The sequence below is a fragment of the Castanea sativa genome, chromosome 3 (assembly GCF_040712315.1).
Source record: "Castanea sativa cultivar Marrone di Chiusa Pesio chromosome 3, ASM4071231v1".
Taxonomy (NCBI): Eukaryota; Viridiplantae; Streptophyta; class Magnoliopsida; order Fagales; family Fagaceae; genus Castanea; species Castanea sativa.
This window is the reverse complement of record NC_134015.1, coordinates 48,281,404-48,353,492: the sequence shown is the minus strand read 5'-3', so window position 1 is coordinate 48,353,492 and position 72,089 is coordinate 48,281,404. Positions and strand designations below refer to the sequence as shown.

At 36.6% G+C, this 72,089-nt stretch overlaps 5 protein-coding genes across 6 annotated transcripts in view; 1 reads left to right on the top strand and 4 right to left on the bottom strand.

Moving 5' to 3' along the window:
• The first annotated feature begins 1,150 nt into the window (after window positions 1–1,150).
• On the top strand, window positions 1,151–3,418 carry LOC142629081 (uncharacterized). The gene is made up of 4 exons (XM_075803072.1): window positions 1,151–1,533; window positions 1,584–1,941; window positions 2,061–2,526; window positions 3,228–3,418. Exons 1-4 carry the CDS (start codon window positions 1,151–1,153, stop codon window positions 3,416–3,418), a joined length of 1,398 nt encoding a protein of 465 aa, XP_075659187.1.
• Window positions 3,419–16,313: 12,895 nt separating this feature from the next.
• On the bottom strand, window positions 16,314–20,964 carry LOC142627731 (uncharacterized). Its single transcript, XM_075801597.1, has 9 exons — window positions 20,599–20,964; window positions 20,413–20,495; window positions 19,956–20,058; window positions 19,380–19,477; window positions 19,117–19,247; window positions 18,933–19,041; window positions 18,025–18,216; window positions 17,802–17,938; window positions 16,314–16,983 (listed from the first exon to the last, which is right to left on the bottom strand). The coding sequence occupies exons 1-9, from the start codon at window positions 20,822–20,824 to the stop codon at window positions 16,695–16,697; spliced, it is 1,368 nt and encodes a 455-aa protein (XP_075657712.1). The 5' UTR covers window positions 20,825–20,964; the 3' UTR covers window positions 16,314–16,694.
• Window positions 20,965–24,953: 3,989 nt separating this feature from the next.
• LOC142628133 (uncharacterized) lies at window positions 24,954–31,714 on the bottom strand. 2 transcript variants are annotated; one of them, XM_075802139.1, is made up of 3 exons: window positions 31,593–31,714; window positions 28,707–30,669; window positions 24,954–25,344 (listed from the first exon to the last, which is right to left on the bottom strand). In XM_075802139.1, the coding sequence occupies exons 2-3, from the start codon at window positions 30,476–30,478 to the stop codon at window positions 25,338–25,340; spliced, it is 1,779 nt and encodes a 592-aa protein (XP_075658254.1). In that variant the 5' UTR covers window positions 30,479–30,669; window positions 31,593–31,714; the 3' UTR covers window positions 24,954–25,337. The 2 variants fall into 2 exon arrangements, with proteins under 2 accessions (XP_075658254.1, XP_075658255.1); XM_075802140.1 differs by lacking the exon at window positions 24,954–25,344 and having other exon boundaries at window positions 28,703–30,669.
• A 2,918-nt stretch (window positions 31,715–34,632) lies between these two features.
• LOC142627177 (uncharacterized) lies at window positions 34,633–45,961 on the bottom strand. Its single transcript, XM_075800977.1, has 4 exons — window positions 45,956–45,961; window positions 38,452–38,660; window positions 37,987–38,108; window positions 34,633–35,073 (listed from the first exon to the last, which is right to left on the bottom strand). Exons 2-4 carry the CDS (start codon window positions 38,640–38,642, stop codon window positions 35,054–35,056), a joined length of 333 nt encoding a protein of 110 aa, XP_075657092.1. The 5' UTR covers window positions 38,643–38,660; window positions 45,956–45,961; the 3' UTR covers window positions 34,633–35,053.
• Window positions 45,962–69,776: 23,815 nt separating this feature from the next.
• Window positions 69,777–72,089, bottom strand: part of LOC142629521 (polygalacturonase 1 beta-like protein 2) — a 2,348-nt gene continuing 35 nt past the window's right edge. Inside the window, exons 1-2 of the mRNA XM_075803530.1 lie at window positions 71,973–72,089; window positions 69,777–71,870 (exon numbers count right to left, since the gene is read on the bottom strand). The exon at window positions 71,973–72,089 is cut by the window's right edge and continues 35 nt beyond it. Of these exons, the coding sequence (XP_075659645.1) occupies window positions 70,056–71,870; window positions 71,973–72,035 (1,878 nt within the window). The 5' untranslated portion in view covers window positions 72,036–72,089 and the 3' untranslated portion in view covers window positions 69,777–70,055. The remainder of the gene's footprint in view (window positions 71,871–71,972) is intronic.

The following is a 72,089-nucleotide window of genomic DNA, read 5'->3' as shown; positions in this document are numbered from 1 at the left end:
CTCCTCCTCTGTCGGTGGAGGAAAGGTTTGACATCTAAAAATATCGGTTTCTCCCATTCTCCTTTCTGGGTACAGATTTGGGGTTTACCATTTGAGAATATGGCTAAAGAAATTGGAAAGAATATTGGTAGCAAGATTGGGAGGGTATTAGAAGTGGATAAACGAGCTATGCAAGCGAGTCAAGCCAAATTTTTAAGGATAAGAGTGGAGGTTCCGATTGATAAACCTCTCCGTAAAGGGGGATATGTTAAGAATGAAGAGGGTGGAAGATATTGGGTTGATTTTAGATATAAGAGACTCCCTATTTTTTGTTACATATGTGGAGTTCTTGGGCATGGTGAGAAGCATTGCCTTTAAAACCAATGGAGCAATACGCAGGGAGGCAATATGGTGAATGGTTAAAGGCAGGAGGGGTTTTTAAAATTGGAGGTGAAAAGGAAAAGGTGAAAGAGAAACCAGTGGCTGAAAAAGGGAGTTCGTCATCGTTGATGGAGGGTGGCGGAGTTGGTGAAGAGGTTGGTGTTGTAAGGGAGAGCTTACCATCTATGGTGGTCATTGACGGAGCAGGTGAAGAAGCCAGTACTGAGATGATGATGGATGCAGCTCCTATGGGAACAATGAGGGGTCCTGTCATGTCGAATCAGAGGGGGCAGGAAGAGCAAATCAGTAGGGGTAACAGTGGAGCAGAAATTTCGAAAGTAGGGCTGGATCAGATGGCACGTGAGGAGCAAATATGTTTCAGAACCGGCTTGGTCAGGAATGAAGTGGAAGGAAATCAGGTAGTTCAAATTGAAGTGGATAATAGTGTTGGGCCGGTTATTAGTGAGTTTAAAGGGTCAAGCCCAATAAAGCAAAAACAGACCGAGAACTTAAGTGAAGAAGGGCATATGTATCAGCAAGGCCCAATCTGAATGGTTAAAAATGCAGCAAATGGCAGAATTAAAAAGATAGCAAGGGAGAAAGGTGTGGCCCAAGGTGCTGAGAAGGATGGACAAGCCCAGGAGGTAAGTAAAAAAAGAAAAGGTTCTGAGGAACTGTTTTTTATTTCTGATGGTAGTACCTAGAAACGTTTTTGTGGAGGGAAAGATGAAGGTGGTGAAAATTTAATTTCTGAAACGGTGGTGACTGCAGAGCAGCACCGCCTGGATCAATGAATGCACTAGGTTGGAACTACCGGGGGCTTGGGCAACCCCAGTCAGTTCGAGTGTTGCGCGAGCTTGTGCAACGTTGGAAGCCCAAAATTGTCTTCCTGTCGGAGACAAAGTTGAAGAAGAATAGGATGGAAAAAGTGAAGTTTAAAACAGGTCTGTTAAATGGCTTAATTGTTCCTATTGTTGGGAGAAGTGGGGGTTTAGCTATGTTATGGAGTAGAGAAATAAAAGTGGAAGTTCAAGGCTATTCAAGGAATTTTATTGATGCAGTTGTGACTGTCTCGGAATCGGAATTTAAATGGCGTATCACTGGTTTCTATGGGAACTCTGAAACCCATCGTAGGAAAGAAACATGGAATCTTTTGAAAAGCCTTAGTCAAAAGTATTAACTCCCCTAGTTATGTTTTGGTGATTTTAATGAAATTGTGTCAGTCAAGGAGAAATCGGGGGGGGGGGGGCTCCAAGGGCGCAAAGGCAAATTGATGGTTTTAGAGAAGCAATACACCATTGTAAGCTCAAGAATCTTGGTTATTGTGGTCCTGATTTTACATGGTGTAATATGCAAGAGGGTGATCGCAGAGCATATCTTAGATTGGATCGAGCCTTGGCCACCCCTGATTGGATTGAGTATTATAAGGATGTTAAAGTTCATCACTTGGTAGAGTCCACGTCTGACCACTATGCTCTGCTGATAACCAATGCTATTGGTCAGAAGTATTCAAATGGTCGAAGATTTCAATTTGAAGCTATGTGGACCAAAAGGGAGGAATGCAAAGATATTATCAAAGAAGTCTGGGATGGCAGCCAAGAGTTAAATTCTCCAATCGGAATAAGCTGTTAGGTTGAATTGTTGTGCTGAAAAACTCTCTAGATGGAACAAAATGGTTTTTGGTCAAATTCCAAAAACAGATTAAGAAGAAAAGGGAGTCCCTTAGTTCGCTGGTTCTCAGAGATAAGGATGGCAGCCTAAGCAGTGAAATCAATATGCTAAGGAAAGAGATTAATGATTTATCGGATAGTGAAGAAATTATGTGGCATCAGAGATCAAGGGTGCAATGGTTAGGCCTTGGGGATCAAAATACGAAATACTTCCACTCTAGGGCCTTAGATAGGAAAAAGAGAAATGCCATCAATAGTATTATGGATGATAATGGAAATTGGCATGAGTCTATGGAAGGTATTGCAGAGGTGGCTGTGTCATATTTGAAAAACCTATATACCACATCCTATCCATCTCGTATTTCGAATGTTCTTGATTCAATCCCCACTAAAGTCACAGCTGCTATGAATCAGTTCCTTATCCAAGAGTTTACAAAGGAGGAAATTGAGGCTGCGCTAAAACAGATTCACCCAACAAAAGCCCCGGGCCCTGATGGTATGTCTGCTGTTTTCTTTTAAAAATATTAGGGTATTGTTGGTAATGATGTTATATGCATGGTCTTAAATATTCTAAACTCAAATATGTCTATGGCTGAAATTAATAAAACAAACATTCACTCTAGTGCCTAAAATAAAAAACCCCACAAAAATGTCTGATTTTAGACCTATAAGTCTATGTAATGTTGTTTATAAACTCATATCAAAGGTGTTAGCCAATCGTCTCAAAACTATCCTTCCCCAAATTATTTCGGAAAATCAGAGTGTGTTTCTTTCCAGGAGATTAATTACAGATAATGTTCTTGTTGCTTTTGAACTTATGCATTATTTAGAACATAAGAAGGATGGTAAGGATGGTTTTGTGGCAATAAAATTAGATATGAGCAAAGCTTATGATAGGGTAGAATGAGGTTTTATTAAACAAGTGATGGAAAAGATAGGATTCCATAAAAAATGGATTAACTTGATCATGCATTGCATCTCTACAGTTTCTTATTCTATCCTCATTAATGGTGCTGCTTATGGTAGTATAACTCCTTCTAGGGGTCTCCGTCAAGGAGACCCAATTTCACCATATATCTTTCTATTATGTGTAGATGGCTTTTCCTCCCTTATTAAGAATGCTACCAGGAACCAAAGAATTAGTGGAATTTCAATATGTAAAGGAAGTCCCAAGATTACACACCTGTTTTTTTGCAGACGACAGTCTGCTGTTTTGTAAAGCAAACAGACAAGAGTGCCAGAACCTTATTGAGATTCTCCAGCTGTATGAAGTTGCCTCGGGCCAGAAAATTAATGCGGATAAATCTTCAGTGTTCTTCAATGCTAATACCCCTGATGATAGAAGAAGTGAAGTGTTGAATATGATGGGCACAATGCAAGATACCTGACATAAAAAAATACCTTGGCCTACCTTCAATCATCGGCAAGTCTAAAGTGGAAATATTTGTAGGAATTAAAGAAAGGGTAGGGAAAAAACTATCAAAGTGGAAGGAGAAGATGCTATCGGTGGGTGGCCGAGAGACTCTTATTAAAGCTATCGCTCAAGCAATTCCAACATATACTATGAACTATTTCCAGATTCCCAAAAGTCTTTGTGATGAGATTGAAGGTAAGATGAGACAATTTTGGTGGGGTCAAAGGGGTCAAGAATCAAAAATGGCTTGGGTTGGTTGGAAAAGTATATGCAAGTCAAAGCTGAATGGAGGAATGAGTTTTAGAAATTTGCAGGCTTTCAACCTTGCTATGCTAGCTAAGCAAGGTTGGAGGCTAATTTCGAATCCTAACTCTTTGGTGGCTCAAATATATAAAGCGAGATATTATCCGCATGGTGACATTTTTAGAGCAAAACTTGGATCACGGCCTTCCTATGCTTGGAGAAGTATTTTTAATGGGTTGGAAGTTGTGAAGAGAGGAACCCGGTGGCGAGTTGGCAATGGGAAGAGGATACATATTTGGGAGGATAAGTGGCTGCTTACCCCAACTACGTATGAAGTGATATCTCCACCAAAACCCATGGAGGATTTTCCCACAGTCTTGGCGTTGATTGACAAAGATACAAGGAGGTGGAAAGGTGATGTAGTGAGGTCTTTATTTTTGCCTTTTGAGGCAAGAACTATTCTGAATATACCTATTAGTTATAACCTCCCCGAAGATCAAATCATATGGGTTGGTAATAAAAAGGGAGAATTCACCGTGAAAAGCGCCTATTATATAGCGGTTGGGGTTTTAGATACAAAGGAGGTAGGTGAGAGCTCTTTGGGTGATCCTAGGTGTCCTCTTTGGAAGAAGTTATGGCACCTAAACATCCCTTCAAAAATGCAAATCTTTGCTTGGAAAATGTGTATGAATGCTCTTCCTACCTTTGAGAACTTGCGAAGAAGAGGAGTGAATTTGTGTGAAATATGCCCGGCTTGTGGGAAGGAGTCAGAATCAATTTTCCATGCTCTTGTTAGGTGTGATTTGGCTAAAAGAGTGTGGAGATGTTGGGAGGATGGTCCTGTTAACTTATTGAATATAAACATGGATGTGACAGACATTGCAATGTTAATTTATGAGGCTGGAACGTCTCGAGATTTGGAGATTTTCTTTGGTGTTGCTTGGGCAATCTGGTATAACAGGAACAAAATTGTGCATGAGTATTCAAGTCAGCTACCGGAGCTTATTTGGAGTTTTGCTAGGAGTTATATTCTGAATTCAAGACTGCCTCGAAAACTTGCTCTCAACAATTGAATCTGACAGAGGAGAAATGGGCTGTGCCTCCTCCAGGGGTTTTCAAGATTAATGTTGATGGTACGACGTCTGAAAATGACAGAAATTCAAGTGTGGGAGCTGTTATAAGAGATGCTGCTGGTTCTGTTCTCGCTGCTTCTTGTAAATATCTTCAGGGACAATATTCGGTGGAGGAGGTTGAAGTGCTAGCTGTGGAGTGTGGTCTAATTCTAGCCAGGGAGCAGAAACTTTCTCAAATTATTTTGGAATCTGATGCTTTAACTACTGTCAATAGAATCATAGCAGCTGATACTAATGGCTGTCTTGGTCACTTGTATCAAGGTATTCAGTGCTTGCTTTCTTCTTTTAATTGCTGGAAAATTAAACATGTGAAAAGAGACTACAACAAGGCAGCTCATGAATTGGCAAAGTATGCAAGGCAGAGGGAAATGTCTCAGGTCTGGAAGGGAGTTTGTCCTCCCATGATAGTGCGCGTTGTCCAGGCTGATTGTGGTTAGTTTGTACTGGTTTCATTTTTTTCCTTTGCTTTGTTGTACTCCCTTTTCAGTATGCTGATGATATTCCAGTTGGTTGATGTTTCAAAAAAAGAAAAGAAAAAGAAAGCACAATTTAAGTTAGTTACGAAACAAATAGCTTCCACGTTTGTTCTTACTCTCCATTTAAATAAATATAGTGCTGCCTCGGACACCTACAATCTGGACTCTCTGAAATAACATTAAAAAAAGAACAGAACTTTAATAGTTAATACTAACATCCAAAAGTTTAACAGGGAAAACTCAACCCACGTATTAACAAAATATTGTTTTTCTTGTCGTGGCAAAAAGTCTTGAAAAAATATATTCAACCATTGTCGTGTAATTCTAAGATAATCCACACACTTTTTGAATACCCAAAGCACGTGTTCAGAGTATCATAAATATGCACTCTGCAAATATGCTTCAAACATTTCACTCACAAAGTCAAAATACTTCAAAAATCACCTTCCTGCTAATACGTTATCATCCTCATCCACCTTCCTGCTAATACGTTATCATCCTCATCCACAGGAACGGAACCACCCTTGGACTTGCCCCTAATTTTTTTAAAAAAACTATTATTATATATATGTATACTAATTTTAGTAATTTTATTTTATAAAATTACATTTTGTTTATTTTTAACAATATTATTGATTCTTTTAAAAGTAATGCTATACTCAAACTTTTTTTTATAACATTTTTACAAACTATTTTGGTAGCAAATTATTATTGGTTCGCATATAGGCACATTACTTACGTCATTTTTTTTACTTACCAGTAATTACTTATCATATCAGTAATTTATAATATAAAAAAACTTATAACTCTAGCATTTTCCTCATTTTAGTGACCATATAAAATTTTATAGATCTAAAATATAAAACAAAATATACAAGCCAAAAAAAATAACTCAGCAACAAAAATTACCAGTAAAACTAAAAAAAAAAAAATTAAGCTCAATTAACTAATTTTATCCAAAATAAATAACCCTACCCTTTACAAAATTCTAAACAAAAACTTAGCAGTTAAGTAGCAAAATTAGAGGTTGAAACCACCATACACAGCTAACAGTAAAACTGTCCCCCTAACTCAAAGTTCTGGCTTCGTCTCTGCTCATATAGTAATTAATTTTCAAGTAGCGTTAGTAAAAAGAAACTCTAAAAAAAGGAAAAAATAAAAGAAAAAGAATAAAAGAAGTTAAAATAGGGGTGTAATATAGAACTTACTAGAAGGTCACCCATAAAATCTCAAATAAACTTATTGGTTAACAGTAGTGGTTTACGAGATCAAAACCCACGTGCTTGAGACGAAACGAGATGCATGTGATATAGATAAGTCACAAGTCCACACTAGCCCATATCTTAATTAATATAAGGGTCATGCTAATAAATGCCCTTAGGGCATTGGTTAACAATCTATTTTAAGAAAGTTTTAACACCACTTTTATGGAAAACGAAAAAAGTAGTCAAAACATTTGCTTTATTTACTTTTCCCATAAAAACTTTCTTTAAATGAATTATTAACCAATATCCTAAGGGCCTTCGTTAGTATTTCCTTTAATATAAAAGCTTAAAACCAAATTAACAAATGTGGTAATAGTAAAGGTTTACGATCGATGAATAATGAACACAACTCCCACAGTGCAGGTCCAAGTGCAATCCACTGATAAAGGTATATTAAATTGACGTAGCATCCAATCTTTATTGCAATTCATTGACTTCTTTCAATTGAACCTTCTAAACTCTATTTCGGAAGGCAATGGTAGTGACAACCATCTTAAGGCATTAATGTGGTGTATGCATGTGCAAATATAGTTCTTAAATTAGGAAAAATCTTAACTGCCAAAAGGAAAACATAAACTACAAAGAGGTCAACTGTATCTAGCTCACCTCCATGTGAAGCCGCTACTCATACAGATCCAATGTATGAGAAACTAGCATAATTATGTCTGAGTTTTAACATAAATATGTCCAGCATCTCTTTTTTCTTTTGAGAGTAAAAGAGGTATGTACAAAAACAAGACTCTTGATTAGTTTTGGAAAAATTGCAGGCAATTAAGGATGGATGGACAGTGACAAAGTGGCAGCATATGATAACATGATATTTGGGGACAACAGCCAACAGGATTGCAAAGTGAATAACTTTCATATCTAGTCCATCAATTATCAATAGCTCTTTAGCAAAAGTATGCTAACTAGTATTGAAGCATCACTAGATCACTGCTAAATAATACGAACAAGTTCATACAAAGCAATTGCATGACATCTTTGGTTTAATATTCATAACATAGACACATCGACATCTTAATAAAACCTACCATGAACACATCCAATTTCCAGAAATGTCAAATCTGAGTCATACTTATGTAGCAACTGCACATATGCCGAAACAACGGCTTTGGTAGTGTGAAAAATTCTATCTTTATAAACCTGATATCTTAGAGTGATTTCCTAGGAAGCGCGGACAAAAATACAACACAGTGATACGAGCAATTTCTAAAATATTATAACATGAAATGACCGGTATAACGCTAGTATGACATGGGTACAACACCCTATAGTGTCCATACTAGTGCATAATTAATGTTTCTCATGTCAAATCTAGTGCAAATGAGCCACAAATATTTTTATAATGAATATGTAAAACCGTGAAACAACATTAATTGCACGTGAACTTAAAATATAATAAAAAATAAAAAAAAAAGCTAATTACAAGCATTCTCGTAAGGAGTTAAAAAATTTTAGCATTTAGCATCTAAAAAATCAACTTTATAGTATTAACACATCACTTTACAATACACCTAATATCAAAACTTCTATTTTTTTTACTACTTTATTAAAATGTTATTTATTTATCATTTTTTTTATCTTTTTTATTCTCACCACCCAAGCCACCACAAACCCACACAACCAACAGCCTTCACCACCGACACAACCCATAGCACTGACCACGGCCCAACCAACCACCAACCTCCACCCACAGCACCACCCATGGCACAGCCCTTGCTTTTCCCTCTCATCCTCTCTCTACCTTAACCCATGGCACACCAACCACCAAACCCACCACCGTTACCTAGCAACCCAACCATCACAAACTCACAACCAACGGCCTCAACCCACCAGCACAACCAACCTTAACCCACGGCACAAACAACCACTGGCCTCAACCCACGGCACAAACAAGTTAACCCACTCACCCAAGCCACCACAAACCCACAACCAATGGCCTTAACCTAGTGGCACAACCCACGGCACAACCAACCACGGCACCATCGAGACCCATCAAGCAACCCAACAACCCACCGCCACTGAGAAACACCACCGCTGAAAAACACTGCCGAGACCCACCAATACCCATCAAGCAAACCACAGCAGAAAAATGACCCACGACCCCATCGACCATCGAACCCACAACCCACTAGCACTTATCGGACAAACCTGCACTTGTAGTCATCAATGACCCTATCGGACCCACGAGAGGGAGAGTTTAAGAAAGAGAGATGAGAGAGAATGAGAGTGAACATGAGAGTCTAAGGAGAGAGAATTAAAAAAATTAAAAAAATGATATTATCTTGCTACAGTGGGCTCTCGAAAATGAGAGCTCACTGTAGCAAGATGTCAAATTTTTTAGCATATAGCATCTTTGATAGAGTAGAGTTTTGTGGTTTCAGTTGCTAAAAATAGCGTTTTAGCATTTATACCACCCTTGATGAGAATGCTTTAATAATATATCCAAGTCAAATAATGTGGAAAAGTGGATAGGTTTATCCAACCTGTCATTTAACTTTTTTTTTTTTTTTTACAATATAGAAATTCTAATCTAGCCTAATTTAAGTGTATATATGTGTGAAACTTCTTTTTGGAGACTTGAATCCATGCCTCTGCACCCTACACCTTATAAACATTTATACTTGTAGAGTGGTCATCGCACTAAGGGTGTGCGGTGGTGTCATTTAACTCTTGAAAGCATTACATATTCAAATAGAAATTTGTTGTTATGTTTGAAGCAAAGTTCCTCTCAAGAAGCAATCCTAATCTATACTTCCGATTAATTGGCATGATCTAGTTTTTGACCTAATAAGTTTATGGTTTAAGAGAGTAAATCTTCTGTGTGCACGCACATGTGCCATACATCAAAATGGAAATTTGAAAGTAAAATACCTCATCAGTTCTCGCATTCAAAATAATAGCTAAGCACAATTGGATCCTTGAAGTTTACATCGGAAGATTTTGAGTTAAAGAATGAAAAACTGTGGATGTTTGAGAGAAATTAATTGGCTATATATATATATATATAGAAGATGTACTTGCTTATGGGAATGAGTATTATCATTTTGGCTCCTGTGTTAAGGGATAATGCATCATTAACTTTGGCACCATTCTTAGGTAGGACACGTTGAGCATAATTAGCGCACAATTGAATTCCAATTAAAAATTTAATTGAATTTTCTCTCAATTTTAATTATATATATATAAAGGTGATTAATAAAAATTTTGATACCAAAAAACCATAACCCACAGTTGCACCCACAGTGCAACCTAGTAGCCCACTAGACTAATGGGCAACTCGATCTAGTATAGTTGAAAAACGTCCCTTGGGATCTCTAGAATTATGTTTCCTCCACACACACACACACACACATATAAGCTGAAGCGTAGCATTTATTGTTGTTATGCTCCAGTTGAGCCACATCAACATCCATATCATTATCTTTTTTCTTTCCAATTTTCCTATAATTGTTTTTAATATTTTTTTTAATATTTACATTTCTCCAACCTTTCTCCCTCCCTTACCTTTTCATTTCTCTACTACTTCTTCAATCTTTCTCCTTCCCTTACCTTTTCATCTCCACACTACCTTCTACATTAATATCATTCTTCCTATTTCCTTTTATCTTCCTTTATTTTTGTCTCTTTTTATTCACACCCTCTTACTATAAAATTGTCACTATCGCTTCAATTTTATGCATAGTTTTCCCTCACAAAAAAAGGCTCTCTCTCTCTCTCTCAATTTTTTGGTGGATTTTTTAAAAAACTGTCTTGCATCTCAGCTTTAAGTTGATAATTTTTTATATTTTTTAAAACTCTACTTTGGGTTAATGTAATTTAGTTTTTTTTTAATTGTTTTTTTTTGGTTCTTTTTTATTGTTAAGTGTTATCCTATTATGTTTTAAAGAATTAATATTATTCCATTACATAGCATGATTTTTTATAGTGCTCAATTTAGATGTTAAAGTTAAATTATGAGACTTTACTAATTTTTGTTTATTTTTTAATCTTTTGTGGTGGACAGAGTACTCTTAATAGTTGTATTAGAAGTACTCTATAATGCCATTTATTTAGAGAAAAGCAAAGGTTAGTCAAATGAAAATAATCGGATGGGTAACAAATTTTAGCTTTTGCAATTTTATTTTTATTATTATTATTATTTTATAACAATGCGTATATAGAAATTTTAATTCTTAGATTTTGCTAATAATTGTTTATTGGATAATATGTTTTGGATGGACGAAATTACAATTTTTGCAAAGAAAATAATCTTAATAGATTATCAACAACAAATTATTTTCCTAATAGATCCAATTAATCATTGTTAAGTTTTTTTTTTTTTAATTACGATTTTTGGTATTTTGGATTATAGGCAGAAAAAAATAATGTTTGAGAAAGTTTACTTAAAACTAAAATAATAATTTTCAAATTTTATATTCTTTTTAATGATTCACAAAATCTTATAAATAACTTTTATTAAAAAATAAATAATTTCCTTTGCTTGATTTTTGAATTTCTAAGAAAAATTATATTATTTTTATTTTGGTACAACATAATTTATATTTATGATTTATAATTGTTCTTATATTACATTTATGATTATTTTTATAATAAAAAATATAAAAATAAAAATATAATTATAAAATACTTTATTTATTATTAATTTAATTTAAATTATAAAAATAATTAATAAAACTACTATAAATATAATTATCATATTCACAGCTAGTATCAATAATTATCCTCCCCCAACAAAACGGAATTTTCGATGATGTACAAGGCAAGTTCGACGTCAAGAGTACAGCCAGCAAAATCAATCAATTCAACTACCTTGAGACATTGGATGTTGTGTTTGCAGAAGCTCTATCAGATTGTCGAACTAATGGAAGACCTGATACCAAATTACTGAACAAAACACCTGATGGAGCACAAAAATTCGTTTTTTACGCAAGAAAGCACAACATTTTGACTAATGGAAAGCCTAGTGTGGGCTCCCACGTATGACGCAAATACTAGAGTCGAATATCACCACACGGCAGAGCTTCTACAATCCCAATACACTTAACTTTTACAGGACACACACCAACTGTTTTGACACTACTGACACTAGGATTTTCTTACTTTGCTTCACTTTTCATTCTACACACTTCGGTGCTTATGACACACACTAGCTGTTGAATTTATTTTCTTCACTTCTCCTGCTTCACTTCACGTCACACACTTCGTCTTACACGTCTCACACAAGTACTTCACCTTACACCACTTCACACTGCACCTGACTTCACACTACTTCACTTCATACACAGGTCTCCAATGGCCATCATTACGTCTATTTATACTAGATGGACGTGTATGTCGGTTAAGAAACCGACTTGGAGCCTCTAGCTTCTTCCTATTTTATTGGCATTAAATTAATGCCTTTTTTCAGGATTTTTTTTAAGTAAGATGAAATTTTTTTTCTAACATATTTTAAGTATAAATGTATGAAATTTTTTTTCAAAAACTTGAACTCCGCCCTTACTTCACTCCAAAATTCCAACCCACTAGACATCATAGATATTTGTGGCTGCAATTAAAATTTCAGGCAATTAAGGAGGGATGGACAGCGACAAAGTGGCAGCATATGATAACATGACATTTGAGGACAACAGCCAACGGGATTACAAAGTGAATAACTTTCATATCTAGTCCATCAATAGCCCTTTAGCAAAAATATTCTAACTAGTATTGAAGCATCACTAGATCACTGCTAAATAAATGAACAAGGTCATACAAAGCAATTGCATGACATCTTTGCTTTAACATTCATAACATAGACACATCGATATCTTATAAAACCTACCATGAACCCATCCAATTTCCAGAAATGTCAAATCTAAGTCATACTTATATACCAACTGCACATATGCCGATACAACGGCTTTGGTAGTGTGAAAGATTCTGTCTTTTTAAACCTGATATCATCGAGTGATTCTTAGTAAGTGTAGACATGAATATGACACGTGAGTAATTTTTGAAATATTATAATAAAAAATAATCAGTACAATACTAATATTACGAGTACAATACTCTAAATAAAGTGTTCACGTCAAAAATAGTGCAAATGAGCCACAATTAATTTTATAATGAATGATGTAAAACTGTGCAATAGCATTGCACGGTAACTAAAAAAAAGCTAGTAAATAATATATCCAGGTCAAGTAGTGTGGAAAAGTGAGTAGGTTTATCCAACCTGTCATTTAACTCTGGAAAGCATTACATATTCAAATAGAACTTTGTTGTTAGGTTTGAATCAAGTTTCTCTCAAAAAGCAATCTTAATCTATACTTCCGGTTAATTGGCATGATCTTGTTTCTGACCTAATAAGTTTATGGTTTAAGCGAGTAAATCGTCTGTGTGCACGCACATGTGCCATATATCAAAATGGAGATTTGAAAGTAAAATATCTCATCAGTTCTCGCATTCAAACTAACAGCTAAAGCACAATTGAACCCTTGAAGTTTACATCGGAAGATTTTGAGTTAAAGAATGAAAAACTGGAAGTTTACAAATGATATATATAGACACACACACATAAAAGACGTTCTTGCTTAGGGGAATGAGTATTATCATTTTGGCTTTTGTGTCAAGGGATAATGCATCATTAACTTTGGCACAATTGTTAGATAGGACAAAATTGAATCCCAATATAAAATTTAATTGAATTTTCTCTCAATTTTAGCTTTAAATATATACATATGATTAAAAAAAAAAAAAGTGCTATGCTACTTTTATAGCTGAGAATCATTGAGTTGCTACTTGCCACAAGTAACAGAAGAAGGTTATCACCTAGCCAACTGAGATCATTATAGATTATTGCAAATGTACTTAAAAAAAAAAATTTCTTGATAAGTATGAAGTATAAAACTTCATAACATCACGAGGAAAATATAAGCATACTCCAATAAACAATAAAATCTCTAGGTATGAGTTTCACATACATATACACTTAAATTAGGTTAGAATAGAATTTCTATCTTGTATAAAAAAAAATTGACAACAATTGACAAAAAAAGCCATAAAAAATTAAATATTTGTGAATTCACTAAAATTAATCTTAATGGTTTAAATTTCATAAATCCTTTTAGTGACATTTTTTTCTAAGAATCGTTTTAGTGACATATAATATATGTGTGTGTGGGGAATAAACATTGTAGTATTTATTCAATGTAATTAGAAATATTTTTAATAGAATAAATATGTTTTTTTTCTTATATTAATTACTTTAAGCATAATGAAATTTTAATGTCATTTTTCTTAGATTTATGTGAGAAACAAATTTTTTTTAATGTGAAAAGCAATTGATTTGAAATATGGTATTCTTACTCAAATTTAGTTGTTTTTGCAACAACTGAAACAAAGTCCAACTAAAAAAAAATTAGTAACATAATCAAAAATTAAAAAAAATAATAATTGAAAGATATATGCATTTTTTAAGTAGGCATGAAACATGTATATCTATATTAGCCGCTAAATCATGCAATTTTCAATTTGTAAACACTTATATATATATTATGATCAAATCATTGTACTACTCTTAGTACTTTTTTATTTTGTTTATAAAAGAACTAAATATTACAATTATTTTACGAGGATAATTATTGAAAATTTTTTTTTATACATCGATAGTTTTTTTTTATTTTTTTATACTTCGATAGTTGGGAGTGGGAGTGAGATTTGAACCCTAATGTCTTCGTTATTAGTTAAGCTACAAAATTATTGAAATATTAGAGGAAACTAATAATAAGTTGTACTGCACATCAAGCAGGAAATCGACTAGGATTTAATAATGAAAAACGTCACAAACTGTTGAACTTCAAGAAGAAGTGAAGTAAGAAGTAGCCAAGGCGTGTTGTAAAGAAACAAAGAGGAATAACTCAGCAGATAGAAATGACATCGTTTCAATTAAAAAGAAGAAAGAGGAAGAGACTGAAATGCAGAGTTTGATTTTTAATGAAGAAACATGTAATCAAAACACGCGTGTGATTTTGTAATTAGTTTAAGTTAGAACACGTGTCTTTATTCTATAGGTTATTATTAATTTTCAGTTAGTTTGTTATATTTTTCCCGCTTAATGATCGTGTATATAAACAGATTAGATGAATGTTATTAATCAAGCTTTTCATTTTTCATTCTGATCAATAAGAAGTTAATTCAGTCAGTTAGAAAGCTCTCTCTTATTATGGTATCAGAGCTCTAAAGCTCATCAATGGCTCCCAACGCAAACACAGAGACAACTTCAGAAATTCCCATTCCTTCTTCTTACAATACCTATAATCCCAGAGTTCCCTAACAGAATACCAATTCATTTTCTCCAATGGATGATGAAAATTCCAATCCATCTAGCCCTTATTTTCTTCCTCTTCTGATAATCGAGGAACTATTCTTGTTTCTCAACCTTTGATTGGTCCTAAAAACTATCCAAGTTGGGCAAAAGCGTTCTTTCCATAAGTGAAAGAAACAAGTTTGCATTTCTAAATGGCTCAATTCCTATGCTCTTTCATCTCTTTTATTCAACGCTTGGCATGGAGCCAACACAACCATTCTTTCATGGTTAACCAATTCCTTGAAAAAAGAACTTTCTCTAAGTTCCTATTTCACTAAGTTCAAGATTCTTTGGGATGAACTATGCCTTTTCCTGTTTGCAGGATAATGTTTTCCATTTTCTTTTGGGTTTGAATGAAAGTTATGGGAATGTTAAAAATCAAATCTTGTTAACTGAACTTCAACACAAACAAAACATAAAGAAAGATAGAAAAAAATTTTCTATCGATTCGTGATTCGCTGTTTTTTGAAAATTTTCAACTAATCATCGCTAATTATTAATCTCGGAACGAGTGAAGAAACTGACAGACTTTGGAAATAGGTTGAAAAAGATATCAACTATTGTTGAATGCTGTTCATTCAAGATAACCAATGGATATCTGTAGAATTTATCATTGGTAGCCCAAGATCGATTCCAGATGTTGCATTCATTCTTTAGAGATACAAAATGTTCTACAAATTGTACTAGTAACTCTTCCAATGGCTGGGTGTCCTTTCCTTTTGTAGCCTTAGCAATGCCCTTTTTCGGCTCTGTTTGTCTTTTCTCTGCTCCCTATTTTTTCCAATCTAAGGTAAGAATAGACGTGCATTTGTGGCGAGTATCTCATAACGTACCAAAGGTATTTCTATTTCTTCGATTCAACGAGTTACGCCGTTGCCATTGCTTAATGTTCCACTTCTTTCTTAAAGAATATGAACTATCTCGTCCACTATTTGCAACATTATTTTTTTTCAAACCCATACGAGAACAATGAACGAACCATATTGTCGATGTGGCACATGGACAACTATAATCGAACAAATTCTATGCAATCTATTAAATGAAAAAAAAAAAAAAAAAACCAATATGCCATATACATTTACATATTATAAATATATAATCTAAACATAAACTGAGGTTTATGAATTGAACAAATATAGAAATAAGCAAACTTTGATGTAATCAATCACATTAAAAGCCCAATTAATTCACCACAAATAACCCATCCAAATGAAGGTAAAGTCTTGTCGAAGTGGGGAACATGGGTTTAATAATTGAGAAAATTTATGGACACAATTTTTGTGCCATGGCTCCACAGTGCAGGTCCAAGTGCAACCCTTGACAAGGTTTTTTTTTTTTTTTGAGAAACAAACACGCACAAAGAAGAGGGAAAGAAGTTCTAATACAAAGACACGCCACAAACTCCACTCAAAATTGACAAAGTTACATTAAATGACATAGCATCCAATCTTAATTGCAATCCACTGACTTCTTTCAATTGAATCTTCTAAACTATTTGGGGAACCCTCTTAAGGCATTAATGTGGTGTATGCACGTGCAAATCTAGTTCATAAATTAGGGCTGCAAGGCCATGCGAATATCAACCTAGGAAAGGGAAAAATTTGTAATTACCAAAAAGGAAAACATAAACTACAATGAGGTCAACTACAATGAGGTCAACTATATCAAGCTCGCCTTCATGTGAAGCTGTTACACATACATATCCAGTGTATGAGAAACTAGCATTCATGTATCCAAATTCAAGCGGTAGAACCTGCTTTGCCCCAACCCGTGTAGAAAATAATCACACAGAGATATTCAATGCCGTTTGGAATTGCTTTGGCACACGGAGCAATGGAGCCTGGATTGCACCAGGATTTCCAAGCTGACCACAGGCAGCCATCTGATCATCACCTCGACTAGGTCGTAAGAAAACAGTGCACCCTGCTTCAGCCAAAACATTTCGAAACTCAATCATCTTTGCATCACTGGTTGGTTGGAACTGGGATCCAGTATGAGGATTGAATGAGATAAGATTAATCTTGCATGGAATGCCCTCAATAAGATCAATAAGTCTGTTTGCATCCTCAATGCTGCAAATAAAAACACAGAGACTAAATCAATGACTAGAGTTTTAACATGAATATGGCTAGCATCTCTTTTTTGAGAGTAAAAGAGGTATGTACAAAAACAGGACTCTTGATTAGTTTTGGAAAAATTTCAGGCCATTGAGAAGGGATGGACGGTGACAAAGTGGCAGCATATGATAGCATGATAGTTGAGGACAACTACCAACAGGATTACAAAGTGAATATCCTGCATATCTATTACATCAATAGCTCTTTGGCAAAAGTATGCTAACTAGTATTGAAGCATCACTAGATCACTGCTAAATAATATGAACAAGGTCATACAAAGCAATTGCATGACATCTTTGGTTTAAACCTACCATGAACCCATCCAATTTCAAGAAATGTCAAATCACCCCCCCCCCCCCACCACACACACACACACACACACACACACACGAAAGAAAAAAAGAAAAAAAAGAGCAAAAAGGCTGCACGGATAAGAGACTCAGAGCAGCCAAAGTTGGGGGCATCATACTAGCCAAAATCTAAGTCATAATTATATACCAACTGCTCATGTGCCAAAACATCGGTGTTTTGGTAGAGTGAAAAATTCTGTCTTTCTAAACCTGATCTCTTAGGGTGATCTTTTTGTTCAACAGATGCTCATTCTTGTAATAATACATAATGTAGCTTATGTCAAATCTAGTGCAAATGAGCCACAAATATTTTTATAATGAATGAAGTACAACGGTGCAACAGCATTGCGTGATAACTGGAAACAGCTAATAAATAATATATCCGAGTCAAACAATGTGGAAAAGCGGATAGGTTTATCCAACCTGTCATTAACTCCTGAAAGCATTACATATTCAAATAGAACTTTGTAGTTATTTTTGAAGCGAAGCTCCTCACGAAGGGTCTCAAGAAGGAATCCTAATTTGTACTTCCGGTTAATTGGCATGATCCAGTTTCTGACCTGATAAGTATATGGTGCAAGAGCGTAAATATTCTGTATGCATGCGCATGTCCCATATATCAAAATGGAAATTGAAAGTAAAATACCTCATCAGTTGTCGCATTCAAACTAACAGCTAAAGCACAATTGGATTCATGAAGGAAACGTCTCAGCTGGGGAACAAGACCACTGGTTGAGACAGTGACCTTGCGAGGACTGAAATGAAGGCCTTGGTCATGCACCATAATTTCTGCAGCTTTTATAACATTGTCGATGTTGTGTAGTGGTTCTCCCATTCCCTACAAAATTAAATGTATACATATTATTAGATAACCAGAGAGTATATATGTTTGCACTACTCTGTTTCGTTTTTTCAACCTAAAATCCATGAAAACTTCCAGATGTAGCATATAAAGATGAAGAAGATACAGTTAGCAGAACAGAACTAGATATTCAAGCAATGTCTTGCATAAGGATCTCGTAATCATGATACAATCAAGCTAAAGCAGTCTTGAAAGGGCTAGTCAAGATTGATTGCATGCTACCCTTGCCTGTATCATAGATACAATTGAAGTAAGCCCTTTAACTAAATAAAATTATTATCTGAAAAGATGTATGAAATTCTTTCTCAAAACAAAGAGACATATTTTCTCTTTTTATTATTGGGAAACATATACCCATACGCATAAACAAAACATATAACATGCTTCTATAGACAATTCAAACCAAATGTGCTTCAAAATTAGAACATTTATTCTATTCCCTGAATTAAAGTTATTAGTTAATGCAAAATGCAACACATGTTAGCGCACCATTGCGATTCAAGCAAATTACAGGGTCTAGTAGATGAAAGCTTGTGCATCCTGGTATATGATTTGAGTGTGGCTATTTTTTCTTTTTTCTTTTCCTTAATAAACTTTTTTGTTATCTATAAAAAAAAAAGTGATATTTGTATTATGTTTTGCTGGTAAATAACCCTAGTGTTCTGAAATTCTGTCTGGATATTTGTGCCTACCATGAATACGACATTGGTAATGGAACCAACTTCACTTGTGAGCAGGCGCCGAGCAAATACAGCTTGCTCTACTATCTCAGCTGCAGTTAAATGTCTCTTTAAACCCATCCTGCAATAATGGTATAGTTTTAGAAATAGAACTAATGTAAAAAGCATGGCACCAAGAGGAAGAATAAAGGCTTGCCTGCCAGTGTAGCAAAACTGACAATTCATGGCGCAACCCACTTGACTGGAGACACAAACAGTAGTCCTGCCCCTATCGCAAGGGATGACAACAGTCTCTATCACCTGTCCATCTTCCAATGTGAATAAAATCTGCAACCTCCTGCCATTTTTCACAATCAATGAGATGATTCTCAAGAAATGAAAGTAACATTTTCAAATAGAACTAGAAGAATATTATATAAGTGAACAATACATCAAACAAAAGGAAAAGATCATGTCTACCTTTTTAGTTCCATCAGATGCTGTGAGAATTTCTTTTAAAGATAATGCCTTGAATTCAGCATTTTCACTCAACATTTTCTTGAAATCTTTGTTTAAACCTACACAAGTATAATATTGTTAGAATGACGGTTAAATGATTAAACTCACAATTCCCTAACTTAAGCTTTTGGGGGAATTGGTGTTTATCATGGTATCAGAGTGGATGGCCCTGGGTTCAAACCTTGTTTCCACTCTTCCTCCCAAAAAAAATTCCCAAATATTGGGCACTCTAAATTAAGGGTGGGTCTAGGGCCACACATGAAGAGTGTTAAAATAATGTTTAAATGATTAAATTCAGTATTTCCCAATAAATTAAGTTTTGGGGACAAGTCAACTGATAATTTATCAAATACAAAAAATAGAATTCATGAGACTCCAACTGTCCAAAAACATGAAGAGAAAATCTAACCAAGAAACATATATTTACCCATAACACGAATGACGAATGTAAAAGCGGCAAACATACATACTGAATCAATCAACTGATATCAACAAAGTAAAATTCTAAATGTATGAGTGATAAAGTGGTAGAAAAACCTTCCAACTCATCAATATGATGTGCCCAAATGTCATTCCCATATAGGCGCTTCCATAACATTAGGGCCTGACCAGGCCTGTAACCTTGTAACTGAACCCAATTCTGTCAAAGCAGCCTCTCTCAGTATTAGAATGTAAAGTCTTGAATTTCAATCCAATATGCTGAAATTAAAGATATTTCCCATGAAAAAACTCATTATCTAATATTACTTAGCCCATTTTGCTGTACTTGTTATAAGCTACTCAGAGAAAGAAAATGAAACCAAAATCTCAATCCAAAAAATAAAAATAAAAAACCCTTCAAGCTCAAATATAAAGGGTGCAATTGAATAAGCTTGTTACAAGGAGTTGTGGTTGCAAAATGGAGTTTTGGGTTTTAAAAATGCTCTTTTAATCTCTCAAGAGCCTAATCAAACGGACCCAAGATAATAAGAATAAGAGAAAGGTGAAGCATTACTTCAAACTCAGAGTATGTCAACCCTTTAAGAAGGGTCTTGGAGTTGGAGCCATTTTTCGAAACTTCAATTTCTTCAACATCTCCTAACAAACAAACAAACAAACAAAAAGCAGTTGGAAATCAAAAAACCAATACAAGGGGTTCAGACATAATAAAAAATTAAAGGAATAGAAAAGAATGACAGACCGAAATGAGAGGAAGAAGAAGAAGAAGAAGAAGCGGCGGTTGTTGAAAGCGAGTGGCGATGAGAGGAGGAGACGAGGGAAATGAGATACTGTGATTTGGGATAGAAGGAGGAGAAGGAGAAGGAGATGGGGAATTGACAGGTGATGATGGAATTTGACAGAAGCAGAGAATTGGTTGAGGCTACTACTCTAATGCTAACCTGCCTCATCATCCATATACTTCCCATCGTTTTTGTTTCACTCTCACTTTCCAGTTTTCACTATACGAGGAGAGGAGTGAGTTCGCTTGTTTATTTGTACTCGCTCTCTGGGGCCAATTTTGCCAAATTGCACAATTTTAGCAAATTATTTAGGAGAAACCCACCATGACAAAATAAGTGTTATATTCGTAATATATTTATTTAGATGTAGCATATTTTTTTGAACTCAAGTTGTATATACTCAAGTTTCAAGCTTTCTTCTCAAAAAAAAAAAAAAAATTCAAACTTAGTAGTTTTTTATTGGTAAAATTACTGAATAAAACTCGAGTTTATTAGGCTTAAATTTCCCAATAAATTTTTTATAAAATAAGTTCAGATCAATTTGGCACTCTGAATTTCACAAAACTACATAAATAAATAAGTTTACCAAGAGCTGTTTCTCCTAAATTTTTGCTAAAATTGTGTTGTTTGGCAAAAGTGGCTGCTTTTTAGTTTTTAGTACTCTCCAAAGATATTGCAAAGCCTCTTAGAATTTAGAGTATTGGCAGGCACCAATCATGAAAAATAGGATTGAAGTACAAAATATGGCTAATAAAGTCTAAAAATTACCCAGACTAGATCATGAACAAGTTATGCAAAATGATTTTTTTTTCTTTACATTTTTCGAGAGTGAAGGAAAGTAGTAAATGATGAATGCTTTATTAAAATAGATAATAATTTTTTCATAAGCTAGTGTGAATGCTTTATACTATAGTTTTCGATACAACATTGCACCACCAAATTCAGGATGTTCAATTGATAGGCTCAATTAAAATGAGTAATCGGGCAAGGGGAAAAAGTATGGACAACTTAGTTGTAGCCTAAAATTACAACTTTCACTAAAACAATTAACATTAAATTGCATGGTCTTTATGTTCTTAACATATATGTCAAATTTCATGTTAATCAAATATTATTAATTTCTACCTATAAATTTATTTTTTATGCATAATTATATAAGAAGAAAATGTAATCTAAATGCACATAAAATAAAAAGATATTTGTGAAAATTACATTTTACCCCCTAAACTATCTAAATGCATACTTAACCCCCTAAAATATTACATGTGTAACACATGCCCCCTATACTATGAGAATGTACACTTACCCCCTAAACTATTACCCTTGTAACACTTGCATCTCATCCCATGGATAATTATTTAATGAAATAAGTGTGTATTCTCATAGTTTAAAGAATAAATTGTAAAATGGGTATAATTTAGGAGGATAAGTGTAAAAGAGGATATAATTTAGGGGGGTAAGTGTAAAAAAATGATATAATTTAGAAGGGTAAGTGTGCATTAAGATTAGACATGGCAAAACGGGCAGGTTGGGTTGGGTTGGGTTCAGGTTGGGTCAATCGGGTTTGCGGGTCAAACGGGTCACGGGTCAAAACGGGTCATTTTTAAATGGGTCAAACGAGTTATGGGTCAATTGGGTTGCGGGTCGGGTCGGGTTGGGTCAAGTCGAGTTGACCCATATTTTTCAAACAAATTTTTTTTTTTTTCAATTACAAAAATAAATCAATGACAACTTGTTTAGAGAGAATGAATAACATCAATTAAGCAAATGAATTGCACTTAATGCCACTTGTTAATATCCTTCCAATTCTGATAGTTTTGAGCATGACAAAAATTATATATAGTCATAAATTCATGATGGAAAAAATCTTCAATTTTAATAGTTCACTGTCAAAATGCATATAATTACAAGTTTACATCTTCAAAAAAAGATAGATCTTAAAACAAACAAAACAAGTAAGCTAGCAAAGTAGCAAATTATTGGTCTTCTTAAGTGTACATGTTCCTATTGCATTTAAAATAATATTAAAGTTAGATTACTTAAAAAGATAAACTAAACAAAAAATATTTTAAAATAAATATAACATATTAAGTAAAGAAGAATAAGTAAATATTTTATAAGAATTACACCTCAACCTCAATCTACTCACCATTGGTAGCAGATTCAGCACTACAAATATTCATACTTGCAAATTGTAGCTCAAGTTTGTCACGTTTCAACTTTCAGGTTTGTGCATTGTGTGTGCCTTTGGCTTTGGACAATGGACTATAGCTAATATTGAATGAGATTTTTTTTAAATGGTTGTCTTGTCTCATAACTCATTCTCCCATGTCATGTCCATGATTTGTGAAGCTTAGCTCTTATTGGTTGTGATGAAGCTCAAATAGTCTTAGAAAAAAAAAAACTCAAATAGTCATTCTCTCATGTCTTGACAATAGTTTTACTTGTTTATAACTTCATATCTATAATATATGGACTATTAGTTTTGATACTTTGTGCTTTATGCACCTAGTATCACGTAATTTAAATATTTTTTTAGCAAATTTTTTAACGAGTCGGGTCGGGTTGACCCGTAAAAAATCGAGTCGGATCACGGGTCAACTCATTTTTGCTTCGGATTAAAAAAATAATAAGGTTCGGGTTAGGTATTTTTCGGGTCAGGTCGGGTCGGGTCGGGTCGGATCGGGTTAGAAAATTATGACCCGTATTACCATGTCTAATTAAGATAGTTTAGGAGGGTAAAGTTGTAATCTTAGGTTATCACCTAGTTTGTTACCAAACTTTGTCCAAAAAGTATTTAAGCAAAAAATTTAGCTAACTAGCTTTTAAAAGTATTTGAGCAATAAGCTTTAGCTAACTAGCTTATAAGTTGTTTAGCAAAAAAAAAAAAAACTAGCTTATAAGCTAGATCTTTTATGACTCCGTAAGAAAGTTGGAATCAAATTTATCTACATCTTGTCTTTTATAAACAACACAAGCGATCATAATTGTATAAGTGACTTTTGAAATACTTTGTGAGTAATAGGTTTGAAATAGTAGACGTTAATGGAGCCTTTTTTTTAAGGTGCATTCGGTTCACCAATGCTATGCACCGTCACATGTGATTGTGGATTTTCCAAGGGTTTTAAAATGATTCTTTTTTTTTTTTTTTTTAAAAAGGGGGGATTTATGGTTATATTACACCCTTGGGCAGGGCGCCAGGCAACCAGCGAAAATTACACCTGTACGAAAACCTGCAAGCAGCAGGTTTCGAACCTAGGTGTGGTGCACGAAGCGTCCGAGCCTTACCTACTCAGCCAAGCCCCGGTTGGCGTTTTAAAATGACTCTACTTTTACAAATGTACTCCAAATATCATTCACAAACCTGTCTCTATTAAACTTGAATTGTTAAATCTGCAGTTAGACTATCAAAATTGAGAGTGGAAACCATGCTTGATCAGCCTTTGTGAAAGATAAATTGTGTAAATACCTTTACGTGTTGGTTGATATGGGGTAATGTTTTAAGATTCCTAATAATATTTAAAAATTCTTATATTTGGTTGCAAATTACACCAGGAAATTAGATACCAGGAGAATTTGAATTCTCCCTTTAAACCCCTCTCAATAAGAACGTGAATTCCTTTTAGAACAGATAGGTATCCAGATTCTTAAGTTTAAAGGAAAATGTATTTTTTATAAATTAACAATCTTAACCCTTTTTTACTTATCATTTAAGCAATTAAGATAAAATATAAAACAAATCATCAATATCTTTTCTCTTGTCTTTATCTTTTCCTGCCAAACTAACATAAACGGAATAGACAACTCTGTTGATATATTTTTTAACAAAGTTTTATTTAAATTTCACGTATGGAAAAAAAAAAAGTTTCAAGGAAACCCTCCATTATTGCCGGGTATTCACTTTTGTTGTTATGTGTGCTGCTCAACAAATTATTAATAGTTTACTCATCAAAAAAAAAAAATTAATAGTTTATATTTTGATTTTCATTATTTATTTAGAATAAGATTTTTTTTTTAAAATGACATAGTAGTTTACATTCAAACCTAAGGATAGAATGAAAAAAATAAATAATTCATTTAAAATTCTTGGGAATAAACCAAACATTATTAGCTCACATTTTTAGGAATCTTAAGAGATTCTCAATGAAACCAAACATAGGAATAACTACATTCCTAGGCATCCAGATTGCAAGGAATCACATCCCTAAGAATCTGAATGCCAAGAGTAATATAGATTCCCCTGTATCAAACGCCACATTAAGGAATAAAACAAGCACATAAAAGAAGATGATTATAATGCAAACCATAGCCCAACTGAAAAACTGCTCTAGTTCATCATAAATCAGCTAGAAAAAAGCAACAGATCTACAAAGGTAAAAAAAATAACTGTCATACCAGTTGAAGTACATTTCCAGCATATTACTTCATGACATGCCTGATGATGAAACTAAACTAAATCAAAAATTTTGAACAAATTTGTCCACCATTGTTGTGATGTTGACGTCCTATCTCTGAACTTTATCCAAACAAGTCCTATCTCTGGACTTCATCCAAACATACCTGCATACCAGTTAAGGAACCTGCATCACAATATTTAACCTCAAAACCACAATTTGGCTCCTCTATTCTTCTAGCAGGTATGTCCAAGAGAGGTTCATCAGATTATATCCACACCTTGCAACATAGAGCAGAGAAGCAACTAGTCCCTGAAAGCCAGATTTATAAAATAAAATAAAATAAAAATTAGTTTGCTAAACAGATTCATCATTCCATCATGCAAGTCAATTTAGGAAGAGAAATGTGAAAGACAAAAGTATTTAACATGCGGGTGGTTGTGTGTGTAAGCAGTTGCAGCTTCAGGTTTAATGTGATAATTTGAAACATCTTAGAAACCACATAAATTAAGGAGAGTAGAGGGTAGCCAAAGAATGATTTCATCATATCTGAAAATTAAGAGAGATAAGTCACATGAATCACCAGTAACCTAGCATGGTTCTCCAGAAGGAAGATGCAAAAGAAGCAAGAAGCCAATAGCAGACAAGTGACAGCCAAAGGCAGGATCATATTCAGACAGCCAGCAAATTAAATGATGATGATTCAAGTGAAAATGACTAAAACCTGCACTTTTTTTTTGATAAGTAATAAAAAAAATATTTGATATAAAAAATAGAGTCACCCTATACAGGAAGTATACAACTGGGGATTATACAATCGATCACACAAATTACATAAATCTATCAAATCAATAATAGACTATAAAGACAGACTACGCAAAACAGATATCCAACCAGCAAAGTTCTAAAGAAAATTAATTTGAGATAAGCATAGTTCTCTTTGTATCTTTGAAAGTACGATTGTTCCTCTCCCTTCATAAACACCACATCAAGCAATGCAGGGCAGCCATCCACAAATAACCATTCTGATGACACCAAAAAATGACAAGGCCAGCAAGCTAATAACTCCACCACAGTCTTTGACATCACCCAACAAACTCCAAATAAACCCAAAACAATATACCACATTTCTATAGCAATAGGACAGTGAAGTAATAGATGGTCTACTTATTCACCATTGCATTTACACATATAACACCAATCCAAAAGCCACGCATTTTTTCTCCACAAATTGTCAATTGTCAAAATTCTCCCCAATGCTACAGTCCAATCAAAGAATGCAACTATAGAAGGAATCTTTGGTTTATCTTGCTATTTTTTGACGAGTTACTCATTTATCTTATTATTTCTATAAACATATATCTCACCCCTTAAATTTACTTTATCTTGGCCAACCACTATAACTTTGGTAAAAATGACTGAAAGGCATAGAACCCTTACAAATCATGCTAAGGGAGCACGATAGAGTTGCACTATTGCATGGTTACAACAACCTTGATGAGTAACAACCACATACTTATGATACTCACGAACAATATTTGCAACAACATTAGACAACTCATCAAGCTTCAGGCATTTTACATGGGCCAACATGATTTTTCCTTTTTTTTTTAAACCCTCTGATTTTTTTTTGATAAGTAATAAAAATTCATTGATATCAAAATGAGAGAGACACCCAAGTATGCAGGGGTGAACAAATCAAAAACGAACATTACAAAAGTCAAGTAAATCCAAAATAGAAGAAAAAAGTTGGTTTCTCCACACAGAGAACCAGTCAAGTAAGGTTCAGAAAAATCGAAGCTTGAGATCAGGCATGGAACGCTCATTGTCTTCAAAACACCTACTATTTCTCTCCTTCCAAATACACCACATCAAACAATGAGGGAAGCAGAAACTCTATAATCTCCTAGGGCTTACGGGTATGAGAAGAGATGCATAGTATGTGGAAGTCATCTCTTCCTGTAACGCCATTAGTCCTATGACCTTATGTTTTGCTAATCTAGATCACTGATAGACAATGCACATTTTTTTAGTTGCATCATCTTGCACTCTGAAGGATATATCCTCCACAGACACAGAACAAGCACACATACAGAGTTGGAAGAAACTTTATAGAGTAAGAAATTAATTAATCTGAACAACAGAACAAGGAATGATGTCCCCAAGAGACTGCCACATTGGGGATTTTTAATGATGACGAGAACAGGCACAGGAATGATTTAAGAACATTTTTTTGATAGGAAAAAAAATATTCTTAATAGACTCCAATCCATGACTTGGGCAGTAGTTGTGATGAAACTCTTAGCTTAATAGACTAGGAGGGCTAGGAGCACATAGGAAACAAGCAATTCAATGTGCAAGCACTCATTGTGCAGGTATTTTATATATATATTAGAGAGAGGGAGAGCATTTCATATGCATAGCTAATAAGTGTCTAATTCAGCAGCTTTGAAGCAGGTCCTCAGAAGAATTTGCAAAATAAAATGTTAAAAAAGGCATGTTATCACCTAGGACAACAAGTTTTAAATCTTAATGCAGGCAAGGAAAGATTGTTTTTCAATTATTACTTGCTGGGTTGGAGTGTAGACGAGCGAGTAGAGCTCAGGAAAGAGGGAAGCCCATCATGGAGCAGTCAACTAGAAGTAGAAGACTGCTGGCCTGAGAGAAGGAGACCTCTCTAGGGAAACATGGCCCAATTTTTCTTCTTTCTTTTTGATTTTGGGTTTCTTTGTGTTTGGTAGAATGTGAATTGATTGTATCATCTGCTCTTGGTGTTGGTGAATAAAAAAAGAGGATTCTTGCCCTGCTTTATGGAAAGAGGTGAGTTGATGGAATGGAAGTTTTGCCATGAGTGGAAGATAACTGAGGAAGGAACCAACATGTTTGCAAGGCAGATAATGGCAACTAATAATTTACACTCCTATAGGTCTTCAGTTACAAAGTTTTTAATGAAGTATAGAACCCTACGCTCAGGATAACCATAACAATATTGAGCTATTGCAGGCATCTGAGTAAACAGAATGTTGAAGCATTTGTTGCTTGGGTTCTGCGGTCAGTCAGCCCCCTCATCTCATTAAGGCTTCAAGTTGGACATCCTTAAATGATTAAAGGCTTAAAATAAATATCTTTTTATCAGAAAGATATATTACTTCCTGAAGAGGAAGAAGATAGCCTCAAATGAAAGAAAGAAAGAAACCAGCCTTTTAAAAAGCACACAAATGGACTAAGGGTCTGCAGAAAGCAACTTTTGGTTCCTTAAATCAGTCTATGAACACAAATCGGTGAGAAAGAAACCAGCCAGTTAAAAAGAACACAACGGGCTAAGGGTCTGCAGACAGCAACTTTTGGTTCCCTAAATCAATATATGAACACAAATTGATGAGAATGATGTCACAAAGTCAAACCCTGCATCTACATGGACATCTACTCCAAGGATGTTCTGTTATTTGAGTCATCATACAAAATACCCAAAACTTGTCATTATAATAATACTACAATTGTTTGTACCATATAATAGCAATAAAAGATTGAAATATACATTGTGCAAGTTTTAGAAAGATGACTATCAAAGGCAGATAAGTCAGCATGTACCAAATAGATGCATATATGAATGAGTCCACAATAATGAATGAGAGGTTAACTTTTTTTGATATATAAATGAGAGGCTAACTTACCAGTACTTAATCAATCCGTCCCAGCCACAAGTTGCTACCTTGCTTTGTTCCAATGGGTGCCACTCACACCCAATACACACTCCCTCGTGACACTTGAGAGTTCTGAAAACTCGGCATGTCTTCCAATCCCAAAACCAGCATTTACCCTCACCATCTCCTGACATAACAAACCGGCCATCTGGCGAGAAATTGACTTGGCAAGCATACCCTGCCACAATGTGCCCAGCAAACCTCTTCTTCTTATTGAGCTGAAACCTCTCCCTTGTGCTATATATAAGAATCTGATTGTCCAAACTCTGTGCAGCAAGATAATTTGTACTGGGATGAAGTGAAATGGATGGCATAGAATGCATATGAGGCTCACTAATATATTTTATAACCACAGGTATCCCAAACTCCCATACTCGAAGCGACTTGTCATCACTCGAAGTCACAAACCTCCTGTTATTATCAACAAATGTAATAGTATTCACTGCCCCCAAATGTTGATCATACTCCTGTGTAATCTGTCCAGTATTCATATCCCACTGAACAATCTTCTTATCACTCATCCCTGCCAACAAAATGTTCTGCTTATCATCGTCTGGATTAAGCCTAACCACATATGGAATCTTGCCGGTACTAAAAGTAGATATCACTTGCCCTGTCTCTGTGTCCCAGTACTTGATATTCTTATCATACCCAGCCGTCAAAAACTTTGTCCCGTCATTGCAAAACCAAATATCCCTCACTGCCTTGGAGTGACCCATGTAGGTCCTCATACACTTGCCCGAATTGAACACATCCCAAATTTTCACCTTCGTATCCATCCCAGCCGACAATAACAGATGCCCATGTTTTGGGAAGAACCTTATTGCAGACACACCCTTCGTGTGGCCACTCCAAGTGTGCACCAATCTCTTCGGTATATAACAATGATCGTTGTTGGCCTTGGCATCCTTGGGAGGTGCAATCCAAGACCTTCCTTGATAATCTCTCTCTTCTTTACCATGGAATGTACTCTTATCTGGAAGAATCTCACCCTTTTCACCGCCTCTCTCTCTCTCCTCACCCTTCTTCTTTGCATACTCCTCCGCATACTTCTTCTGCTCTTCTGTCAATTCAGTTTGTAATCCTTCCTTCTTGCCTGCCCACGGACTCTTCCTATTCTTCATCAACCAAGTGTCAGTTGCTGGATTTTGAAGCTCAATCTTATCAACATTTTCTTCTTGGTCATTGCCTTCCTCCTTCTCTGTTTCCTTCTTCTCAATCTTCCTCTTCTTCTGCTCGTGTTGTGGGATGTTGTAGACAGAGATGGCGTCGTTCTTTTGCAAGGCATCAAGATCACCGACATAATTGTTGCCGGCAGAGGCAGAGGGGTCAGCAGCATAGCCATACTTGTGGAAAGTATTGTACTGCTCATCGAAAACAAAAGATTCAATGGAAGCATCCTCGACAAAGCCGAGCTTGTGGTTGCGCATGCCCTGGGCGATGCCATCCTTGGCGTAAGGGTGGGCTGGGCCAACAATGGGGGCCCAGAGCTGGTCATAGGTGGGGTTAAAGGCAACAACATGCTGGACTGGGTCAATTGGCCTTGAATGGGCTTGGTGGGCTTGAGCCACCGTGAGGGCCAACATGGTGTCATCCACCTTTGGTGCTGCAGACTTGGCGGCAAGGAGGCGAGGTGGGGAGGCCTCGGGGGATGATGTGGTGGAAATAGGGTTTTCGGTTCGGTCCTCTAGTTCACCAATGTCCTCATCATTTTGGTCTTTGTAGGTTTGGATGAGATCCATTGAGGCTTTCAGAGAGAGAATTAATGTGGATTGAGAACTTTGAGATTGAACTTGAGAATCAACCAAAAAAAAAAAAACTTCTACTATCGGTGTTAGAGGGTTTCCTGTTTGTATGAAAAAAAGATTAACCAAGAATTGAATATATAGGAAAGGATATTTCTGATGTGGTAGTGAGAATCTATATCAACTTCCTGCAAAAACATAGCAACATTGCTGTAAGTACATTAAGGAATCATAGCATATACTCCTGACAAACATAATTTGTCTTCTCTTTAAATTTTTAAAAAATTACATGGTGTAAATTGCTTTCTTGGTCATTGCAGTTCAAGGACCAAGAAGAAATCATATGCTAAAGAAAAAGAGAGAGAGAAAAAAAAAAAAATTCTAACATAAATCTCAAGGCAATATTTACGAATTACGACATATTTTGAGACCGAAACATGAAAAAACATCAAATTTTATTGTTGAAGTGAGCGACCAAGTTCACTTAAGCATGAGCTTCCCATGTTCAGTTTAAGCAACATAAGCACTATTTCCCCCTTTCCATAGCTTAGTCCAGGAAAATATAAAATTAAACACTTCCACATAATATAGGGCTATCTTATCAAAAAAAAAAAAAAAAAGACCATGAAAGTCACTTGCAATGAGCCTTGTAGGTCAATTGGTTCCCCCAACTAAAAAAAAAAAAACCCATGAAATCACTTGCGAGTTATAAAACAATTTACACATGTTAAATTATCGATTGGAAATAGCAAATTTCATCACTTAACCATAAACCTGTCATTGTGGGCTCCAAAAAAAAAAAAACATATGTAAGAGAGAAACTTCAAAAGTTCAATTAACACCGAATAAAACATAAAACACTTAACTTTTTCCCAACTCATCCATTAACACAACAACAAAATTGGATCTTTGAGAAAAATAAAAACCAACAACCAAAGCAATAGCTAACTGTTAGAGAGATAACAAGAACTAACCAAGGGGGAAAAGAAACCTTAAAAAACCCAAAATCAAGATCATATAATTGGAACTGTTCCAATTCCCACAATCCAATTAGACCCGAATATAATTCGATGAAAAAACAGCAACGAGAGAGAGAGAGAGAGGAACTTACTTTTCAGCGGACCCGAATCATTGAAAACGGGTTTTGGGCACCGTGAGCTTGAGTTGTTAACACGAGAGGGAACGAAATGAGCAAATGAGAAGCAAAATCAAATTTGGGTGAATTATAATTAGGGATTACTTTGGTTTCAAAAATAAGGAAAAGGTAATTGGGCTGTTTTTAGTGGTCCGATATTATGTAAATGGATTTGGCCCATATGGGTTTGGGTTTAAGTAGGAGGGGTTTCTTGTTTTTCCCCCTTTTTTTTTTTCGATAATTTGATAATTACAACATGTAAAATGATTTAAATCTTGAATATTTCAGGTTGAAAATTGGAAATATCAGGACATGTCAATTATTTGAATTACAAAGTACTTGGTAAAAAGAATATAGGATTTAAGTAGAAAGAATTCAACAATTTTTTCTATCTTTTAACTATTAATGTGGGTGAGCAAGATCTGAACACAGCATAGAGCGCATAGGCCTAGCTTAGGGTGGAAAAATGCCCATTAGCACACTAGTTCGAACTGGACACATGGGTGAGAATCCAAGGAGGGAGGATGTGGAGGCCCATCATTTGGGAGCCCGAAGAGAAAGCACTCCTCGAGAACTCTTCAGCTATCTATTTGCACCAAAGGACGAGATACCAAGGAAGACAATAGAGACATGCAAGCAAAGATGAGAGGAAATATCTAGCTAAAGTAGCCATCACCTCCGCAGTCAATACATTATACCAACTCAGTTGGCCGCATTAATGAAGGAATGACCACTAAATGGTAATCTCACAGCTCATTGCACATTCTACCACCTCCAGCAGAGCTTTGATGGGACAAGCATCCAAACTAATGCCTTAAGCCGTACATGTGGAGGACTCAGATGCAATGGGAAGGACTATATAAAGAAAAAGAAATCCCTCCAAGGAAGGGGACGAATCATTGAGAAAAGATTATGAGTTACATAATATCATCTTGTATCAAGCACTTAAACGCTTTTTTTATGAACATTGCCGCCTTGGCCAGACCTAAATAAATGTTATATCTATTTTTCATACTTCTTTTTGTTGTTTTCTAAGCCCTAATTCCACTAATCTCATATTTGGATCATAAAAGAGCATCAAAGTTGACTTTGCAAGTCCATACTCTAACAAATTAATTGCACTAGGCCTGAACGATCTAATTCCACTATTCTAAGTGGGCCTAGCAATTTTGGGCTCTTACAATTAATTATTTAAACTTATATTAAAAAATAACTATATTATTTTGTTTTATAAAAAGAATAAATCATAGTTATGTCAATTGACATCTTTGTAAGTGAAGTAATTATTAAATCAATTAATTGGGGTAAGTCTTGGATTCAGTACTTCTGTGCACTGAACTCGTTAAAATAAAGTCATGTGACAAGTATTTGACACGTGTCCAAATACCAACGCGTCTAATGCACAGGATCACTAAATCTAAGCCAGTTCCTATAAATTTTTTTTTTTTTTTGAGAAATAGTTACTATAAATTGTTAGGATAGATTAATTTACTTACAACTCTATAAAATTTCTACTCCAACTAGAATCCTATATATAATTTAATTTTTAGAAGAATTTAGGGTAAATTTCTATTATTTAAATTCTAAGAAATTTATAATTTTAGTCCATCTAAAATTATATTACCAAGAATTTGAAATAATTTAATATAATAGAACTTGCACATTGCATACAGTCCATGTATTTGTGGCTCAATATATATAGTTATAGATAGTTTTAAGTAGCTCACTAATTATAGCTACTAATTTTTATGATAGTTTTGATAATATTTACTTGTTTTTAAATAAAAAAATTACATCAATTTTTTAATTAATCTGTCTATTGCACGAGTAACCAAGTGATTTAAAGAATTGAAAAGCCTTTTTGCCAGGCAGCCCTTGTAGTTGTAGGTTTGTAGTAGGCTCGAGATGTCCTTGAAATGACAAAGTTTTGGGGGGGGGGGTTGTGTTTAGCACAAGTAAAATATCAAGGAGAGAATCACTTACCGAAATTTATATCGAGTGTGTAAATGTACAATGTGGCTTGTACAATCTTAGGCAGACCAACTTTTTTTTAACAAATAAATAAATGTAGCATGAAGATGATCGATGATTGGGTTCGAAAAGGGCAAGAAATTTTCCCTTTTTTATCCCTCAAATATAGTAGTATCAAAAAATTTATTATGTTTTAATAGTATAGCTTAAACACATTAAACTAAACCCACAATTTTATATAAGAGGAGAAAAAACCATTTGAACTAGAGTTCATTAATTTCATATGAAAATCATACCTCCACTTCTTCTTATTTTGATAAGTAAAAAAGAAATGATATGTCTACAACATTTTTACAACATTTTTACAACAAATCCTAAGTGGCAGGATGTTACTGGTTGTTATTATTGGGACAAAAAAGTAATCTTAGTGTTAGGTTCAAATTTGAACCAATAACAACTAACCACCTATGATTTGTTGTAAAAATGTTGTAAAAATATTGTGGACGTAGCACCTCTCTAAGTAAAATCATACCTCCACTTTCTTATCTAAGTTGCAAAAAAATATAGCTTCTTAATGGTATTGTGAAAGTGTAGGTTAAGGAAACAAAATTTAAAAGATGCGTATGCTGGGGCAGACCTTTTGGTCTGTAGGACCGAATTGCCTTCTGCGCCAACCCAAAAAGAAAGAACAAAAAAGGTTGGACACACATTTTTTAGGCAATCACATGCCCTTTTGTTGATTCAAGCCCAAAACAAACTTGTATGAATTCAATATAGATACTCAAATATGGATTCATCCAGCAATTCTAGCTTGATAAAAAAAGACATTGCTTGTCTAGGCAAAAAATTATCTTACGCAGCCGCTTCATCACAGCTTGTGAGGCCCACAAACTTACTATCTCCTCATCTAGAGGATGCATCATGGTGATTTTTTATTAGAAAGCAATGCATATAAGATACAAATACTGAACACAAAAAGGGGGGGAAAGAAACCAACATTGATCCAAATCTTAAAGCCTGAAGGGTTCATTTAGCTCATGAAACTAGGATAAGAACTTATTAGCCAATGGATATTTCATCTTGAATTGTTGATGAAGATAATAATGATTATGTATTCCATAATCCATGGTACAATATCGTGTTTCATATTTTCCCTTGAAGGTGAATCCGAAATATAAGCATACAAAATTATTCACCAATTATGCTGGAAAATAAATTTTGGCAAATTGCAGTGTTACTCATTGGGAAAGACCCATTCCTTTTCAGAACACTAAAGCAGTAAAGATCGTGAAGGTGAATGTCACCATCATCATCACACTGTGAAAAACTCAAAAAACAAAGAGAGAGGGGTAGCCATCTCTTGCAAAAGCTAATTATCTAGTTCAACAAAATTAGAAACATACAATTAAACAAAATATGATGCAGAACTTTTGGCTGGTACCTAGAACAAGAACGCATTGACCATATTATAGTGTTGTTGCAAATCCTGCCAGCAAAAAAAAAAAAAAAAATACAAAGTCAATGACTTGGAATAAAGGCAACTTTGTGTCACAATAAAGAGAAACTAAAGAACAAAAATATTTGCAACAGCAACTACCTTTAGAAGTCTACAACAGCAATCAGAAATCCAAAAATAGATGATAGGAGACATAAACTTGATTTAACCACACATTTCATGTAGCCGAAAGGAAATACTATGATCTAGGGAGACATAACTGTTTGACATGGACCAAATAATTGATAAATTGCCTCTTCTTCCATCTTGGATAGCAAGAACACTAGAAGTTTGAAAATAAACAGAAAATTAAACAAATAATTGTTTTTTCTTTTCCTTTATTTTGGGGAGTGTAATCTTATTCGGGGATTTCAGGTGGGAGCTGTGAACTCTGCTGGGGTGAGTATTTCCCATCTGTTATTTGCGGATGACACCATCATATTTTGTGAGGCCTCTAGGGAGCAGCTATTGGCAATTAGGTTGGTGTTGTCTTGTTTTCAGGCGTTTACGGGTTTGAAGGTCAATGTTGGGAAAAGCGAGATTGTCCCCGTTGGGGAGGTGAATAATCTGGATGCTTTGGCTAATGTGCTTCAATGTAGAGTAGGCAGTTTGCCTATGAAATATTTGGGGATGCCGTTGGGATCTTCTTTTAAGTCTCCCTTGATCTGGAATCCTATTTTGGAAAAGATGGAGAAGAGGCTCTCTGGGTGGAAGCGTCTCTATTTATCTAAGGGTGGTAGGCTCATGTTACTAAAGAGTACTCTCTCAAGTCTCCTGACATACTTTCTATCTCTCTTTACTATTCCTAAAGCAGTGGCGACTAGATTGGAAAGTATTCAGAGGAATTTCCTTTGGGGGTCTTCTGAAGGGGGTTTCAAATATCCTTTGGTGGCATGGGATAAGGTGTGTTTACCCGTTGAGATGGGTGGATTGGGGTTAAGAAAGGTGGTGCCGTTTAATCAGGCTTTATTAGGGAAGTGGCTGTGGAGATATGGCCATGAAGATACCCACCTGTGGCGTTGTGTTATCTCTACAAAATATGGCGAGGATCAAGGGGGGTGGAGGACTAGGGATTGCAGGAGGTCCCATGGGTGCGGCCTTTGGAGAAGCATTAACGAAGGTTGGGAGAACTTTACTAAGCATCTTTCTTTTGTAGTGGGGGAAGGCACTCGTATCCGTTTTTGGCATGACAGGTGGATTGGTGACGTTACTCTAAAAGCTCTCTATCCTGAGCTTTATGTGTGTTCAGCGATCAAGGATGCCTGTATCTCTGAGGTTCTGTGGATTCCAGAAGGGGGTACTGTTAGAGTGTGGAATTTAACGTTTTATAGAGCTTTTGAAGATTGGGAGTTGGCTGCTTCGTATTCTCTTCTCCGGCTTATCCAATCTCGTATTCCACAGGGTAGTAGGAGAGATACCCTTTACTGGCGGCTTAAAGGGGATGGTATGTTTGACACTCGGTCATACTACCTCGCGATCCGAGGTGCTTCGAATTCTTGGCTTCCTTGGAAGGGGGTTTGGAAACCTAAGATCCCTAAGCGCGTGACGTTCTTTTTGTGGTCTGCTGCTCATGGTCGGATCCTCACCTTGGACAACCTTATACTTAAGGGTCGACCTTTGGTTAATAGGTGTTGTTTGTGTTGCAAGGATGGGGAGTCGGTTAACCATCTTCTTCTTCATTGTCCTGTTACCCATTCCCTATGGTCTTGTATGCTTCAGGCCTTTGGGATTCTTTGGGTTATGCTAGGGTCGGTGGCGGATTTGATAGCTTGCTGGCATCAGTGGCATGGAAAGGATAAGTCGGACATATGGAACTTGGTTCCAGGGTGCTTAATGTGGATTGTGTGGTTGGAACAAAATCGTCGGTCCTTTGAGGACAAAAAGAAGACCTTGGTTGAGTTAAATCTTCTATGCCAGCGTAGTCTCTTAGAGTGGTCTCGTTATTGGGGGTTTACTAATTGCTCTTTTCTCTCTGAGTTTTTGTCCTCTCTTAAATTAGTTTCCTAGTAGTTTTTTTTTTTTTTCTTATTGTTCATCATCATGAACTACTTGTATGACTTTCTTTCTATCATTTATAAAAGCATTCGGATTACCAATAAAAAAAAAATAATAAAGCTAATAAATTTAAAACTGTGCAATTGCATTTCATCCTGCACATAACACGACAACCTCTGTATTTATCTATCTCTTGTCCTCTCTTACAACACCTCATCTCACATTAGATACTCGTCCACTTGCTTTGGCAAAAGCATTTGTTTCAACATTAAAGGTGTTACCAGATATTAAAGGTCTAGACAAAGTGTGCATTGTTTCCTCTCCCAAAAATAAAGTGAAGAACATTGTAGGCCACCAAGACCACAAGCCATTTTCTTTGTTTTGAACATTATGTCACGTTTACAGAAAGAGCAAGCACAAGAGGCCAAAATGAATTCATGACTTAATTTTTTACAGCCTTCCTCAAAAAAATTCATCTGCATACGAAAGAAATTTCAGCTGTGTTAGAGAAGGGTCCGTTTTTAGGTGATGTCAAGGTTCCAGTTACGTTTGTGTTGAACCACCAAAGCTAAGCAGAAAGCATCCAACTCAACTTCTCAAACAATACAGCCACAAAAGGGCCATAATCACTTCATCCCTAGAGGTGAAAAACTCCAAAGTTTCACTATGAAAATTCATATGAATACTCCCTCACATTCTCAAAAGATTAAGCTACCCATCCGACATATTCCTCTCCTTTTTTTATGATCAAATCCATTATCATCCACATGAGCAAGGTAAGATACACAAGGAATCAGCAGTCAGTTCATTGACCATTTTCTACAAAGCATATGACCCTCAAGAGATTACAAGTAGATTTATAAATAATTGAAACCAAACCAAAAGGAAAGTTTGAAATTTGAAGCATACCTTCTGATAGACACCCCCAGTTGTCATTGTACACAGACAGCAATGAAGTTAACAATGCAGAAGCAGTAACACTATGCAATGGCATTAGAGATTGCTGCACACCAGACAACTCCACTGGAAGCCTATAACACCAACATTATAATGCTTCAAAAAAACAGGCTTACATTACAATCTATCTAATAACACAAAGAAATAGCCCAAAAATAGTTTAACAAGTTACATAATTACTAAACTAATGTACCACACAAACAAGACATATATCTAAGGCTCCATTTGGTTGCTAAGAAAACAAAGCACAATAAATTAAACTAAAACTTTAAATGGCAAACATTTACTATAATCTAGGACTTATCAAAAAGCTTAAAACTTGATCAGGTTTCTTGGTCAATTTTCATAAAATAAAACAAACCCATAATGCAAATTCCACTCTTTTCCTCAAATTCTCGGCAGCCAAACAGAACCAACCTGGAGAGTATGCGCTTGTGAACAGAGAGTCTGGAAGCAGAGTTGGGCCCAGCAGAGGCGAGCCCAAGTCCACTCAACCTCGAAGCTTTGGAAGCGAAAGTTATTGATGAAGATGAAGATGAAGATGAAGTACAGCTCAGTAGGGTTTTGGAAGAGATTTGCAGGGTTCTTCTCGCATAGTTAGCCGCCATGGTTTTACTTCTTTCTTTACTTCGTGAAGGAAATGGAGTCGCTGAAAGAAAGGGGTTGTTTATGGGCTGGGCCTATGTGGGAATAAATTAGCTCAAGAAGAGCTTGGGCCTTTCATGGGCTTTATATTAGAAATTGAAGGCTAAGATGAAGAGATATTGGGGCCATCACTGGGCCTGTAGGAGGGAAGCATTAGCCAAGGGAAGAAAAGTGCACTAATAGTAGAATAGTAGACTTAGCGTTTGTTTGGCATGATTAATTTTATTAATTTATTTTACTATTCAGTTTATTTTTATTACTATTTATGGGTTTCACTGCTCTTTTTGATATTATTTATAGGTCTCATTATATTATTTCAGGTAAATTTTACATTTATCTACAGTACTTTCAGTAAAAAAATTTTAGTTTCAGCAAAATAAACAGATCTCAAACAGACCCTTAGTAGTATACACACAAATTTTGCTTGTGTTAAAAGAAACTAGCAGTAATTATTCATGAAAAATGCTAAAACTATTACAAATTTTATTTTAATATATTATAAAAATGAATGTATGATGGGTGCTATAAGATATGGACCAGAGTTGTTGGTGTCTTGGTTGGGCCAAGAGTGGAATAAGATAGACCAAAAAAGAGTTGGGCTTTATGGGCTTGATGGTAAGCAATTAAAGGCTAAGCTGAAGAAATATCGGGGCCTCCACTGGGCTGATGGGGGGAAGCATCAGCTGAGGTGTGAACTTATATTAGTGTTAGTTTGGTATAATTTATAAAATTGTATATTCTATTTTAGGGTTAAAAAAAAAAATGGAGAGAGCTTATTCCACATTAATAGTTTATTTCTTAGATATGAAAATACACAAAGTATAAAGTTATTTAAAATTTTAAATAACGTGCTAGATATAATTTTAGATTTATAATATTTAATCTGAATCATGAAATGAATCAATTTTAAATAGAGAGGATCTTCATATCATTAGGGACACACCAACTATACTTGTAAGGTTCTAAGATACCAGTAATTAATTAATTAATTAACTCTTTCATTATTGTTTGAAATTACCAAAATTAAGAGAAGTCCGGCTGGATTGAAGCCTAGAAACCTCTTAACACATGAATGAACCTGTTTTGGATTCAACAACCAGTTGAGAAAATTGGTGTCATTTAGTATATACTTTATTTTCTTGGGTGTGATTAGCATGGCACAACTAAACCAATTCTAGTCTTTCCCCTCAAAAAAAAAAAAAAAAAATCTAGTCTTCGGGAAACACAAATTTACCAATAAGGTGTCATCACCGCAATAATCATGCCATATATAGGGAATTCACTGCAAGCGCAAAGTTGTGATCGATAGGCAGAGCCAAGTGGATTGAGATCTGGTTATTGTACCATGCACCATGCAACATCATTTTTTATGGTGAAGATTAAAAGTTCAAAAAATTACTTTTAATATCAACCATTTGATCAAAATATTTAACTTTTAACATTTTTACCGCTTTACATTCTTAACTATTTTCTCTCACAATTGCAAGGTGCAATAACTAGACTATTGTACTTGATCTGAATCTGACCCGAATTGCATCTTTGTCCTACCACATTCTATGGGGATAAGTTCAAGCTGAAAAGGTGTGTAAACATTGCGTAAGATGCGAATTCTAGGAGCATATTAGAGCAATTGATATGATCAATGAGTGCACTTTATTTGGGATACATTCCAGTCATATATTAGGGTTGAAAAAGAAAAAAAAGAAGTCATGCTTTGTAAATGCTTTTGCAGTTAGAAAAAGTCCTGTAATAATTGTATGATGTATGATTTTTGACCAAATTATAGCTTAAACTTTCAAACAACAATCAGGAGGGCATGATCAGGTGCCACAACTTAAGGAAAAAAAAGGTGGAATCCACCTAATTTTACAAGCGTCTGTTCGCTTTTGTCAACAAAGAGATGGCAATATGTCTTTGAAATGAGTAATAGAATGACCACAACTAATTTCATACCCATTTTTTTTTGGTAAACCTGGAAATAATATTAATTAAGAACTATTGCCAGCAGCAACATTAGTACAAAGTCTGGGGCGATACACGCCATTCATATCATCATACAGCAGCTTAAAAATAGCAGGGGGGGGAAAGGCAAAAATTAAAGACAAAACATTAGAAGTAGACCCCATTTTTGCTAAAACATCAGCACAGAAATTTGCTTCCCTGAAGCAGTGAGATAATTTAAACTGAGGCAGCCGCAGCAACAATTCCCTGCAATCATCAACAAGACCAGACAAGGCACCATTAGTACTGACACTGCTGGACACTAAGGAAATTGCAGCAGAAGCATCAAGCTCAATTTCCACTGCAGAAATTCCCCTATCTAAACACAGCTCCAACCCATCCCTCAAAGCCCACAACTCCGCTGCGATACTTGAGCTCACACTGATGGTCTTAGCAAATCCAACCACCCACTGACCCGCACAATCTCTCAACAAGCCACCACACCCAGACAGCCCACTAGTGCAGACAAATGAGCCATCGGTATTAAGTTTATGCCATCCTTCAGCTGGCTTCAGCCATTTGACTTGCTTCAAAAGCCTATCCGTTCTCTTGTTGGGGTCCAAAACGCAATACATTAACTCACGCGTTTGCATTTCCACTGCCTGGACCAGATTCGGATTAGAGGGCTGCTGTTTAAAGGCCTTTCTATTTCGTTGCAGCCACAAATTCCACAAACCCAGCAGGAAAAAATTGCACCAATCGTAGTCCTTACCAGTTGCCTTTGCTGATTCTAAGGCATTTATTTTGATCCAAGACACAAGGTCATCTGAGAAGGAGTGCTTGAGGTTGTCAGGACAGCTAGAATGCTCCCAAAAGATTTTTGCTATCGGGCAGTCCCTCAAAACATGATTAATACTCTCCTCCATTTCTGTGCAACTGTCGCAACCCCCCAAACCACCAATACCACGTTGCGTCAAAATGTCTTTCACCGGCAAGCTCATGTGTAAGCATTTCCAAAGAAACAACTTGATCTTGGGCAGAGTTTGGAGCTTCCATATCCACTTGCCATGGAAATCCGGAGCCTCAAGATTTTCATCAATAGCCAACAAATACGCATTTCTCGAGTCAAAGTCCCCATTTAAGCTGGAAATCCAGCTCCTATGATCCTCCCTCATAGCAAATCTTCTTAAAGGGGTGGCTCTCACTGCCTTCAGAATGTGAATAGGGAAAGAAAAGGAGAGGTTAGCTAAATCCCATCCATTATTCAAAGTCACATCCTTAATGCAAAACTCCCCCTCACCTCGATTCAAAGGGCCTTCAATGAGAGACCTGATAGTGCCAATGTTCAGCCACTTATCATTCCAGAAGCTAAGAGAACTGTTACCACCCACCGTCCACTTAGAACCCTTCCCACAAATGTCTCTGCCAATCTGCACTGCCTTCCAAGCTCTAGTATGCGCCTTAGGCTTCCTAGAGGTTCCAGTCATATACTTTTTCCTCAGCACATCAGCCCAACCACCATTATTTTTTGAGTGCTCCATACGCCAGCACAACTTAGCAGCTAGAGTTAAATTTCTTCCTCTGGCTTCCTGAATGCCCAGCCCCCCTCGGTACTTTGGTTTAGTAATTTTCTCCCAGCCAACCATGTGCAATTTTTGTTTCTCCTCCGTTGATCCCCACACAAAATTCCTACTAACCTTATCAAGATTATTGAGAATTCGAGTAGGGAGCATGCACCCCTGCATCACATAGGCAGGAATAGCCGAGAGGACAGATTGGGCAACCACTACCTTACCTGCCATTGACAACAAATTTGATTTCTAGCCTTGCAGCTTAGTTTGCACCCTCTCTACCACATAATTGAAATCTTGCGATGTTGATCCCAGATGCTTAATCGGGAAACCCAAATACTTTCCTAAATTTGGGGTCGAGTGAATGCCAAGCACCTCACACAACTCCTCTCGAGTATCAGGATTGGTATTAGGGGAAAAGAAAACTTTAGACTTATTCAGGCTGACTTTTTGACCTGATAATTCACAAAAGGTATCCAAAGTTTCTCTCACACTGATACAATTCCTCAAGTCAGCTTTAGCAAAAAGAACAAGGTCATCGGCAAAGAACAGATGGGAAAAGGCTTGCCCACCTCTTGAGGCCCGAACCGGATCCCACAACTTCTCTTCACAACGCCGTGAAATAAGGAAACCAAGCACTTCCATACACATGATGAATAAATAGGGGGAGAGAGGATCCCCTTGTCTGATACCCCTTGAAGGTAGGAAAGGCTCAAGTTTACCACCATTGAGCAACATAGCAATCGATGAGCTAGAGACACAACTCATAATGAGTTTGATAAGAGAGGGGGGCAGCCGGTACAACTCAAGAACATCTCTAATAAAGTGCCACTCGAGTCTATCATAGGCTTTCTCCAAATCTATTTTTATGGCCATAAAACCCGTCTTCCCCTTTTTGAGCGTCAATGTATGTATAATCTCTTGGGCAATGATCATATTATCCAACCCCATTCTTCCCGGGACAAAGGCTGTTTGAAGAGGAGAAATGAGTTTAGGCAAGAAAGGGCGAAGTCTCTTGACTATTATCTTGGTGACCACTTTATACACTGTATTACAAAGGCTAATAGGTCTAAACGAAGCCAAACAATCAGCCCCTGGATATTTAGGAATAAGAGTGATAAGGGTCTCATTAAGATGGGGGGGCATAGTGGAAATTTGGAAAACCTTGCACACTTCATTAGCCACCGAAGTACCAACAAGCTGCCAGTAGGCTTGGAAAAACCCCGCATGGATCCCATCCGGTCCTGGAGCTTTTAGAGGCTTGAGACTCCATAACCCCTCCTTAACTTCAAGCCTGGTCATATCTGCACATAGGGTGTTAGCATCTTCATTCCCGAGAAAACAAGGCCAAATGCTCAAGCTCCACCCCGATCTAGGAACACTGTCCACACTCGTAGAGAAGAGATTTATAAATCCACTTCTAATCAGATCAGCAATATCACTTTCGCCCTGAACCCAATTCCCCAAGCTATCTTTTAGGCAGAGAATTTTGTTTCTCCTTCTTCGAATCAGAGCCGAGGTGTGGAAGAAGTTCGTGTTTCTATCTCCTTGGATAAGCCAGTTATACCTAGATTTAACAGACCAGAATTCCTCCTCGGATTGAAGAACTTCCGAATACTCCTTTCTAAGTTGACATTCTAGATTAAGGAGATAAAGATTCGGCCCATCAGCAACCCTAGATTGAATTCCTCTAAGTCTGGCCTCAAGTCTTTTTTTCCTCTGGAAGATATCTCCAAAAACTTCTTTATTCCAAATTTTAACATCAGCTGTTAATTTCTCAACATTTAAATTTAACGGTCCATCATCCGTCCAAGAGGTAGCTACAAAATCTGAGAACAAGGGATGCGACATCCACATCGGTTGAAATCTAAATGGCCTGCTTAAGTTAGAGAGGCCATTATTATCCATTTTCAGAAGCACAGGGCAGTGATCAGAATGGGTGCGGACAAGATGATGTATTGCCGCCTCTGGGTACATCCCTCTCCACTCAGAGTTAGCAAAACCTCTATCCAACCTTTCTTGGATGAAATGACCCACCTCCCTTTTATTGACCCAAGTGAAGCGAGGCCCATGAAATCCTAGGTCCACCATACCACAAGAATCCAGACAATCCTTAAACATTTGAACTCTCCTAGGGATAAGGGGGTTCCCTCCCATCTTATCACTACTAGATAACATCTCATTAAAATCACCCAACATCAACCAGGGCAAATCATGCATAGGAGCAATAGAAGCTAAGTTTTTCCACAGCAATTTCCTTTCCTCTAATCTAGAACAAGCATAAATTGCAGAAAGAATCCAAGAAGAATTTAGGGCACGTACCTTGACTACTACGTGAATTTCCTGTTCAGTTTTTGCTAATTGCGTAACTTCAACTGCATCAGACTTCCAGAGCACCCAAATACCACCTGAGTAACCAATGGTGTCAGCATGCACTGCTCCATCAAAAGGAAGCCTATCCGTAATATCCTTTGCCCTTTCTCCACCAACACGGGTTTCAGTAATAATGTGACCGAGTAATGTCATACCCATTTTTACAACCATCTAATGTGACCGAGTATAATTAAATGTCTATTACTCTTACATAATCTCACAATTTTTTTTCACTACTTATCGTCAACCATATCATATAGTTGTGGTTGTGGAATTGGTTGTAGAATGGATTCTGGTCCTAACATTTTTCCTACGGTATTTTTCATGTGTGGACATGATCCCAAATTGTCTTGGGGTTGGACAACTTATCTAGGATTGAGGGTATGGAATTATTTTGGAAGCCTCAAATTCTGGCCAGTGAAAAATAAACATATGGCCCCATTAAAATAAGGTTGTAGTTCAACTATAAAAACTTACTCTCATGTAGTTTTGTTTGGGTTAATATGCTTAGTTCAAGTTTTCGAGATATGAAGTTGATTCTCAAGATGCTCATTGATCAATACTATTGGGATCTAGTAGGATTGAGGTTAAACTATTTGTGAACCCCTGCAAGGGAACGTTTTGTAGTACCTCATTCTCATATGTGCTGCTATCCTCGTACCCAAACAGGATTTTTGTCACCCGTACTCTTTTGAATCTTTTCTGTTATAGAAAAGAAAAAAGGAAAAAGAAAAAAAAAAAAAACAAAACAAAAACAAACAAAAATTTTTAAAAAAAATTCATCAAATAGCTCATTCTCTGGCTGTGTTTTTCTTACATAAAAGATCAATATATAATGAATGTATGTTGAAACTTGTTATTATTTATTAGAGTAATACTACATGTACAACAATTTTTATAATATGTTTTGCAATAGCGTTTTGTTGGAAAATTTTTATTCATTCTCATCTAGATATATATTAATATTAGTCACAACAATGTACGGGAACATCTGATTATCTTAAAATGAAATGTAATATTAACTTATTTTCAAAAAATTCATAAAATTATATATTAGGATTAATAATATGTAACAAAGCGTTTTCTCATAAGAGAATTTCATTTTCTTTTTTATATATAACTGTTTGCCAGACACAAACAAAGGGCAAGCATTTTTTTTTTAAGCAATGAATTTTGTGTTTCGTATAAATTAAAAAATTATATATATATATATATTACTTTATTTTATATTAAGATTTTCATCTACTATTCATATTATGATCCAATTTGTTAGTGATAGTATATAGTGTGTGGGGAGGGGGGGGGGAGATAGGTCTAGGAGTATGTATTTATATACATGTTGGGCCTAGGGATGGCAATGGGGCGGGGCGGGGCGGGGCCGAAGGATGGGGTCTTCGTCCCCCCCCCGCAAGGTTTTGTGTTGCCCCAACCCCCCCCCTTGGTGCCCCGCGAAGCCCCGCCCCACCCCGTAAAACTCTACTTTTTGTTAATTTTCCCTACAACTAATATATATTTTTTTAATAAAACTTATTTCATTAATAAAACTATAGTTGAAATTACAACTAAATTTATCCCATCAAATCAAATCAATTTTTAGAAAAAATTGAATAATATATCCAATTGTATAACAAGACAATCATAAATAAAAAATAAAAAAAATCTCATAGTATAACACATAACAAAATAAAGGCAGAGAATCACATTGGGTAGAATAAAATAAGCTAATATTGATATGTTTGTTTAATATAGTAGGGTTTTGGAGTGTAAAAAATTTACAATTATAACACTTAGCAACGCGGGACGGAGCGGGGACGGGTCTAAAAAGTCTAAACCCATCCCCGCCCTGCTCGGTGGTACGGGGATAAAATCTTGCCCCATCCTCGCCCCACCACTTTTGCGGGGCGGGGAAAACACGCACGGGGCGAAGCGGGGAGGGGCGGGGAAAAATTTCCATCCCTAGTTAGGCCGGAGGCCCAATTCGAGGATGTTAAGCAGTCCGAGGATAGATAAATATCTTATTAAGGATCCGTGTTGGTATATAAGGAGGTAAAGTCTGATCATGATCATCCGAGAAGGTGGTCCGAGGAGGAATACTTCCTTGACTCAGCTAAGCGGAGGTCGGAATGGATTGTCTGCCATCTAAAGGCAACATCCCATGGGACTCTGTTGATAAGGTTATGCACAACCAAGGTATAGGATAAAAAAAAAACTATGAATATCTAAAGAGAAAGCTACTACCATCGCATTAAATGCTCTACAGCTAACTTTCTGGCCACATTAATGAAGAAGTGATGTCAGAGTAGCATGGTTCAGCCTTACAGCTATTTCCAAAGGTTTCAGGAAGGGGTTGATGGGACAAGTATCCAAACAAATAAGCTGATCCATACGTGGAGGTTAGGGAGAGGAGGAAGAATGATATAAAAGGTAGAGGAAACCCCCAGAAGAGGGGGATCGAAGAAAAAAAAGAAGAAAAAACACTGTAGACTTCATAAGAATATCTGTAAATCTGACCTTAAGAAGAAGGAAATATAAGAATCGACCTCCTCGACTAGAGTCTAAGGACAATTTTTACTATACGAACTATTCCATCTTCATCATACTGTAATCTTGGCCCATTGTCATTGTGATCTAAACTCATTAGAACTTAGATTTCAAACTCACTCTCTACAAAATTATTTGTATTGGGCTTTTTGGGCTTATTCCCTTCCTATTTTGGGCTTAGGTGCAAAACGTGTCTTTACAATTGGCGCCATCTGTGGAAAATCTTGGTTTTTTATTGAGTGTAACGTCTAGTGATGATGGATTCTGGTCCCCACCAGGCAGAGTCTTCAGGGTCCCAATGTCAAGGTTATTCCCTTAATCTTGAGCAAAGAAGGGACTAGGAAGGGAGTGTGCACACCACCCATACTGCCACGAGTCAATCTCGAGGTGGAAGCCACGTTTCTCACGTGGATAGTGCTAGGGCCATGCAACTGGAGATCAATTATTTGAAGAGGAAGTTACGTCATGAATGACGGAAGCGAACTCATTCCATTTTTAACCCTTCTGATGATGGTGGGGATAGCAGTTACAGGTCCAGATCAAGGACTCCCCCTAGTGAGTCTCTCTCCTATGAAGAGGAAAACCCTCATGGTTGTAAGAATAGGAATTCATCATGCAAATGCCTGGGGAATGATGCTATGAGCAGAGCATTGAACCAGATTTCTAAATCACCTTTCATGGGTAGAATTGATGCAAGGAAACTTCCTCGGCGCTTCACTCAGCCAATATTCACCATGTACAATGGTTGAACAGACCCTATGGAGCATGTAAGCCATTTCAATTAGAGGATGGCTATGCATTCCAAGAATGAGGCTCTGATGTGCAAAATTTTTCCTTCCAGTTTGGGACTTGTGGCGATAAGATGGTTAAACGGCTTACAGGCAGGTTCTATTGCTTCGTTTAAGGAACTTACCTAGGCATTTAGATCTCGCTTCATTACGTGCAGTAGGGTTTCTCGGCCTTTAGATTCCCTACTGTCCATGACTATGCGAGAAGGAGAGACCTTGAAGATGTACTCAGACAGGTACTAGGAGATATTTAATGAGATTGATGGAGATTTTGATGATGTGGCCATAAGAACTTTCAAGGTCGGCCTACCTACCGAGCATGGTTTAAGGAAGTCATTAACAGGGAAATCGGTTAGTAATGTGCACCGGCTTATGGACCGCATTGACAAGTATAAGCGGGTCGAGGAGGATCAATAACTAGGTAAAGGTAAAGCGAAGGTGGTCCTTTAGGATAGGAAGGACTTCAGGTCAAACAGGTTCAATAATATTCGTCCTCGGCGGGATTTTACTGGGCAGTGCGGGGCTGTTGCTGTACCGCAGGCGGTTAATGCGTTGTTTCGAGAGCCAGTGCATCAAATCTTAGAAATAAATCAAGAATGAACATTTCTTTCAATGACCCGATAAAATGGGAGGAGACCCTATAAGGCGCAACCAAAACCTTCATTGTCAATACCACTAGGAGCGAGGACATACAACTGAGGATTGTTGAACTCTATGGAGTCATCTGCAGCAGCAAGTTAAAGCAATTCCTGTATCATCCCAATGGGCAAGGACTCCTGGCAGGATTGGGATTTTAGAGGGATGCTTCTTCGAAACCGCCTTTAGGAACCATCAATGTTATTCTTGTTGCCTCAGGAGGAGTTGGTTCTCACTACTCTAAGGTGTTATCCATAGCCTAACCACATGTAGGGTGATCCTTCCCAAAGCCGAAGAGGAGCATGATGGGGGTCCGTCCAGTGCTTAGTTTTTTTATGATGATAAGGCTGGTACTTTTCAGCCACATGCATTGGTGGTTACTCTCAGGATAGGAGGGTATGATGTAAAGCGGGTAATGGTTGATCAAGGGAGTGGGGCAGAGATTATGTACCCTGACTTGTATAGGGGGTTGGGACTGGAGTCTGGAGATTTAACCAGTTATGATTCACCCTTGGTAGGCTTTGATGGGAAGGTAGTCATAATAATAGGGCAGATCAAATTGCCAGTGCAAGTTGGATTGGAGGTGGTAGAGGTAAATTTCATCGTGGTAGATGCGTTTTCTCCTTACACAGCCATCTTGGCAAGACCTTGACTTCATGCCTTAGGGGCTGTCTCCTCTACCTTGCATTTGAAGGTGAAATATCCATCTGGTGGCTAGGTTAAGGAGTTGATAGGAAGTCAGTCTATGGCTAGGCAATGTTTGGTGGCCGCGATTAGACATCAGGCTAAAGGAGAGTCCTCGGCTTCAAATGAGCAAAGTTCGTAGCAATCAAAGGAGTCAGTGTTATCTGGGAATTCAGTGGAGACGATAGAGTGTGAAGGGTTAGAAAAGGTTATTATAGGTAACGATAAGGAGAAGTACTTTTAGGTCGGAGCTCAACTACCTCTTTAGGAGAAGGACGAGTTGATAATGTTTCTTAGGGAAAACATTGATGTGTTTACCTGGAGAGCTTACGAGGCCCCGAGGGTGGATCTGAGCTTCATTTGTCATCATTTGAACGTCAACCCAACTGTCATACCGAGGGAGCAACCACCTCGGCGATCATTAAAAGAGCATTCCGAGACTGTCAAAGAAGAGGTGATCAAGCTCAAATGGTCTGAGGCTATCAAGGAGGTATTTTATCTTGAATGATTGGCTAATATAGTGGTTATGAAAAAGAAGAATGAGAAATGACGAGTATGTGTAAACTTTACAGATTTGAACAAAACTTGCCCTAAGGACCCCTTTCCAATGCCTCGTATAGATCAATTGGTGGATGCCAATGTTGGGCATCCTAGGATGAGTTTTCTAGACGCCTTTCAAGGATATTATCAAATACCCTTGGCATTGGATGATCAGGAGAAACCTGTCTTTATCATTCCTACAGGAAATTATTATTATAAAGTGATGCCCTTTGGCTTAAAAAATGCAGGGGCTACCTATTAGAGGATGATGACTAGGATGTTTAAGCCACCTATTATGTCCAGACCCGAGGTGGATGAAGTTTTGTTTGCACACATTGTTGTTGCTTGTCATGCTGTGAGCCTGGTGTTGGTATAGGTTGATAATGGTATGCAAAGGCCAGTCTATTATGTAAGCAAATCACTGCATGAGGCCGAGGTTTGTTACTTACCATTGGAAAAAGCCATTTTGGGAGTGGTGCACGCTACACGTAAACTCCCCCATTACTTCCAATCTCATACAGTTGTTGTCCTAACTCAACTTTCACTTATATTGTTACTTCGGAGTGCTGATTATATTGGAAGGATTGCTAAATGGGGTACGATGTTAGGGGCTTTTGATATTAAGTATATGCCTCGTACCTCTGTTATGGGCTAAGTTTTTGCAGCCCTAGTAGCCTAGTTTGCTGAGCCCTCTGTAGAAAAAAAAGAAGAAAACAAGCAGAACATGGATGGAAAATCAGTTGGCATGGTCGCCCTCCAAGAGCTTTCGTCCTGGAAGGTGTATGTTGATGGAGTAGCAAATCAAAGAGGATGAGGAGTGGGTTTAGTTATAGCTTCTCCCAAGATGATCATCATCGAAAAATCCTTAACGTTAAGTTTCTCGGCCACAAATAATGAAGCTGAGTATGAGGCCTTATTGGCTAGGATGACCAAAGTCCAGAAGTTGGGAGGAAATGCAGTAAAGATGTTCTCTGACTCAAGATTGGTTGTTGGTTAAGTAGAAGGGGAATTGGAGGCCAGAGATCCAAGAATGCAAGAATATTTGAATCAGGTAAGACATTTGCAGTCAAAGTTTGAATCTTTCACTTTATTACAAGTCTCCAGAAGCAAGAACACCCACGTTGATTCTCTGGCTACCCTCATAACATCCTCGGCTCAAGGCTTACCTCAGGTTATCTTCGTTGAAGACATGTACAAGCCTACTGAGACTAAAGAGGATATGATCCGAATTCATCAAATCAGGGCAGGACCAAGTTGGATGGATCCTATGGTGCTATTCCTTAAGGAAGACATCTTGCCTGAAGAGAAGTCTGAGGCAGATAAAGTACGAAGAAAGGTACCTCAATTCTGGCTATTCGAGGATCAAAAGCTGTACAAACACTCTTTTTTTGGACCATACTTGCTGTGTATACACCCTAAAGTAACAGAGCTACTTCTAGAAGAGTTACATGAAGGGATTTGTGGAAGTTACATGGGAGGCAGATCTTTATCTCATAGGGCTCTTACCCAAGGGTATTGGTGGACAAATATGCAGAGGGAAGCACAAGAGTATGTGAAGAAGTGTGACCAGTGTCAGAGATTTACTCCCAACATTCATCAACTAGGGGCATCCTCAATCCTCTATCTAGGCCCTGGCCTTTTGTTTAATGGGGCTTGGATATTGTGGAACCCTTCCCTAAGGCAGTAGGAAATAGGAGGTGGCCGCTCGTCGGCACAGATTATTTCACTAAATGGGTTGAAGCTAAGCCACTATCAAATATCAGGGACTTGGATGCAAAAAGATTTTTTTAGAAAAACATTGTCACCAGGTTCAGAATTCCTCATACCTTTATCTCAGATAACAACATTCAATTTGATAGTAAGGTCTTCAGAAGATATTGCTGCGATCTGGGCATTACCAACAAATTTTCCACCCCGGCTTATCCACAGGGTAATGGACAGGCCAAGACTGTCAATAAAGTAATAGTGAATGGGCTTATTAAGAGGTTGGACGATGCTAAGGGAAAATAGGTGGAAGAATTGCCACACGTTCTTTAGGTCTATCAGACTACACCTCGCAGGTCCATAGGGGAGACCCACTTTTCAATGAATTATGGGGCCGAGGCTATAATTCCTCTCAAAACTGGTTTCCCAATGCTAAGGACGAGCTCTTTTATCCTAAACAACAATAATGGGTGGTTAAAAAGGAGCTTAGATTTGATTGAAGAACGAAGAGAAAAAGCCATGGTTCCATCGACATACTATCAGCATAAGCTCAAACAAGGCTATGACTAGAATGTGAAATCAAGACTGAAAGCTCGGATTTGTATTAAAAACACAAGAGCTGTTTAGACCCCACATTAAAAAATTATGGCTCGGTTGATTTTACTCTAACTTAAACTAAGTGCGGAATAGAGTAAATGCGAGCGAACAAACAATACAACTACTCTAAGCCATATTCAACAAATCACAGTAGTAAAATGAAAGCTAAAAGAGTAGGGAAGAGAGATGCAAACACAAGATAACATGTCGATGTGTTATCGAAGAGGAAACCGAAGAATTTGGTGAAAAACCTCTTTGCCGCCCTCCAAGTGGTAAATCGATCCACTAGAGAATAAAGTTGGAGTACACAAATAACAAAAGACCCTCCAAGCCTAGTCTACCCAATGTACTTGAGCCCTCCAAGCTCCTGCTACCAACAGACTTCACAGAGTCATGTCTTCTCTAACTTTTCGGATCCCGCAATACGCCCAATTGCATCCACCAAGTCTCATTGGCTTCTTTTGAAAAATCTCCAAAGCTTTCCAAGTTCCAAAACACTCTCTACACTCTAAAAAGATGTGCGGTGTGTTTGGGTACAAATCTTCTCTCAAGGTATGACAATGGGTGAGGGAAGGAGAAGAGGCTAGGATGATTTCTCACTAAGGATTAGCTTTCTCTAAAAGATGGGTGTGTGTGTTGTTGAAAACCTATCTAGGGTTTTTCTCTCTAAATGACCTCTTATACTTTTGTGGGTAATGAGAGTATATATAGTATGAGTGAGGGGTAAGAAAGTCACATTTAAAAATCCTCTAGGCAGAGAGTTTTGCGGGTATCTCTCATGAAGGCCTTATTCACGAGACAATTGCGAAATTGACAACCTAGCACGACTCTTCAGCTTCTAGTCATGTGCTTCTCACATGCCCTTTTCACGGGAACCCTTCTCGCGAACTTCTCGCGAGCTAGTCGCAAAATGCACTGATTTTCAATTAAGCTTGAGTCTTCACCAACTTAATACTAAACTCAATACAATAAAATCCTACAAAAATATAAGGAAACAAATTAAAGTAAATACAACACTTTTTGTCATGAAATAAAGCCAACATAAAACATAGTTGTAAATCACAACTTTACAAAGGTCACTAGCGCTAGGGGATTTGGTATTAAGAAAAGTTTTGGGTACTGCAAAGAACCCAGCCTAGGGTAAGTTGGGGCCCAACTGGGAAGGGCCATATCATATTACCTCTGTAGTTGGAATAGGAGCATATTATCTGGAAGATCTAGATGAAATGTTGTACCACGTCCCTAAAATATAAATAACTTACGAATGTATTATTATTAATGAAGGTTTTTTCTGTCATATATCGCTTATTACTTTATGCGTTACATTTCTCATTATTGTTAAGTATCAAATAGAACCTTGGCTATGTCTGGCTCCTCAGACCACATACCTTAGGTAAATTGATATTTTTAAAATATTATTCTAAATGTTAAATAGAACTTTAGTTAAGTCTGGTTCCTCGGACCATCTACTTTAGGTAAATTAACATTCCAAGTTATTTTCCTAAGTATCAAATAGAACCTTGACTATGCCTAGCTCCTCGGACCACATACCTTGGGTAAATTGATATTTTTTAATATTATTCTAAGTGTTAAACAGAACCTTAGTTATGTCTGGTTCCTTGGACCATCTACTTTGGGTATATTAACACTCCAAGTTATTTTCGTAAGTATCAAACAGAACCTTGGCTATGCCTGACTCCTCAGACTACATACCTTGGGTAAATTGATATTTTTTAAATATTATTCTAAGTGTTAAACAGAACCTTAGTTATGTCTGGTTCCTCAAATCATCTACTTTGGGTAAATTAACACCCCAAGTTATTTTCCTAAGTATCAAACAGAACCTTGGCTATGCCTGGCTCCTCGGACCACAAACCTTAAGTAAATTGATATTTTTTAAATATTATTCTAAGTGCTAAGCAGACCTTAGTTATATCTGGTTCCTCAGACCATCTACTTTGAGTAAATTAATGCTTCAGATTACTTTTCTAAGTGTTACACTGGATCTTGTTTATGTTTGGATCCTTGGATTATACATCTTGGAGATTCCCACTATAGTGACTTAAACGAATGGAAGTTCAAGAGCATCACTTAAAGCATTTGCAAGTATATCAGACATATCTGTTATTTGATCAATATCTGGTTATTTCCTCAAAATTAGTAAGCCTATTGGGAATAATGTGGATAAACATTTTGTTGTGATCTATGAATTTTGAAGTTAAAGGTATTATTGACTTAGTAATTTTTGATTCTGTTGAATAATTAGAGAGATATTGTCACTTATGCAGATAACAAAGTGGGGTATATCTCATTGTCCTGCTAATTAAGTATTAAGTAAAATAGAAATTATATAAGGAAAAGATACCAACATCACAATCATGAAAGAAAGACTTGTAACTTTCATTGATTTAAGCCTCAGGAAGAGGAAACTTACTTACAGAGGGTCAAATTACATTATAGTAAAAATAAAAAAATAAAAAAAAACTACTAAGCCTGAGAGAAAAATGGACAAGGACAAATCAGGGCTTCATCTTTATCACAAGTTTGTCCTTAGAAGTCTTTGGAGGCTGGTTAGGAGCTGTGTTGGTAGAAGCAAGCCCTTTACCCTTAGAGTCTTCCTTGGTGATGATAGGAAGGGACGCCAGGACAGTCTCCATTGGCTAGGTAGATCCTTTCTCCTTGGCAGGCTCCTTGGAGGCAATGGAGACCTGGGCAACATCATGGGCCACCTCTTTGATTGTTTCGGTTGATTTCCTTGTAGCCTCAGACTGCTCAACCTCCTCGGACGGATGGCCAGGGGAAGGAAAGGTTTGGACTAGGCTGTCTTTTCCAGCATCTGCTCCCTGGGAGGTAGCATCAACCTTGGGGATAGATGGACTAGGTGCCCGGATGACTGGAGGATAGTAGATACTTTCTGCTTTCCAAAGGGAAGAAGAGGCATCAACCTCAACCTGGGTAAGTGCCGCATTCCACATCTGGCGGCAGTAGTGTCTACATACCTCCGAGACCTCCAACCTAAGGTTTCCCTCGGTCTTAGCCACCCCGGCATCATATCCATCTTGCTCAGCTTGATCCTTTACCTTCTTGGCTTCCTCCCTAGCATTTTCTGCTTTTTCTTTGGCTTTGTTGGCTTCCTTCTTAGTCTTCTCAGACTCCGTTAAACTCTTATTGAGGGCCTCTATTTGTTTCTTTGTCACCGCATTGTCCTCGTCGGCCTGGCGAAACTGCAGACGTTGAGTCTCGGCCTGCCTCTCAGACACCTTAAGAGCTGCCTCAGTGCTCTTTTTATCACTTTCTGCCGAGTTTAACTTGGCAGTGACCTCATGCAACTTTTTCTCTACCACCTCAAAGGTCTTCTAGGCAGCAACGCACCTGGCCTCTTCGTCCTTCATTGTTCTATGCGTGCTGATGATTATCTCCTTAGTCCTATGAGCAGCTTGGACGGCCTTTTCCTAGAAATAAAAAGGAACAAAGAAGCATACTCAGGTTAGAAAAGTTAAGTGTAAAAAAAAATGATGATAAAAATGTTGATGATGGAAATGAATGAATGAAAAGTGGAGAAGAGTTAAATGGTAGTCTTACCAGAGCGAGTTCCTTCTTCAGTGTGAGGAAGACCTCATGTTTTCTCATCTACCTCAGCTCGTTCATATCCTCAAGTAGCAAAAGAGCTTGCTCCAAAGCGGCAGCCATGCAAGCAGCTGTTCTCAGATTAGAACTTCTAATAGAGGCGTCGGCAGTCACAACATCTCTATCTAGAATCATAGCCGGGGCCTAGGCTGGAGCAAATGTAGGAGCTTGAACCTCGACCCTCTTCTCCAAGGCCATCTGAGATGTCTGGGCCTGCTTGGCTCCTTTTTGAGGTTCAACTTCCTTAGAAAGATGACTTTTTCCCCCCTCTACCACATCCTTGCACTTAGGTTGATCCTTCTTTCTTTTGAGATAAGCTTGGTCAGCATGTTGTGGTTGGGTGGTGGAAGGGAGGGAAGTTTGGGCTGGTTGGACTTCCTTGGCTCCTGATCCTTAAGGGAGGGAAGTTTGGTTTGGGCGGTCTTACCTGACTCTTGACCCCCCATGTGGGACTCCATCAGGTTTCGGAGGCTCTATCTGCCTCTGCGTTGAATCGACATTGTGTTCGAGCTGGTGGGTTCTTTTTGTGGGTGGCTTGTTTATTATGAGGATGTAATGCCAAGGTCACCGGCTGGACTCCCACGGAAGAAGGTTGGTTGAAGACGTCAAATTCACCCTCGGAGTCTAAGACGTCAATGATTTCTTCCTCTTCCTTGATGATGGGTTGGGAGGAGGTAGCTTCACCGGTTGCATGTTGGGGTGGAAAGGCCACTGTAGGAATGCCTTCTAAGATAGGTTATGTGGTGAGAATGCCTTTTGGGATGGGGACGCTCTCGGGAAGGAGGAAACTCGGAGCGGTGACGCTTATCTGGTGCAGGCGGGGGTCGTTGGCCCTTATGACGCATTTCGGCGCCTGGAAGCTTTTGGATATGGGAGTATATCCAAGAATCAGATGCGCCGCTCTGAGCTGACCGTCACTATGGACGAACACCTCGGCCTTTAGGATATTGTCTAAACTCGTTTGGTTGACTAGACCGAAGTTTGGAATAGTGGCGTGTTTGTCTGCAAAATCATCAACAAGAATCAGCGTTAATCAAAGGAATGTTATATATACAGACATAAAGAAGAAAGAAAGAGTAAGGGGGATGATTATGGAATAATTGACCTAAACCTAGGGCACCACTTGGTTTCCCTTCTCTCTTCGGACAGGGGAGACCATCGTGCCACTCTCCAGATATGATAAAAAAATCTTTGTTCAGGCCTTTATTGGAATCAAGGAGGCATTGGATAAGCCTAACTCAGGAAACCTAGACTTTAGGTAATACCCCTGCCCCGTTAGGTGATGGGGGTTGTAGATCCAATTAATGTCATGATGGGTAAGTTCCAAACCCATCCTCACGTTAAGTGCATCTACAAAACCTAATATTCTAAACATGTTTAAGGCACATTGAGTGGGAGCTAATTAGTGAGCCCTAAGGTAATCCCTAGTGATTGTGCCCATGGGGATTCTCATCCCCCCCCCTCCATAAAGGTGATCATTGGGATTACTACTTCCCCCTCCCGCCTTTTCTCATGCCATTCCCCTAACTTACAGTATCTAATGGACACTCCGAGCAAGATCCTATATAGAGCTTTAAACTCCTCTATTTTCTCCTTGGAATCTATTAGAGAAGCGAATCTACCAATTTTCAAGAGAGGGTTGAAGGTATTGAAAGAAAAAGAGATGAAAGAAGGGTCGAGGAGTAAAAGACATAGAAGAGAAAGAGAAGTAGATGATAAGAAAATAAGTTAAAGAATTTTTAAAGACTTACATGAGAAAGAAAACTCTCCTTGGAGTAGCTCTCGAAAATTGTGAAGACACGAGTGGAGTAGGTAAACTTGCAGGTTCAGTGTATGAGTGCAAAAGTGAGATAAGGAGTTAATTTGGATGATATTTATATCAAATACGAGTTACAAGCGGGAAAATTTCAGCCCAGGTTTTAGCAAAATCCATAGCCATTGGATTCGCATCATGCTGTAAAACGTGGGGGACATAAAGCCATAGGAATTTAATGAAGGAGCGTATCGTAAGTCGAAGCGTTAGAAGCGTGTCTCGGGAAGTTTAAAAGGCACTCGCACGGTCAGGAATGATGTATAATGGGTGCAGAGTGATTATGATGACATCAAAATCCTCCTTTCTTACCGAGGAGCCAAAAGGAGAATCTCGAGGGGCTATTGTGGGGGAGATAGGTCCAAGAGTACGTATTTATATACATATTGGGCTGGAGGCCCAATCCAAGGATGTTAAGCAGTCCGAGGATGGATAAATATCTTACTAAGGATCCGTGTTGGTATATAGGGAGGTAAAGTCTGATCATGATCATTTGAGAAGGTGGTCCGAGGAGGAATACTTCCTGGGCTTAGTTGAGTGGAGGTCGGAATGGATTGTCTACCGTCTAGAGGCAACATCCCGTGGGACTCTGTTGATAAGGATATGCACCACTAGGGTATAGGACAAAAGAAAACTATGAAATATCTAAAAGGAAAGTTGCTACCACCGCATTAAATACCCTACAGCTAACTTTCTGGCCGCATTAATGAAGAAGTGATGTTAGAGTAGTATGGCTCAGCGTTATAACTGTTTCCAAAGGCTTCACGAAGGGGTTAATGGGACAAGTATCCGAACAAACAAGCTGATCTATACGTGGAGGTTAGGGAGAGGAGGAAGAATGATATAAAAGGTAGAAGAAACCCCCAGAAGATGGGGATCAGAGAAAAAAAGGAAGAAAAAATACTATAGACTTCATAAGAATATTTGTAATTCTAACCTTAAGAAGAAGGAAATATAAGAATTGACCTCCTTGGCTGGAGTCCGAGGACAATTTTCATTATACAAACTATGCTATCTTTATCATACTGTAATCTTTGCCCATTGTCATTATGATCTAAACTCATTAGAACTTAGATTTCTAATCCACTTTCTACAAATTCATTGTATTGGGTTTTTTGGGCCTATTCCTTTCTTTATTTTGGGCTTAGGTGCAAAAAGTGTCCTTATAGTGTGGATTAAAAATTTTCAATTATGAGATTTAGAAAAGAATGAGAAAATTAGCTTTTCCCACCATTAAAAAATTTCAACTTGTAGCATCCTACTTTAATATTATCTTTAATTCTAAACCAATCTATCTCTTTTGAAGTATACAAAGTATAAGCATGATCTTTCTTTTTGAATACATTATTTATCTCAATACATCCATAAAAATACATTGAATCAAAACATACATATATGAAGATACTTTGCAAAAAAACTAAATGTCTTATCAATCGTGTCTTTGCAAAATATCATATCAAGCATCGCTTGATAATGATTAATTTGATCGATTAGGAAAATAATTTGTTATATATCTATTAAGATTATTTTCTCTTCAGAAACTGCAAATTTGTCCACCCAAAAAGATTATAAAATAAAAAATTATTAGCAAAATCTCATAATTAAGTTTCTATGTGCATCATTATAATAATTAACAAAAAAAAAATAATGAAAATACAATTGTTAAAGCTAAAATATGTCACTAATCCAATCGTTTCAATTTGATTAACCTTTTTTTTTTATCTAAATAAGTGGTACTATAGAGTATTTTTAATACAATTATTAAGAGTACTTTCTCTACAAAAACTACAATTTTGTTCACCCAACATGATTTAAAAATAAACAAAACTTAGTAAAGTCTCATAGTTTAACATTTAAATAGATCACTAAAAAATAAAAAAGGAAAAAAAAATTTGATTAGGAATTGGAATACTAAAATACCTAAATATGCATAAAAGTCAATACAAATTTTTCAAAAAGAGTCACAAATGTGAAGTGACAATTAAATCAACAATAACAAAAAGAAATATTAGCAAGAAAAAAAAGTGGTTGAAACAATAAAAAAAAGCATTAAAAGAGACAAATTTGGAGAGAGAGAGAGAGAGAGAGAGAGAGAGAGTTTCGACCTTTTTGCAGTGAACAACTTGGAAGGAATAGGGGAGAGCGGTAGAAATGAAGTAAAAGAAAAAAATTTATAAGAAAATCAAGTTGGAAGAGCAAGGGTGGAAGCAGATGAAAGGTTTAAAAAAGTGAAACCATGGAATTTATGAAAATATAAAGGAAAAAATTTAAAACTTTAAAAAGGAAATCAAATGAAAAATTTAAGAAGCCATGATTGGAGAAGATGAAAAATTGAACTAAGAAAACAATGGTTGAAGAAGTTGAAAGGTTAAACAAAGTAAAAATTGCAAAAATAAAAAATAAAAAAGGATGCTAATGACATGGCACAAAAAGAGTTTTGTAAAATTTATTTTAAAGCTTCTGTTATTATATGATAGAATAGATAGATATGTATAAACATTGTTTTTTGTTTTAGATTCTTCATTGATTTTATTGCTTAGTTATAAACATCTAAATTAAAGTAGATAAATCTGTAAATGCAAAGTTACATATAAATTTAAAACTGTCCAAGATGAATGTGTAAAGTCAATCTATATTTAATATATTCTCAAAAAAATATTTATATATTTTAATATTTTCAACAAAATTTAGAAATAAAAATTAAATAATAAAAAGAATGATTATGCTGTCAATGATGTGGCGGATGAGGTGGTGCAATATGAGCATAGCAATAATAAATATAATGCTTCAACTTTTAAGTATATATTGTTTTAGATTCTTTATTGATTTTATTGCTTAGTTATAAACATCTAAATTAAAGTAGATAAACATGTAAATGCAAAGTTATATATAAAGTTAAAACCGCCCGTATAAATTCAATTTATATTTAATATATTCTCAAAAATATATTTATATATTTTAATGTTGTCAACAAAATTTAGAACTAAAAATTAAATAAAAAAAAGAATGAATATCCCGTCAATGATGTGGTGAATGAGGTGGCACAATATGAGCATAACAACAATAAAGATTACGCTTCAACTTTTAAATATGGATTATGCTAACGTATGCCTTTAGAGCAATGGTTAACAATCAATTTTAGAAAAATTTTGATACTATTTTTATAAAAAATGAAAAAAACTGTCAAAACATTAATTTTTTTTTTCATAAAAATTTTCTTTAAATAGATTGTCACCTATTAACCTAAGGACATCAGTTAGTATTTTCCTTTAGGTATATATAGATATAGATTAGGAGTTGTGGTACTAAATATTTTTAGAGCCATTGTCAATATAAATCATTTTACAAATGTTTTTATACTAATTTTTACAAGAAATTAAAAAAGTCAAAATATTAATTAATTTATTTTTATTTTAATAAAAACTTTTTAAAAATAATTAAATAACAAATGCTTTTCTAATATAATACCTGTCCTTTTAATATTTACCATTAATATCTTATTATCTAGATAGATATGCAATATTTTGTGAAAATTTATTGCTGACCGTATAATTATTGTATCATTTATGAGACTTGATTGTCGGTGGGAACGTTAAAATACCAATTGCCAAGACAGCCCTACTATCACTTTCAATTTTATCTGCTATAGTGTCCCTCATTTCGGTTTTAACGTTGTGGAAGGAAGGAGAGGGTTTGAACTTTGAACTTTGAAGGCCGTACTAGATATAGATGTTGCGTCATAAATCATAATATCATTCCAGAGTCATAGGACAAGAGTTATGGCAGTCTGTGGCACTTGCATTTAATTCTCTTTTGGAAATTGACTTCTCAGAACTTGAATATCCAAAAATTTACCCCATCTTTAATGTTATAGAGGTGTCATAGCCTTTTCTATCCATATGCCAGAATTGTACACTGCAAGGAATCAAATAAATACGCAAACAGACCTCTGTTTTGCTTTTGAGGCCAAATGGTGTTCTGAAAATTGTTAGAGAAATGATACTGTGAGGACCGTGGGGAGACGTAATTGTCTCATACATGAGCATTCAATGCAACAGAGCGTAAAGTGTGGTGTGGAAACCGGGAAAAAAAAAAAAAAAACGTTCTTTGTGATAAGAGAGCTAGTGGGTAGATGAATCAAACTATTCCTAAAATAGTTTAGATTTCACTCAGTAAAAAGGCTCATTTATATTGACGTAAAATTACTTTTAGTTTTTATATTTTAGTATTTTTTTATTTTAGTTTTTATATTTTAATTTTTTTATTTTTAGTACTTAATTTAATTAACACGTTTTATTTTAGTTCTTTTCATTAGCTTACCAACAAAAATTGCTTAGATGGCAAATTGATGTTGATGTGGCAAATTGATACTGACGTGGCTAATTAAAAAATAATAAAAATTTTTAATTAGCATTTAAAAAAATGCCAGATTCTAAATACAAAAAAATTATTAATTAATTTTAACGAAATTAAAAAAGAAAAAACAAAATTAAAAACAACAAAATACATCAATTCAGATTTAATTTATTTTAAACAAAAACACAATCACATTTAAATATCAACACAAGAATATAAAGAACTAACCCAAAACAAAACACAAAAAACACAAATATTAACACAAGATCACAAACACAAAGAACACAATAAAAAAAACATAAACTCCTGAGACCCATAAAACAAGATCACCACCTAAAACTCATCATCAACACCATCACAACACCATCCACAAGGTCGGCAACACCATCACAACACCATCCACAAGGTGAGTTGGCGGCATGTAAGGTCGACGACGGTGAGATCGCCAACTTGTAAGGCAGCGGTGGTGAGATCCATAGCAAAACCCATCAGAATCCACCTCGCCGTAACCCACACCGATCTCCACCAAACCCATCACCAATCTGAGCAACCTAGAAAAATCCACCCCCATCGTGACCTCGCCAAGGACCTCACCATGACCTCGCCAAGGACCTACACCATAAACCCATGAAATCAACCCACAACCCAGAAACTCAGATCGGTGAGGGGCGAGACCAGTGGTGAGTTGGCAGCATGTAAGGTCGGCGGCGGTGAGATTGGCAACTTGTAAGGCAGCGGTGGTGAGGTCCATAGCAAAACCCATCAGAATCCACCTCGCAGTGACCCATGCTGATCTCTACCAAACCCATCACCAATATGAGCAATCTAGAAAAATCCACCCCTATCTCCACCTCACTGTGACCTCGCTAACGTCCAACAAAACCCAGCAACACCGGACTTGAGAGAACCACGACCCACAACCCACTTCAGCTATACCCACCTCTTCCTTTAAGCACTGGTCACAGAATTAAAAAATAAAATTAAAAAAAAATAAAATTAAAAAAAAAAAAACAACAACAAAAAACAATAACAACAACCACCACAGAACCTGCCGGAACAACCGCAGAAAATGAACCATTGTGATGTTGATGTTGGGAGGAGGATGGTGTTTGGGTCTGAAGAGTTTATGTTTGTTATTGTGTTCTTTGTGTTTGTGATCTTGTGTTAATGTTTGTGTTTTTTGTGTTTTGTTATGGGTTTGTGCTTCATGTTTTTGTGTTGATGTTTAAATCTGTGATTGTGTTCTTCAAAATGAATTAGATATGAATTGATGTATTTTATTGTTTTTAATTTTGTTTTTTCTTTTTTAATTTCGTTAAAATTAATTAATAATTTTTTTATTTAGATTTTGACGTGGCATTTTTTTAAATGCTAATTAAAATTTTTTATTATTTTTTAATTGGCCACGTTAGCATCAGTTTGCCACCTAAGCAATTTCCGTTAGTGGGCTAACGGAAAGGACTAAAATGGAACGCGTTAATTGAATTATGGACAAAAAGTGGTAAAATTAAAATGTAGGGACTAAAATAGAAAAACGCCAAAATGTAGGGACTAAAAGTGCATTTATGCCTTATTTATTTATAAACAAGTTAAATTTGAGACTTAGTTTTAAGCTTGTTTAATAAATAAATCTAAGTCCAAGTTAAAAAAAAAAAAAATCATAGCAAAATTTTTGAATAGACTCAGGAATATTAAGGCTTGATACAAAACAAGTTGAGTTTAAACTCATTTATGAGCTCGATAATATGCTTGATATAAGCTTGATAATTAAACTTAAATCTTATTAAGACTTTAAGTAATGGGGAGTTGGGATTACCTGTTTAAACCAAATTAACCTGATAATAAGCTTAATATATCATAATGTACTTGGGTTGGATCTTGGATCTTAAGTTTAAAAACTTGATATTGAGTATAAGTTCAGGTTTGATATTGAGTTTGAGCTCAACTTGACCAATAAATCAAATTGAGCTCAAGATTTTAGACTTTTTGACAAGCTTGAGCTCAAACATCATTTATAGGCTTGATTCGAACTTAGGCCAAGCTTGTACATTTTACATTAGTTATTAAGCTAAGTTTGAACACTCACAATTCTACAAAACTCAACTAGTTTACGGCCCTAAAAAGAAGTCTTGGGCTTTTGATTTCATTTTGAATGTCTTTTACCAAGATACAACTTTCTAAATACTCAATTTGACAAAAGAAAAAAGAGAGGCAATTCTTGGCAACTACTGGCCAAAGGTAAAATTACTCCCATTGCACAAGTTTTTTTACTCCATATTTATGATCCAACAAACATGATCAGTTGGGTCCTGATTGCAATACATTTGTTGTCATATCTTATGATATATGATAGGTGTTGAGAAAGAAAATGCAGAGCTTCCCAAAATATAGGACCTGTTTTTTTTGTTTATAACTCACTAGCTACCAAATTAACAGCAAAGGATGGTCATGCTTAGTTAGTTCAGTGCCTCAGTGGTCCAACTCTTTACAATATGGTGTAGTTTGTTGAGAGAATCCCAGATTCTTCGCATATAATAAGCTCCCAATTCAGAATTCAGAGCCTTCTCTGTATCGTATACAACTGAAATTGTTTAGGCTTATATCAAAGATGGGAAATTAGCTTTAAAGAGTGAGACAATGTTGGCCTCCAGCTCAATCATTGTGTGCCGGTATGCCATAAAAAACTTGCAAGATAAATGGGTTTTTGGCACTTGGAAACTGTGTTTATGGATCATCCTTTTTGATAAATGAAATACTTAACATTGATGTTAACAATATGTATGAAGCAAATTCAACCTTTCTATTGTTATTTGTATTCATAATCAATCTCTTATTTGTATTTCTATTGTATTTCTTATTTGTATTTCATGGAGAAGACCAAATAGTATCACCAATCTACAGAGCCATAGAATAGAGTATGGGAATGTGTCAATAATTACTGTTGTTTAGTAAGTTGTGCATGAGGAATAAGTAATTAATGTTTTTACTATTTAATAAATCCTGTTTATTTTGGAAGATATTAAAGTTTATAGTAATCTATTGTAGGTCTTTGACTTCTAATGTGTTGTAATTTATTGCTTATAAATCTCAATCAGGAATGACATTAATGTGATTGCAAATTTGTCTTACTTTTTGAATTAAGTGATTCACTCGTAACATTTGAGTGGCAACTAAAAATCATCCACTTTATCTGTTGTTCTAGGCTTCTAGCAGCTTTTGGCCTGCATGAAAATAGAGAGTGTGCATCATTTAATGATTAGCTCTTGCATTATGAAATGTGTTGGAATTTGTAGATTTTGGTGTTTGATAAATACAGTTGCAATTCACATGCCCAATAATACTCACTTTTTTTGTTTGTTGGCACTCTCTGTCCCATTTTGGAATATCCCAAACAATGTTAACAACTATTCTAACCTCCTAGACAATGGCCTTAGCCTTTATGGATGTCGTCCCCTTTGTAGGGTTAGTTTCAACTTTCAAGGGTTCAGTCCCTTCTACACACCTAACAAAAACATGGGTTCTAGATAAGACCAAAAACAAAAAAGGACTACTCAAACCTAGTGGTCAAGAACGATCCAAGTCTCCTTAACTTTAACTTTTCACCAGGAAACTAACTATCAAGTCTCTTTAATTTTTCGCCACTGCTACCAGTACCCATAACCACAGATATACGAAGGAATTTGTTTGAGGTTCATTAAGTAAGCACAAGTTTTTTTTACAACAGACGGTTGAAGTAGTAGAGATTTCCATTAATTGAGGACTGTCTTCTTTGCAGCGCAGCAAATGCTGTCCTATTAGGTTTCCCCTGTTTGAAGGGAAGTTCATTTATAAGAGACGATAAAGTTGATATATAGACCAAAAAAAAAAAAAAAATGATAAAAAAATTCACAACTTGCTGATATAATAGATAAATTAGTGATGGATTTATAGATGAGAACATCTAAAAGTTAATAGCCACAAACACTTCATTTATGTGGCGTTTGGTATGGAGAATCCACATTATTCCTGGCATTTAGATTCCCACGAATGTGATTCCTAGGAATGTGATTCCTAGGAATGTAGCTATTCCTATGTTTGGTTTCATTGGGAGATTCCCAGGAATGTGAGATGATAATGTTTGGTGTATTCTCAGGAATCTTAAATGAATTATTTGTTTTTCCCATTTTGTCCTTAGATTTGAATGTGAAGTACCAAGCCCATTAAAAAAAAATCTTCCTTTAAATAAATAATGAAAAAATATATATAAACTATTAATTAGTCCTTTAAAAAAATATCTTACTCTAAATAGATAGATAAAAAACATTATATAAATTATTAATTAACAACACATTCATTAAAACTGTGATCTAACATTTCAAAATGACAAGAATAATACAAAAATAACTATTAGCAGAGTTATTTATCCTGTTTATGTTGTTTTGGCAGGAAAAGACAAAGACAAGAGAGAAGATATTGATAATTTGTCTTATAGTTTATCTTAATTGCTTAAATGATAAGGAAAAATAGTTAAAATTGTCAATTTATAAAAAATACAATTTCTTTTAAGTTTGAGAATCTGGATTCCCACCTGTTTTAAAGGGAATTCACATTCCTACTAAGAGGGGTTTAAAGATTCCCCTGGCATCTGATTCCCTAGCGTAATTTGCAACCAAACATGAGAATCTTTAAACATTCCTGGGAATCCTAAAACATTACCCCATACCAAACGCCACCTTAGGGTGTCATACATATATCATATTCGTGTTGTACATATGTTATACGTGCCATATCAACCATTTTCATGTTATTGTGTTATGTTTGTGTTTATACTCATACATGTGTCCGTATCCGTCCTTACTAGATTAAAAGCTTATTAACTAAACTGCTTATGTTTGTGTGTATATAATAGCATTGCTCTTTGAGAGCAATAATACATGCACAAAAAGTGGCCCTAGGTGGAACCGTGGAACTTCTTCCCGTTATAATTAACAGTAAAGTTTTGTAATAAGTGAAACGTTATAAGATGAGACAATTGAGTTTCTTATTGTTTGGAGATTACAAACAAGAATAACTAAAAGGCATTTTAACTTCAATAATATAGTGCAAAAGGCGTAATTTCTGTTACTAATTAGTACTTCCGTGACTATATATGCCATAGAAGGAGAACCATAATCAACCTAATTATAGGGGTTTGGACCCATAGAATCCGATATTTTTGCACCACTATCTCAGTAGTGTTTACCTGTTACCACCAACACCAAAGTGATAAACTGGAGTACAAGAATAGTCGGAGGTTGGTCGTTGGTGGAATGGGGTATTTCCCACTCGCAATGAGTGGATAGCACCACTTCAAACTCTATAAACTAGAAAATATATTTTATAAAATGCATTTCAATTTTTTTTCTTTAAATTTTAGTTATCATGGTGTCAACCTTTTTATTTATTTTATTTTATAGGACAACCATATCTAAATCTCCCATAACATTGGATGATGATAAATTAAAAACAAAGGTGATAATATATGAAATGAAGTGTTCAAGTCAGTTGGTATGTGACCTTCCACCATGATGATATTTTTACAATAATATTGTTTTGTATTGCATTATATAATTATATATTTATGTCTCCAGCCTTGAAAAGGGTAGGCATTAACGGGTTATTAAATTTTTTTTTTTTTAGTTTATAGGAAAACTAAAACTTCATATTTAATACTGTAAATTGAAATTACATCTTGGAGAAGAGTTTGTTCAATAAAATAAGGACTTTCTTTAATCCAATAAGAGAAGCTATTAATGCTTTAATTATGTTTTGCTAATAAATGAGTAGATCAATTACCTTGTCATCTAACATGGGAGAACTCAACTCTACGAAAAACATGACAAAAAAATAATATACCATAGACTATGGAGCCAGTAGAGGAAGGAGGCGGAGACAGTTCACATGAAGTATTGGAAATAATCAAAGAATCACCCTCTAAAATAAAATTATTATTTCTCCAAAAAAAAAAAAAAATTAATCCCTACATCAAGAGCAAAGCAAATACCAGTCTCATAAGCTTTCGCCGTAACCCCAATAGCATCCATCAATGGGGCTTGAATTTACTTGCTCAATGCAGCTATAACCTTCCCTTTATAATAACTCCCACTCCAATTGCTTTTTGAGCTTCGAAAACTACACCATCCACGTTAATCTTGAAGGGAGGAAATGGAGGAGAGGTTAATGAACGGGTTACAACTTGTTGAGGTGATAATTGTATTGGAGCAATATTATTTTTACATAGAACTCTCATTACATAATAATTATAAAAATGTAAATCATATCAAACATAATGAATAAAAAATTAGTGCAAATGTTATGTCTTTAGATTAATTGAAACCAAATAGCCAGTTCCTATCACTTTCATTAGTGCCAGTCCACATCGGACTAAACGTCTAAACCAGTGCTGGAATCCAATTTCCTAGCTGGTCAAAGTGATGAATATGATGAGGCTTCACTTTTAAATATTAATTAGTATTTTAACATTGTTTATTTTAAGGACACGATCATTACAACTACTCACCATGGCTCTGCAAATTTAAAGTATAATACTTCATCTGAAAACAGAAATCACAGGATTAATCTACCAAAAAATAAGACAAAAAATGATATGACCTTCTACCTAAACTAATGAAAGAACCATCAGAAAATAACATTATATTATATGACAACTAATATTAAAACCATTACCATGCCCCCAAATAAGTCCAGTGGAGAGTAGAGACTCAAGTAAAACCAGGGGCTAACCCCCCAAATAATAATGAAAAAGAGTGAGCCAAGTGTGCCTTGCCAGTTAGGTACCATCATTTTCCCTTGTATTGCACTTTCAAATGCTCCTTTTTACTTAGCTTACTACAGTCCACATTAGTTGCACTTAGACAAGCTTGGCCAAAGATTTTATTTTTTGAATATAAATAGAGTTTTTAGTGTGGATTTATCGATACTATGGATCTGTTTGGATAGGACTTATTGCTGAAAACTGAAAATACTGTACCAAAATAATTTTTTAATGTGTAAAAAATACTGTTCATGCCAAAAAGTACTGTTCATTGGCCTAAAATTACTGTTCATGGCCAATGAACAGTGACATATGCGCGTGGAAAAAAAAAAAAAAAAAAAAAAAAGAAGAAGAAAGGTAGACGTGGACGTGCTGTGCTATCCAAATGCATTCTATATCACATGACAATAACAAGCAATATCACATATTCTACTAGAGCCGTCGTGATAAAACACATTTGTCCAAAGGTTTTTAAAAAATAAGATTATTCAAGTCCATCGTCCAAGCCACTAGCAGACCCAATAGGCCAATACCATGGGCCACCTAAAACTTCGTCGCAGCATATTAGTAGGGCCATTTGAATGGTGTGTCATTTTCTTTTTTTTCTCTCTTTTTTGTTCATGTTTCTTTAACAGCTCCATTCTCTAGAACAAACAAAGCTACTTTAAGAATTAAAAAAGTAAAAAAATTTAGTATGTACTCATAAAATCGCCATTTCAATATTCAATTCTGCTAGTTATTAATCTATATGTAATTTTATGTTACAATTTGAGAATAGGAAAATTAAATAAAATTTTGACAAACATTAATCAAAAACACCCATTGCCCCCAACAACAACAACAACAGCTGTCTCTAGTAGCCATTCCCCCGCATACAATACAAAAGCATATAATATTGAATGGTCACTAGAAAGGACCACCTCATCCTTGCTTAGCCACAATGTTTTGTTTGTTTACATGTAGAACCTCAATCCTCGGCTATTTTTTATTTGGTATTCAAATGTTCTCCACGTTTGGAATCTGATCCTCTTCTTGTTGGTATGTGCATCTTTTTTATTTTTTTATTTTACACAACTTATTCTTTAAGCAAAAAAAGAAATAAATAAAATAAACTCAATTCAACACACACTTGACCATAAAAGAAAAATGTAAATAACAATTTTTTTTTTTTCATTTGCTGTCCAATTATTTGGGTAGCCATGAGAACATTGATCAAAAACTCAAATTATATAGTAATCATAAACATCTTCTTCCAGATGTAAAGTAAAAACCCATAATAAAACCTTACTTTTCCTATCAAAAGCTAAAAATTCCTTAACAAGATAGTATTAACTTAAAATAAATCAAACTAGGTTTCTTAGCCCCGGCAGTTAAGCTTTCTTACCCACCGGTTCGAACCATACCCACATAACTGCCTAGTCAGCAATTGTCCACGTCAGATCATTCTCGAAAATCCAATGACAAACCTCGATCCGACCCGGAGCCGACCCCAAAGCCAAGAAAGCTCCGTGACTCGGGCTCCAAGATGACGTGTCCAAGTGACAGATGGCAACACCATGGTTAATCTTGGCTTTCGAATTCGGATCCAGTATGTCCGCTTCGTAGACCCGAACCTTCGGAACCGAGTGGCAGTAATACAGTAGGTAAGGGAACAGGCTCTGGTGACATGAGACCGATTGCGTGACTTTCCCACCGTTGATTCCTTTGACCGATCCGAGCTTCACGTTCTGGTTTGACCCTTTCACACTCTCAGTCGTTCGAACGGCGACGTTTCGACCCAAAACCGAAACCGCAAAGTCAATCATATCCTCGGCCGAACCCACGCACCGCTTGGTCTCGCCCGGGCTCGGAGCCCTCTCGCAGTCGCTCAGCGAGTCCACAATCATGGCCTCCATGGTCGAATTATCATCGGCGTGAAAAATCTGCTTCATCTCAGAGATCTTCGAGGACGAGAACGGTAATTTCGACAAAATCGTCCGGGGCAAAAACGACCTTTTAGGCATTTTATCCTTAATGTTCGGCATTGGCATCACTGTCCCTTTCTTCAACATCGACTCGCGAAAGAATTTGCCCGGCTCGACGAACCTTTTTACCAAACTGCCACTGAGCGCCATTGCTTCGCTTTTCTGCTCCGTTTTCACGCTCGCATTGTTGTACGTAATAAATGTGACTCCTTCTTTCGAGTAATCTTTGAAGGTGTTGTTCACGCCGTAGATCTTGAATCCAACGGCGTGCCCTTCGCTGCCTTGACCGTAACCGCTGAACTTGTCAGTGCCTTCGTTGAAGGACTTGCCGTAATTTACGAAATTGACCTTCGCCGAGTTCGAGTTCTTCGCGTAACTCTGGAACGAGTCGTCACCCACATTGGATTTGTCTCTGTAACTCTTGAAGGTTTCGATGGCGGCGTTGCCTCCGTCGCCGTAGCTTTTGAAATTGTTCTGTGGATTGTTTCCTTCGTTACCGTAAGTTGTGAACGTGTCGTTAACGGCATTTCCGGATTGGCCGTAACCCGAGAAACCCGACCCGACGACATTGGCGCTGGAACCGTAGCCTTTGAAGTCGTTCGGGGCTCCATTGGCGTTTTTGCCGTAGCTAGCGAATTTCTGGTTGCCGGCGTTGGCGTTCTCGCTGTAAGCGGAGAACGAGTGGGACCGGCCGTTGGAATCGTCCGAGTAGGAAGTGAAAGCGAGATTGGGGACATTGACTGAGTCGGCGTACTTCGTGAACTCGCCGGAGCCGCCGGTGGAGCCAGTGGCGTAGCCATTGAAACCCTGGTCCACGACATTTCCGTTCGATGCGTAGTTGTTGAATTTGTCCTTGTGACCAGTGGAGTCCCGGCTGTATCGGCGGAACGAGTCCACCGGCAAGTTCTGGTCGCTGGAGTAGGCCTTGAACGAGTCGGTTCCGCCGAGCCGATCGGTGCCGTAGTTGGTGAAGTTCCGGTCCGCGTACCCAGAAAAGTCCGAGTCTTTGACGTGCTTCTCGAGACTCGGCGCTAAATCGGGGAAGCAGAGGAGATTCGCGGAGGAGCAGAAGGCCGGAAGATGAGTCGAGAGCGAGTTCTGGGCGGCGAGTTTGGAGAAACTCGCTGAGTCAACGGTGCTCAATGGGGACGCCTTGGATAACAAAAAACTCGGGTCGGACTTGGTGTTTCGGATCTCTTTGTTCCAGTACCGAATCAGATAAGACTTCGGGGTAAATGGGTTTTCACCAGACGAAGAGAATCCAACCTGCATTGACACAAAGCAAAAGCGTAATTAACATTGGATGAGAAATGTGAAATGACATTGGGAGTGAGGGTAGAGAGTGAGAGAGTGAGAGAGAGTGCTTACGGTGAGCGAAGAGAAAAAGATAATGAGATGGAGAAGAGTCATGAGGCTGAGTTTTTTGTGCATTATTTTTTTTTTTAGAGTGTGAATGTGTGAGAATGTTGGTGGGTTTGTTGGGTT

Bases quoted from the DNA above. Each gene is read 5' to 3' on its own strand.
- LOC142629081 (XM_075803072.1), top strand. From the start codon at position 1,151: ATGAATGCACTAGGTTGGAACTACCGGGGGCTTGGGCAACCCCAGTCA. The intron at 1,534-1,583 runs GTATTAACTCCC...AAATTGTGTCAG, and splicing joins TTGAAAAGCCTTAGTCAAAA to TCAAGGAGAAATCGGGGGGG. The intron at 1,942-2,060 runs GTCTGGGATGGC...TTCCAAAAACAG, and splicing joins GCAAAGATATTATCAAAGAA to ATTAAGAAGAAAAGGGAGTC.
- LOC142627731 (XM_075801597.1), bottom strand. From the start codon at position 20,824: ATGGGAAGTATATGGATGATGAGGCAGGTTAGCATTAGAGTAGTAGCC. The intron at 20,496-20,598 runs GTCTGTCATTCT...TTTGTTTGTTAG, and splicing joins TTCTTCTTCCTCTCATTTCG to GAGATGTTGAAGAAATTGAA. The intron at 19,248-19,379 runs GTAGACATGATC...AGGAGGTTGCAG, and splicing joins CATCTGATGGAACTAAAAAG to ATTTTATTCACATTGGAAGA.
- LOC142628133 (XM_075802139.1), bottom strand. From the start codon at position 30,478: ATGGATCTCATCCAAACCTACAAAGACCAAAATGATGAGGACATTGGT.
- LOC142627177 (XM_075800977.1), bottom strand. From the start codon at position 38,642: ATGGCGGCTAACTATGCGAGAAGAACCCTGCAAATCTCTTCCAAAACC. The intron at 38,109-38,451 runs GTTGGTTCTGTT...TTGGTGTTATAG, and splicing joins CACAAGCGCATACTCTCCAG to GCTTCCAGTGGAGTTGTCTG. The intron at 35,074-37,986 runs GTATGCTTCAAA...TTTTGCTGGCAG, and splicing joins CTGGGGGTGTCTATCAGAAG to GATTTGCAACAACACTATAA.